At 42.1% G+C, this 57,831-nt stretch overlaps 3 protein-coding genes and 1 pseudogene across 6 annotated transcripts; 1 reads left to right on the top strand and 3 right to left on the bottom strand.

Moving 5' to 3' along the window:
• Positions 1-7,356: 7,356 nt before the first annotated feature.
• On the bottom strand, positions 7,357-24,134 carry LOC120030036 (phosphatidylinositol 3,4,5-trisphosphate 3-phosphatase and dual-specificity protein phosphatase PTEN-like). 4 transcript variants are annotated; one of them, XM_038975351.1, is made up of 10 exons: positions 23,400-24,133; positions 20,479-20,563; positions 16,979-17,023; positions 15,569-15,612; positions 15,202-15,440; positions 14,725-14,866; positions 13,185-13,253; positions 12,614-12,780; positions 12,156-12,383; positions 7,357-11,942 (listed from the first exon to the last, which is right to left on the bottom strand). In XM_038975351.1, the coding sequence occupies exons 1-10, from the start codon at positions 23,476-23,478 to the stop codon at positions 11,757-11,759; spliced, it is 1,284 nt and encodes a 427-aa protein (XP_038831279.1). In that variant the 5' UTR covers positions 23,479-24,133; the 3' UTR covers positions 7,357-11,756. The 4 variants fall into 4 exon arrangements, with proteins under 4 accessions (XP_038831279.1, XP_038831280.1, XP_038831281.1 ...); XM_038975352.1 differs by having other exon boundaries at positions 12,165-12,383; positions 23,400-24,131; XM_038975353.1 differs by lacking the exon at positions 13,185-13,253 and having other exon boundaries at positions 23,400-24,134.
• On the top strand, positions 23,877-35,489 carry LOC120030037 (ATPase family AAA domain-containing protein 1-B). The gene is made up of 11 exons (XM_038975355.1): positions 23,877-24,122; positions 25,222-25,291; positions 31,085-31,270; positions 31,402-31,500; positions 32,095-32,215; positions 32,340-32,540; positions 32,672-32,778; positions 32,868-32,957; positions 33,090-33,140; positions 33,227-33,363; positions 33,540-35,489. The coding sequence occupies exons 3-11, from the start codon at positions 31,097-31,099 to the stop codon at positions 33,658-33,660; spliced, it is 1,101 nt and encodes a 366-aa protein (XP_038831283.1). The 5' UTR covers positions 23,877-24,122; positions 25,222-25,291; positions 31,085-31,096; the 3' UTR covers positions 33,661-35,489.
• Positions 35,490-36,061: 572 nt separating this feature from the next.
• LOC120029671 lies at positions 36,062-43,362 on the bottom strand (annotated as a pseudogene).
• Positions 43,363-48,534: 5,172 nt separating this feature from the next.
• LOC120029830 (multiple inositol polyphosphate phosphatase 1-like) lies at positions 48,535-57,542 on the bottom strand. The gene is made up of 5 exons (XM_038975118.1): positions 56,844-57,542; positions 50,806-51,000; positions 50,296-50,393; positions 50,043-50,173; positions 48,535-49,657 (listed from the first exon to the last, which is right to left on the bottom strand). Exons 1-5 carry the CDS (start codon positions 57,433-57,435, stop codon positions 49,282-49,284), a joined length of 1,392 nt encoding a protein of 463 aa, XP_038831046.1. The 5' UTR covers positions 57,436-57,542; the 3' UTR covers positions 48,535-49,281.
• Between the last annotated feature and the right edge of the window lie 289 nt (positions 57,543-57,831).

Genomic DNA, 57,831 nt, shown 5'->3' with positions numbered 1-57,831 from the left:
CCCAGGGGCACACGCCTTCCACAATCCATACCCGAGCATGGCAGGCTTCTCAACAAAGCTGCCAGCAAGAATTGATCTCACTAGGACGCGCAGGCGGGCGTACAAAGTGATCTTAACCTGATTTGTGAACACATACTCAATCGTCAGGCTCAGCATACAACACATCTAAAGCGTTTCATCTCAGTACGAGATAGAAATGTTGTTTTGTAAATGCTACAGAGTGAGATGACTGAAGAAAACAGACATTGGAGAGCCGGTACATAGTGACTGTCTCCTGTCAAATGAAGTATAGTACCAGAGGCCCAGTTCTAGACTGTTCACCAACCTGTGTGAGTTGAGCTATGTGTGCGTTGCCAGAGCCCCTGTGAGCAGTATGTGTAGAACAGCTGTGTGTGTGTGTCTGTTTCTATGTGTGTGTTGCCAAGGCCCCTGTGAGCAGTTAGCAGTGTGTATAGAGCGGCACAGACGCCGGGCTCCCTCCCAGACTTCCGCCATGCTGGCAGCCGGGAACTCTGATGACTCGGCAATGTTCTTTCGACAGCAGGATAGGGGAACAGAGAGGGACTGTGACCTACCTGTGTGTGGTCTGGCGGGCACTTGACCCGGCCCTCTGCCAAGTTCTTCTACTGTGCCATAACACACACCATTAAACCTGGCCAACCATGCTAGGGGATGCAGGGGTGTTGACAAAAACACCAAGGTGCAGGTAAAATGGTTTACTTTAAATACATGGGTGAGCGATGACACACTGTCTAAAAACACACCCAGTCACATACGTGCACAGACACACACACACATTCAGAGACATGCAGTCGTACACACACACACACACACACACACACACACACACACACATACACATACACACACAGAGAGCGGTTTAATCCCTAACACCACGGGAGGGGCATCATTAAGAAAAAGAAAGACAACATTGCCCATAAATTAATCTTCATTCTTAAAGGGAGCCCATACTGTACATACAGTAGGCTCCACGTTTCATTGACAGTTGCTACAATGGACCTCAGCAGATGCTTGGAGAATCAGGTCCACACGCAGCAGATGGCTTTAGCAGGCTCTCTGGATCTAGGCTTCTGCATGTTCTCCCTTCCCCTCCCCCACTCTCTCTATTTATCTCTCCCCTCTTTTTCTCTCTGCATACATCTATCTCTGTATCTCTCCCACTCTCTCTCTGAGCCTGTGGATGCTGGATCGAGCTAGGCGTGTGGGAGTCAGTTATGCCACAGGCCTCTCTGGGAGTTTACTTAGTTATGCTGCTGCTGCTTTCAGGGCCGGCCCTGGGGATAAGCAACATAGACTATTGAGCATTACAATAGTATACACAAAGTGCAATTTCGAAATTTGGTTGTGCATCAGCAGTTTTTCTCTTGTTTTTCCTCTTATTATGTCCGTCACTCAATTAGCCATGTCAGCTAACACATTTTTGATTGGTAGTTTAGTCAGCTATCTAAACTTGTAGTAATCGTGGCCAAATTACCAACCGGGAACGAAGGACATGTGCCCAGGGGCCCTGACCTCCAGCAGGCCCCCATCGATTTTGTTGGTCACTTTCAGTCAGATATCATATTAACATGGCATATGTCATGGCAAAATGTGTCGAATTTGGGGGAAATTAGCTGTAGAACTTCAAAATGTTCTCTACGCCCCATGGCAAAATGTGTAGAATTGCGGGAAATTCAATTTAAAATGTAAACATTTTCTCTCTGCCGTCAAGAGGTTGGCCACTAAAATGTTATGCATGTGAGCTGCCCCCCCAACCAAATCTCACCTAGGGCCCCCAAAAGGCTAGAACTGGCCCTGGCTGCTGTGTTTGGTTAGGTAACTCAGCCTAGCCTAACTCAGTCACCTCTCAAACCAAACATGCCTGACTGCATCGGCAGGCAACCAGGCCACATTTTATTCTGAGGCTGCAAAGCAGCATATACTAAAGACACCCTGCTCTGTTTTGAACTTGGTAGGAAACCATAGAAATAGAGTGGGGAGACAACATTACCAGCCAGATTCCATGGAGGGTTAGGTTAATTGAAGGCTAATGTGCTGTGACATGGGGACTTCTGTTGTGTCCCTGTGTACCAGTGGCTTCCATTGTCATCCCTTTCATCCTCCTCAGTCAAATCAAATCAAATGTTATTGGTCACACACGTGATTAGCAGATGTTATTGCGGGTGTAGCGAAATGCTTGTGCTTCTAGCTCCGGCAGTAATATCTAACAAGTAATATCAAATAAATTACACAACATATACCCAGTACACACAAATATAAGTAGGAATGAATTAAGACTATATACATATGAACGAGCGATGTTAGAGCAGAACAGAATAAGATACAGTAGAATAGTATAGAAAACAGTATATACTGTATATAAATATGAGATGAGTAATGCCAGATATGTAAACATTAAGTGACTAAGATACCGTAGAATATTATAGAATACAGTATATACATATAAGATGAGTAATGCAAGCTCTGTAAACATTATTAAGTGACTAAGATACTGTAGAAAAGTATAGAATACAGTATATACATATGAGATGAGTAATGCAAGCTATGTAAACATTATTAAGTCACTAAGATGCTGTAGAATAGTATAGAATACAGAATATACATATAAGATGAGTAATGCAAGCTATGTAAACATTATTAGTGTCTAAGATACTGTAGAATAGTATAGCATACAGTATATACATATGAGATGAGTAATGCTAGATATGTAAACATTATTAAAGTGAATAGTATTCCATTCCTTAACAGTCTGAAGGCCTTGAGATAGAAGCTGTTCTTCAGTCTCTCGGTCCCAGCTTTGATGCACCTGTACTGACCTCGTCTTCTGGATGATAGCGGGGTGAACAGGCAGTGGCTCGGGTGGTTTTTGTCCTTGATGGTCTTTTTGGCCTTCCTGTGACATCGGGTTGTGTAGGTGTCCTGGAGGGCGGGTAGTTTGCCCCCGGTAATGCGTTGGGCAGACCACACCACCCTTTGGAGAGCCTTGCGGTTGTGGGTGGTGCAGTTGCCGTACCAGGCGGTGATTCAGCCTGACAGGATGCTTTCAATTGTGCATCTGTAAAAGTTTGTGAGGGTTTTAGGTGACAAGCCAAATCTCTTTAGCCTCCTGAGGTTGACGAGGCTCTGTTGCGCCTTCTTCACTACACTGTCTGTGTGGGTGGTCCATTTCAGTTTGTCAGTGATGTGTACGCCAAGAAACTTGAAGCTTTCCACCTTCTCCCCTGCGGTCCCGTCGATGTAGATAGGGGGGTGCACCCTCTGCTGTTTCCTGAAGTCCACGATCATCTCCTTTGTTTTGTTAAGTGAGAGGTTATTTTCCTGGCTCCACACTCCCAGAGCCCTCACCTCCTCGCTGTAGGCTGTCTCATCATCGTTGGTAATCAAGCCCACTACTGTTGTGTTGTCTGCAAACTTGATGATTGAGTTGGAGGCGTGCTTGGCAACGCAGTCATGTGTGAACAGGGAGTACAGGAGGGGGCTGAGTACACACCCTTGTGTTGCCCCAGTGTTGAGGATCAGCGGAGTGGAGGTGATGTTTCCTACCTTCACCACGTGGGGGCGGCCCATCAGGAAGCCCAGGACCCAGTTGCACAGGGCGGGATTCAGACCCAGGGCCTCGAGCTTAATGATGAGCTTGGAGGGTACTATGGTTTTGAATGCTGAGCTGTAGTCAATAAACAGCATTCTTACATAGATATTCCTCTTTTCCAGATGGGATAGGGCAGTGTGCAGAGTGATGGTGATTGCATCGTCTGTGGATCTGTTGGGGCGGTAAGCAAATTGAAGTGGGTCTAGGGTGGCAGGTAAGGTGAAAACATGAGGGTGACTTGGGCATTTGCCTGAAAATCTGACACCATCCAGACAGGCACTGTCTGTGACTTCTGCTGAGACTTTGGAAGCGTTGCAGCTACAAAACGTCAGCCTGGAAACTTTTTACGGGCTCCAACAGACATCAATAAACAGTCTTCTGACAATATTTAATTTACATTCTGTCCATATGGATTGTAAAGACATACAGTTGAAGTCGGAAGTTTACATACACTTAGGTTGGAGTCATTAAAACTTGTTTTTCAACCACCACAAATTTCTTGTTAACACATTTTTGTTTTGGCAAGTCAGTTAGGACATTTACTTTGTGCATGACAAATAATTTTTCCAACAATTGTTTACAGATTATTTTACTTATAATTCACTGTATCACAATTCCAGTGGGTCAGAAGTTTACATACACTAAGTTGACTGTGCCTTTAAACAGCTTGGAAAATTCCAGAAAATTATGTCATGGCTTTAGAAGCTTCTGATAGGCTAGTTGACATAATTTGAGTCAATTGGAGGTGTACCTGTGGATGTATTTCAAGACCTACGTTCAAACTCAGTGCCTCTTTGCTTGACATCATGGGAAAATCAAAAGAAATCAGCCAAGACGTCAGAAAAAACATTGTAGACCTCCACAAGTCTGGTTCATCCTTGGGAGCAATTTCCAAATGCCTGAAGGTACCACGTTCATCTGTACAAACAATAGTACGCATGTATAAACACCATGGGACCACACAGCTGTCATACCTCTCAGGAAGGAGACGCGTTCTGTCTCTTAGAGATGAACGTACTTTGGTGCGAAAAGTGCAAATCAATCCCAGAACAACAGCAAAGGAGCTTGTGAAGATGCTGGAGGAAACAGGTACAAAAGTATCTATATCCACAGTAAAACGAGTCCTATATCGACACAACCTGAAAGGCCGCTCAGCAAGGAAGAAGCCACTGCTCCAAAACGGTCATAAAAAATCCAGACTGGATTGCAACTGCACATGGGGACAAAGATTGTACTTTTTGGAGAAATGTCCTCTGGTCTGATGAAACAAAAATAGAACTGTTTGGCCATAATGACCATCGTTATGTTTGGAGGAAAAAGGGGGAGGCTTGCAAGCCGACAAACACCATCCCAACTGTGAAGCACGGGGGTGGCAGCATCATGTTGTGGGGGTGCTTTGCTGCAGGAGGGACTGGTGCACTTTACAAAATAGATGGCATCATGAGGGAGGAAAATTATGTGGATATATTGAAGCAACATCTCAAGATATCAGTCAGGAAGTTAAAGCTTGGTTGCAAATGGGTCTTCCAAATGGACAATGACCCCAAGCATACTTCCAAAGTTGTGGCAAAATGGCTTAAGGACAACAAAGTCAAGGTATTGGAGTGGCCATCACAAAGCCCTGACCTCAATCCCATAGAAAATTTGTGGGCAGAACTGAAAAAGCGTGTGCGCGCAAGGAGGCCTACAAACCTGACTCAGTTACATCAACTCTGTCAGGAGGAATGGGCCAAAATTCACCCAACTTATTATGGGAAGCTTGTGGAAGGCTACCCGAAGCAATGCTACCAAATACTAATTGATTGTATGTAAACTTCTGACCCACTGGGAATGTGATGAAAGAAATAAAAGCTGAAATAAATTATTCTCTACTATTATTCTGACATTTCACATTCTTAAAATAAAGTGGTGATCCTAACTGACCCAAGACAGGGAATTTTTACTAGGATTAAATGTCAGGAATTGTGAAAAACTGAGTTTAAATGTATTTGGCTAAGGTGTATGTAAACTTCCGACTTCAACTGTATCTGATGCTAGAAGATAACCACAGACGCACAAACCCATAACTCACATGATGAGCAATCATTGGTTGCTGCCAACATGGATCAGTTGAAAGAAATGCATTGGAAAGAAAGGCAACATGGAAAGGGGAACTGACTTGAGCTGAACTGGTGCAGTTGAGTTGAGGGGAGCTGCATGGGGAATTTGATTATCAACAGGCTAGAGAGAGAGATAGTCTCGTTCGTTAATGAGAGGCACACCACAATGTTCAAATCTCACTTCTTCTTTTTCATACTGCTGAAAATATCAGCTTCCACCAGGGCTGTGGTGGTGTTTTCTAACGACAAACGGACGCAGAGCAGTCAGTTATACAGGAGGGGAACGTTCATCTACTGACTGTCTGTATCAATGTCACTAACATCATTGGGGGGGGGGGGGGGGGTTCTGTTCACATATACACTAGCAGGCAGCACACACTTCACCACATACTTGGTATTCACAAATCATGTTTGTACGGAAATGTAACAAATGTCAATTCCATAAGAGATGTCTGTCTTTCCTATCATTTCAAAGGATCAGGCCACACAAATCGCTGTCATTTGTGGGAAAAACATAGTACAATTTCTGCCACATCATAGAACAAAGACAAACAATATACAAAATGGTGAATCCTTCACACTGACAATAGGAACCCTCGAGGATATTAGCAAACAAAGAGAACACAGTTTCCTGTGTTAAAGAATCAGTGAAGGACATTTGATGCATACATTACCAAGCAACGAATGTGCTCAATATCACAGCACTGTCCTTGAAGGTATCATGAAATGTAATCTGTATTCTATTATCAGATCATACTTACAAAGTACGGTGATGGCACCATTATTTTTGAATAAAGAGGCTTAATGTTTCCAAAACAGAGGTCATTCAGATTTACAGGGTTTGCAGTCAGAGTATACAACCACTTCATTATCCCACTCATAGATTGACTAAGCGAGACCATCGACATGACTTCTCACAAACTTCTGGCATCTTAAAAGCAAGCTATTTACACACAGCAGTAAACATTTCCCAGCCTTGAGAGAATGTGACGCCACAATGACTATGTCTGTCCCAGCCCTAGAACCTAGAGGCTTTGCACACAAGCTCACACTCAGGGTCATCCTACAACCCTCTTCTCCATAGCTAGCACTGTTCATTATCCATTTCTACTTGAATCAGAATGCATCAATATACTTAATGACACTTAATGATCAATTGATGTGTCAAGGACCATAATAGGATACTTCTCTAATTAACACCTTTCATCTAAAAGCAAATTTATGCTTGATCCGAAAATCTGTCCGGAGTCTCTGTATGGAGGGTGTGATGCAATTGCGCGGACCCTCCGTTGGCATGCAGAGACCAAATTGAGCTCTGTACAGCGTCGCCGTGCGCCTCCCAAATTTTCCAACAATGCGGAAGGCTACGTATAGCTCCGCATTGACATGATTGGTTGAGTGTAGGTAGGGGGCGGGAGGTCCTGTATAAACACAAACTCCCTTCCTTGACAACTTCCTTCATAACAGCTCTGCTCAACTCCACAAAGCATGAAAGCCCTGCTATCTGCTGAGGCCGTATCACCGTAAATGCTGTCAATGCAGATTTCGGATTGACCATGCAGCACCTTTTAATAATGGAGATGAATAATTCTCATCTTACTGGTAAGCATAAGATAACGGTGGATCACAAATCAGGTATATCACACAAACAGACAAAAATGAGACTTTATTGGACTTACGTGAAGTTTATAACACTAAGATAATGGGCAGTTTACACATACAATAACAAACAGACATCTGATTTGTATGAGCATAATTATAACCTGTACACGTCTTTCCATACATCGTGGGTTGTGTATTCTCAGTGCATAGCATTACACACAGAGCAACTGTTGCACAGCTAAATAGTATCCGAACAGGCTGAAATGGAATAAGGCTGTTTTTTTGTGTGTTTTTTTAAAGACTGAAAATAGAGTGAGTTAACATACCTTTGCACAAAATTAAACCCAGGGAGAAAAGAAAAAAAAATGGCCAGTGGTGGGAGCCAGGCGGCTAGCCCTAGCCACTTTTGCAGGTAAAGCCTATTTTGATTTATTGCACCCCTTCCATCTACATGCATGACATGTCCTACAACAGTATTTAACAAGCACTTATTTATTTTTTATTTTTCTCAATAGTAAACAAGAGGCACTTTGTGGCAACCACAGACAGGCATCATAACATATTGCACAAATCAGCTAAAAACTAGTGACATGAATCTTACACTGGCACCTTTAAGATGATTTTAATTCTTTTTAGAGCTGAAACTTAAGTTTTGATGCTGCCCGTGAACTCCACACAGGTTTTAGCCCGTGCCATATAAAAAAGGTTCCCGTAGGTTTCCCCTTTACTATATTTGTACTTTATGTTAAGGTACTGTGGAAAATGTTTTTCAAGTGGGGCTACAGATGTCTAGAGGATGGCTTATGGCCTTAACTTGAAGTAACTGTCCAGTGTTTCCAGATTTCTATGAATGATGTCCTATAATTAAATTACAATGAGTGAAATACTTTTCCTTACAAAAACGGGTAATTAAGCATGTTAAAAAGTAGCTTTTCTGTGTTGGAATGGTGTGGGCATATACCGGTCATTAAAAATATCAAATGCAAGTAGACAGCTGATTGGCCAGCTCAGCCAATAAGACAGGATGACATTCTCTATGAGGAAAAGGCAAGCATTTTTTAAACAGTCTAAGACAAGTTTTAGGTGTTGAGTATTTTTTTCCTCCAATGTATGCTTTTGCCACAAATGAGTATAAGACGAGTCAACATTATATGGATAGGAGTTAACTTTTTAAAAAGTTAGAATTTCACTGGACAGTAACTTTAAAATAAGCTCGTTAACAGGGATGCCCTTGAATAGATTCATACATTTAAGCTGCTGAACATCCAGAATAGTAAGCATATGATCCAGATCTACTAATCGGGCTAAAAAATAAATACTACCTGCAGAGTGTCTTTAACAGAATACTGTCAAATAGTTTATTCATTTTTTTTCCTCCAGATTTTTTTCATTTTTATATAATAAAAGGGTCAGGACATTTTTCATTCAAAGTAACACCTTTTGGTTTCTATGGGGGGATGCATGGATACAAGATTAAGGTACAACTTGCCATATTATTCCACCTTCTTTCACTGATTGCAAGGCATTTGTTTTACTGAGGGGAACAACGGAGGGGGGGGGGAATACTGTGGACCACTGACTGAAACCCTGCAAAAACCTGTAACAGTGCAAAAGTCTAGTACAATATGTTGCTCTATTAATAGTAGCTTTAAATAAGTACTTGAACTATCAAGTCAGTGCTTGGGCAGAATGGTAGATTTCAAAGCAGTAGCAGAGTAAGCATTGTCAACTTCAAGTAAGGCAAAGAATACCTCCATAGGCCCCGCCTCCAAGAACAAAGAAAATGTTGAATAAAATAAGCTTACTTTTGGCAGGTTTTCAGTGAAGTAATAAAATGTAAACAAAAATATAACATCTAGATTAAGTGTTCCTGGGTTAGCTAGTGTACATTTTGCAATGAAAAAGTGTCTCCTTTCGACACCTAGGGAAAGTATTCTTTCTAAAAACAAGTCGAGATAAAACAGAATGTGTGATGGGGTTGTGAAAAGAGGGAAGCCTTAAATGTCAAAAGTACAAGAAAAGGCAGCTTACATCACTACCCACTGAAGAATCCTGCCCAAGAGATTTTTGGTGTGGCCCGTGGCATCCCACAGGTCAGGTGTTACATTTTTTTTTGGCATGCTTAAAAAGAAATTATGCATAATTAAATATGCTCATATAGTTTAGGGATTTTTATATATTTCTGAAGAAAGCACAAGACTTTCTGTAAAATCTGAAGCTGCACTATTCTCATTCCTCCACAAAATGAAACCTGTTTGTAAAAAGGAAAAGAACAGAACAAAAAACAGAAAAAGAACCCCAGCCAGTTAGGGACAAGCGACTGCAGAAGTATGCACGTGGGCGTGCACGTTAACAGTTCTCACACACAGAAGTAGTGTGTGCCACTGAAGTTACTTGCACCATATGATTGGAACAGATTCTTGACTCTGTTGTTATTATTGATCTTAAGTATGCAGTGTGGCAGTTTGTAAGCACCTTTTGTTGGATATGCAATTCCACGGTAACAGAGTCTAAGAGTTTTCACTTAGAATGTCAAACAAAAACCAATTATTGCAAAGTTAAACAAACAATACAAGTCTATGGACAAGGACTACTTCATTTCCACCGAATTTCACAAAAACACATTTACTTGAAGGAAAAGTTTGGTAACAGAATGATTTGTGATGTTGGTGCAATCATTCTGTTACCAAACTTTACATCTGCACTTGTCCTTCAAGTAAATGTGTTTTTGTAACATTTTCTGTGGAAATCGTTAAGTAGTCCTTGTGCATAGAGTTGTATGGTTTGTTGAACTTTGCAATCATTTGGTTTTTGTTTGACATATATTTTAAAGTGAACAATTTGAGTCTCAGCATCACTCGGTTTCCGTGGAATTGCCAACAAGTGATCCGGATCTCATTGGACCAAGTACGATAAGGCTGCAAACAAGTCAGTCAAGGAACCAAAGATCTGATTTCACAAGAGAAAGATACCTAGAGCGCTTAAGTTCACATATTATCCACTCCTGGGTTGATCAAAACCTGCATTAACACCCTTGGTTCGGTTCAGAGACAACGCTTTACATTCAATACCTCTGCTCCCACAGTCTCTGACCAAGCATCAGCTCTAAGCCTATGGGCCATACTGAACTCAGAATAGGTCACCATCACCACCACTTCTGGTGTGACCAGACACATACTAAGATGACAAAAGTGCAGTTTGTCAACAACAACAAAAAACACTTTCTAGAGACTGAGGAGAAACCGACACAATCACTAATGCAGGTTTTGATACATGTTCTAGTACGGCATGTTAAAAGGTACACATTTGGAACAGCTTACCTCTCTATAAGCACATGACACACTGAAGTAGTCACCAATTCAAAACATGAACCATCAAGTCAGTCAGCATTCTATACTATTGTCTTCTGTGATGATCCCCAAAACTATCTGGTTACCATTAAAATGAGGGGAAACGCCATGTACTGTATCATAAAAACACAAGGCCATTCTAAATGGCTTGCCAAAAGACTGAAATCATGCCTGCAGATACCATGAGAATAAAGTATGTCATTTTTGACCTCCTGGCTAAATACAATCAGATCTTAAATGACTTTAGAAATCGTAGTTTTTTGTTGTTGAAAAACATTGTATACAATTTATTAAACAAGATGGACATTGATTCCAATAACATGCACACTGTTTGTCGTTTAACTATAGTGTTAACGTTATTGCAACACTGGCTTCCCTGCAGTTCTCTGTTATATTATTTATCTTAACATAAAAACATCAACAATACACGGGATACTGCTTTTCTGCATACCTTGAACAGAAATGGTAGAAGGAATGGACATTGGTTAGATGTCATGTAGCTTAATAATAATGACAATAACAATAATCAAAATTCAACTGGAGAAATTCTAACATGCAGTTTATACTGCACAAATTCATGTGAGACAGCCTGCAAAAAGCACAAGAAGCATTCACAGTAGGTAGGATGAAAGGGGTGGTAAGGGCGTGGTGGAGGACAATGGATGAAGGGGGAGAAAGTGACAGAAGCACTGGCCTTGGTTTCCACAGGAGATGGAGCAGCCAAATGTAGATTTCCAATAAGCCTCTCCGATACCAGATCTCCCATCTCCTGATCGTGGAAATCTTCTCTAGTCTTTGACCAAAAAAAGGTATATTACATTACAGCTACTGAACCTTTTTCCACTCAACAACAGTGTCAATACTTTTCAGATGAAAGGGTGGGGGCGGGGCAAAAAAGTAAAAAAGTAAAATAAAATTGGTCAGCATTATTGTTCTTAAATTGGTGTCATTTTCCATGACGCAAATGTCTTGCTGCCATAGGTTGGTGAGGAAAAAAGTACTTGCTTTTCAGTTTATATTCAAGTTCTCCTTTTTTCCCTCTGAAAGCAGTATTTTTTTTCTCTTTTTTTCTTTTTCACTTCCCATAGAAATCTCTCACACTTTTGTTATTTGTGTGAGTTGCTCCTCGTCGAACGGTTCATTCTCTGGGTCAGAGTCTGTGGTGTCAGAGTATCGGTAATGGTCAGGCTCGTTGTCACTAACGTCTGGCGTTACCGAGGTGGAAGTGCTGGCCTCGGAGTTGAAGGGGTCCTCCACAGTCTTGGTAAAGTACAGCTTCACCTGTAATACCAGAGAAAACACAACATCATTATCCACATTCTGAAACATGGTAACAAGAGCTATACCAAGCGGAAACATGTTAATCTAATTACAATTATTTGCTCTTATGAACTGCGGCAAAAGTTCATGAGAGCAATTATCTTGGCACAGTCAAATTCTTTCCCAATTACTAATCAAAAGTGTATCCCCCCAATGAAATTAAGTCTCAATCACCTGACTGACCTTGAAGTTGGGGGAGAAGTATCTGTTTGCTTTATCCTTGTTGGCCTTGTCCAGGTCATTCTTCGTCAGTGAGAGGATCAGGCATTCCTTGTCGTTGTCTCCCGTTCCTCCTGTGGTTTGGATTCCCCCTTCCTGCTCCTTCGGTAACGTCCCGTTCTCCACCTTCTCGTCTGGTCCAGGGATGAAGAAGGTGTTCACCCAGAAGTGAAACATCTTGTCCTGATGGAAAAATACACGGGGGAGGGAGGGGTGAATAAAGGCAAGATATGACTCCAAAAAGCAGTTACATCATCTCAACCTCAAAACAAATGTAGGCTATACTCCAATCCAAAATCAGAATGTGTTTTTCAGTTAAATCCTGACATTCCTCATAGTGAATCGGAATCGGCTGCTAAAACACCTCATTTAATATGCACATAAAAATCAATCATACAAATCAGGAACCACACCTTCTTCATCATTTTGTTCTGTTTGTGGAAGAACTCCACCTTGATGTCTCCACACACAGGCAGCGGTTGGGGGAACTCGAAGAACACGTACTTCTCCTCCCGCCGTGTGTTCACCGGGTTGGACGTGTGGATCTTTACCTTGACCTGGTACACCACAAACTGAGGATCTGTGGGGGAGCACAACAAGTTAACGGCAGTCACTCTCCTGGTGGGTGGAGACCACATCACAGCAACTACAGCCGGGTATCTATTATTTACATCTAGGCAAATTATGAAAAGAGGACAGCAGAGAAAGGGACAGAATTACATAGTACCACTGCCAGGAATATTAAATATAGAAAAGACTGTTACAGTAACATGCGATAAGGGCCCTACTCTGAGAAGAGTTGACCAAAACCAAGCTCATTTAAAGGAGCACTTCTAGTCTAGAATCAGTCCACTGAGTTGTGCGGGATGCAGAGTTGATTGTTACCATATTAAGTTCCACCTACTCCAACAAACACTGACTTCTAAATCTACAACAACCTCCTAGTCAACATGTAAACATTGGATGAAAGCTGCTTATTATTACCCCAGTGCCAATTCCCTTTTCTGAAACCATGTGGAATCTGCTCACTCTTGTTTTTAACGGAAGTGTCCCCTTAGAGAGAGAGAGAAAAAAAAAAAAAAGAGATTAACACAGAGTTCTGCTGCCCTGCCTGGGCTTGGGGAGGGAGTGGGTGGGTTATCACCAGGGCTATGTACAAACATACTGTATACAGGCTTACAACCACCCATAAACCGATCCTGACTCACCATTTCAACAGCAACTTCCTGTTGTCAAGTTATTAGGAGCTTAGCCAGTATAATAATAATTACATAATGGCCGTTAAAATCAATCCTAATATTCATATTAATGCATCTCCTAACATATAGGCCTAAATAAGCATCAGCTAAAAAAATTCTAAGACACTGACAGAAAACACAATCTTTACATTGCTGCTACTCACTAAGATTTTATAAAAAGGAGAGGGGCGGGTGATGGGGCGTTGATTAAATTAAACCACTTCAATATTTTGTGTGTTGTGCCATGGGAACTGACCACATAGGGTGAGGAGGGGGGGGGGGGGGTCACATCATGCTGTGTGTGTTCAGAATTGGGCCAGGGATTGACAAAGTCTGAAAGGCACTTGCCAATCGAGCAAAGTCAGGAGTATGTTTTGATTTGCCCGAAAATGTCAATTCATTATTTACAGGAAGAAGTGTCATATATTGCTTGCCTATCCCCTACACACAGTGGGGAGGAATCAGAAATATTATAACTGTAATTCTTTGTATTTTGGTTGTTATCAGTCAAATAAATCTCAGAGCAGGCTCAACTTGCCAGACTGCCGTAAGTTGTCCATCTTTCGCTTAAACAATGGGGAGGAACCAGAAAGATCAGTTTTAGGCTACTGGAATTCTTTGTTGCTTAGTCGTTTTCTCTTTTTTGAAAAAAATATCACCAGCCCAAAGGTGGCTCAGAGCAGGCTCAACTTGAGCAACTGCTCAGTTCACTTGCCCCAGGCAATAGGTCATCCCTGTAGGGCCTGCTAAAGGGACAGGTGAAGTGTCAGAAAAATGTGGATAAAGGAAGTGAAGAGGTGAAATGCCAGACACAGCTGACAAGAGCAGCCACTGACGACAGACTCACGCAAAGGGGGTTGTTATATCATAGGTCCTTATAGGTCTGTAGTTGTCTTCTGGCTATCCAGCAAGGTATAAACCCCCTTATCTGATGATGCATGCAGCCAAGCCAAATGACCAGTGAGCCAAGCAAATAATAGCAGTGAAAATACACCATGCTGTTTTGACTAGCATAACCATAATTGCAAAACGATACACTCCACTGTGGTTAATGTCAGTGTTGCATGGAGAAAATTGTAAAACAAAATATTTTTTAAAAAAACAAAAAAATGCATTCAACATCAAGAACCAAAGCTGTGCAGAGCAAAGCAGAGGATAGGGGCAGGACAATCAACTGAAGATCACATTGTGAAAGTGTGTGAAAGCCAGTAGCACACAAGCCCAAGGTAAGACAGTATACAGGAAAGAAATAGGATTGAGACCAATGACAAGGGGAAAGCACTTACTACACGTTCCGCCACTGAACATGGGCACCGTCTCGAACACCATCTTGTGGAACAGCAGAGCCACTGGTTTGTACTCCAGCTGGTTCTTCAGAAGGTGGCTGTAGTAGTAGACATACCGCCTCTGACTGGGGATTGTTACACCCTGTGGAATGGGAAAGAGAATCACTTAGTGAAACTGAAGATTTTCACTGGCAGTAAAGGGGATGACGACAAGCCTTTATATGATCCTAGAAAATGTTAAAGCCTGCAACTATTCATCATGTAGCCTACAATTAAAACAAAGATTAGCGATACTAGCGACACCCATGATGAACATTATCATTTGATCTGTTTAACCCTTATCTTACCAGCAAGGTAAGTTGAAAAAGGCCTGGGGACGAGTTTGAGTGGAGATGAGAGGGGTTGAATAAGCCAACTAGAAAATGATCAGTTTCCATGACAGTAGGATGGCCAGATTGGAACAATAAAAAAATGTACCTTCTTATCTCTGGTCCTGACTTCGCCGTAGAAGTCGAGAGCTTCTTGTGCTTTGAGGAACTTGCCCCGGTGTAACAGGTAAGCACAGATCATGACACCCGTACGTCCCTTTCCAGCTTTACAGTGAATCGCCGCCACATGATTGTCGTCTTCACTTAACCAAAGGTCAAGATCTTCGCAAAACGGTTTGATCAGCTCCAGCTGGGGCGGATTGTGATCCTCAAACGGATATTGTGCAACTGGAGAGAGATGGACAGAGACAGGGCTCAGTTAGTTATTGTCACACGTGGGTTTTTAGTGAAAGATTCAGGCAGTCAGTGAATGAATCAAAGACAGTGATAATGGTTTCACTGATGTAATATCTAACCTCTGCAATTGAATTTGGTTGCGTCATAATGTCGCTCATTGCACCTATAAAAAGGGACAAACAAAATACGTTGTTATAATACTGGAATTCAAACAGCAGCCTTCTTTCTTTTGTACAATCTGTCAGCATATTATATGTTGATGTAAGATCCCTCTGATGTATGCTGGAGTGTTACAGCAACCTCAACTTCCACACAGATTCATGAAAAACTGTTAAATATATATTTTGTGTCTACCTCACTTCCCCTCTGATTCTCATGAACACCAATAAGTGAAATGTGTTAACCAGTAGATATGTTTCCATCCAATTGCCAACAGATTTTCAGGAGAATATATATATTTTTTAATCTGCATAAAAACAATGAGAATTTTTCCACCAGAATTTAATTGTTGCAGATAAAAGGCTGTGCATGATGATGTAGTGCACGTAACAAATAACTTGCAGTTAAATTCCCATGTACCAAACAAAAAATACAAGTTAAATGGGTTTCAAATCGTATTCAACACAACTGATGGTTTTGTCACAAAAAAAAAAAAATTGGTCTTGCCGTTTTAGCCAACAGCTCACAGATACAGTGCGAGTATAGCATACAAGATGAGATTATTATAGACAAAAATAGCAAGATGTTTATTTGTCAAACAGCAGCCCAGCATCAATAATCATGTCGCCAGAATAAGACCTTCTATATTTATTGGAAAGGAGCATCAAGCTCATCAACATTCACTTTCACCACCCTGTGAAATTCATCTTAACTTATCTTATCTGTAGCATAGCATAATAAGCTGCAAGCTTGTTGTGGGAGGACCACACAATATCATTGTGTGACTCCAAGTTTACTTCAATATGATGGTTATTTTATCAATATTTGTGCATTTAAAAAAATCCCACCTTGTCTAGCGTATTTTGTTTTGTCGACATTAGGAAAGTTCCCCGATAGACTTGCTGTTTCATGACATTTTTTTTTATCCGGCATATACTTTACTACTCACATAAAAAAGTTGGATGGAAACCTGGTTAATGAGAAACCTGTGGTCTTTAGTATCTTTGTAGCGCGCAGTGAGTCATTCAGTTAATGCCAGTCTACTAACTAAACGACTTTATACTACTGAGTGAGTAAGATATTGTCGTAAATTCCCTTTCCAGGGTAAAACTATGCCAAAGGTTACCATGATATGATTGTTCTACCCCTTCATCACAATGCCTAGGCCTATCCATCAAGAACCACTGATGACTAAAGGCAAATAAGTGGCTACTGCGGTTTGCATTCTCAAAAACATGAGGACTTTTCTACCTCCAGGCCTATACTCCAGACATTTTCTGCATGCATCAGACATAACTTTGCAGCACAGCAAGCGCTGCTGACCATACTGCATATGCACAAGCAAAATAGTCAGATACCAGGGTACTCACAGATTATATATCTTGTAATGATTTTTGTGTTTAGAGTCCAGAAACCTGAGGAGAGAAAGGGAGGAGAATTACTTTTCCATCCGGCACAATTTCTTTCACAGATTCTGGTCCGATCTAAACCTTTCAACACTAACTTACAGAGTGTAATGACAGCATGTCATAGGGGCAGACTGACAGGCTCTCAGACAAGCTAAATAACAGTGTTACAACATTGACTATCCAGGGTTCTACTTTTTCCAATGGCGACACTGGTGCTACCAACTTTTTCAGCTGGTGGCACTAGCGCATGATTTGGTCGCACTAGTTTTATTTATTTTTATTTTATTTTTTTTAAATATTTGATAAAGGCCTGGCCTGTCCCCCATAATGTGCCTGCATTCCTTCCAGAACCTGGCTAACAATGACTAGCCATCTTTTAACTTGCCCTTGTGTTCTTACATTGATTTGGATAGATTTACTCTAACAGCAAAGAAGAGCCTTCAAATAAAGTGCAAAATTAATTTATTGAAGATTTCAAAGTGCCATGTGTTCTTTTCTGTGAAATCCTCTAGAGGGCAGAATTTGACAAAATTATACTTAATGACTGCAAAAATAAAATAAGGGGGGGTGAGAACCAGTGTTTGGCTAGCAGTATTTCTTATAGCGTGAGCACCAGTGTTTGGCTAGCAGTATTTCTTATAGCGTGAGCACCAGTGTTTGGCTAGCAGTATTTCTTATAGCGTGAGCACCCGTGTTTGGCTAGCAGTATTTCTTATAGCGTGAGCACCAGTGTTTGGCTAGCAGTATTTCTTATAGCGTGAGCACCAGTGTTTGGCTAGCAGTATTTCTTATAGCGTGAGCACCAGTGTTTGGCTAGCAGTATTTCTTATAGCGTGAGCACCAGTGTTTGGCTAGCAGTATTTCTTATAGCGTGAGCACCAGTGTTTGGCTAGCAGTATTTCTTATAGCGTGAGCACCCGTGTTTGGCTAGCAGTATTTCTTATAGCGTGAGCACCAGTGTTTGGCTAGCAGTATTTCTTATAGCGTGAGCACCAGTGTTTGGCTAGCAGTATTTCTTATAGCGTGAGCACCAGTGTTTGGCTAGCAGTATTTCTTATAGCGTGAGCACCAGTGTTTGGCTAGCAGTATTTCTTATAGCGTGAGCACCAGTGTTTGGCTAGCAGTATTTCTTATAGCGTGAGCACCAGTGTTTGGCTAGCAGTATTTCTTATAGCGCACTTGTGCTACATAAATGGATACTGGATTGATGCGCATAATCATGATTCTGCCAGGTTGGCACAAAGGCTATTTTATAGTTACATTTTAATGTAACTATAATGTAATCTATCTGAAAACGGTTAGGCCATCATTAGCATCACTAACGGCTACACAAAGTGGTAATGTATAGGCCCAACATGCACCACACACAGCAGGGCTTGACATTCAAGGTAAATTTGCCGGTGGCACACTGGGCCAGTGTCAACTTAAAGCTACTAGCCGAAATGGAAAAAAAAACTGGCCCGGGTCAAGACCTGACAGGAAAGCGAATGATGTGTGCATAATTTCAAAAGCAGGTGCTTTTCATATTTCATTTGCGGGCTGAGAAAGTAGCCTATACAGGGTTCATACAGACATTGGCAAGTCATATTCAAGGGTTTTCCAAGGACTTTTCCAAGCACTTAATTGAAATCTTCACAGTCCTATATTTTATATTTCACTGTTGTAATAGCCTAAAGAAAAAAGCTCCCCCCAATGTATGCATTACCACTAAGAATAATGCATTTTTAATAGGCCTATCCAATGGCATTATGCATTGCCATTTTTACATTCTAAAATATGCCAGAATAATGTGGGCCTTGCCTGACGAAATAGAGCATGCTCCCAACACTCTAATTATATCTGTCCATGTGGTAGCCAGTCAGTGTCGCCATTTGAGATGTTTAAGAGTTATTGAGGGGTTACTATATCATGTTTTAAAATGAGAAGGCAACAACAACAAAAATCTGGGAATGCTTTGTAATGGAACACTTTGTATGGAAAACCAAGTTGAAGCCAACATTTGTTGTGATGCTCATAATAACTGCACATGGATTTACCACAACAGACTAGTGCAACACCCTTCAATTGAAACGGCAGGAAACAAATGAAAGTGCCTACTACTCTCAGAAAAACTGATTTGAAATTAAATCACTGAATAAGTATATTGTAGCAGTAGAACTTCTAAAATCAGCTACCATAAATGACTTTTCAACGACCAAAGAGCCTAGAGGAAATGTCTTATTTTGAAGGTGGGCTCTTCTTCAAATACCTTTGTTTGCATACCCATTCTTGCCTTATCATTTACTGGTAGATATCATAACTTGGAGCATCTTTCCTACCACTACCGCTGTTGGTCTTTGCTCCACGCAACAACCAGCTGTTGGAAAGCTGCGTGCTCTCTTTGCCTGACAGATTATCTATAGGCTGTGTGCGTGCATCAAGCGTGTGATAAATAAACAGACATAACGAACGCGTCGGGAATCCATCTGTTTTCTTAGCAATTATAGCCTAGATTAAAAATAGCATTATTACAATATTCTTCTAACTGGCCCAAGCGGGCCTCTGACGGGGATGATTGACTGGCCCATAGGGTTTCCAAAATCTCCCCTGTATGTTGAGCCCTGACACACATACAGACAGGGGCGATTTTGGAAACCCTATGGGCCAGTCGATCATCCCCGTCAGAGGCCCGCTTGGGCCAGTTAGAAAAATATTGTAATAATGCTATTAGTGCCGTTGTTGGTTTATTGTTGGTCAATTGAACACTACTGTTTGAATAAATCATGATTAAAAAAAAGCTAATTGTGACCCGAAGACTAACCGTGACCAGGTAAAAAAAAAAAAAAAAAAATACTGGCACCCTTGCGACCATTTAAAAATGCGTGTCGCTCGGCCAAGTCAAACGGTTACAAATGCGACTGTTTTGGTCGCAGTATTGAACCCTGCTATCAGTAGGGCGTGTTCGTTATGTCGGTTTATTTATTTAACAGATTGTTTAACACATCTAAAAACTACAGGGTCGGGGAAATGACGAAGGCTGCTTTTTCTGTTCACATTTCCATAAGCCCACAATTTTCTGTGTCTACATCAGCCTGCGTAAATCGAAGGAAATTGTTTGGACAATACAACAGGCAGGGTCAGGTTAAGTTCACAGGTGGCTTGCAGGTCACTCCTTTGGTTTCAGTTGACTAATCAGGTAAGCCTCTGCAGCTGGGATGACAGAATGCATTTCAAACATCCTATTCTGACCACTGTCGCCCATATAATGATAATCCGTGATAAACAAGATGAGACCAAAGATAGGCCTAGATTACCAAAGGTTGTGCAAATTCTGTTATAGAATGGGTTTGGTTAAGGTAGTTAGGACATGTTAACTACCTGCTGTTTTCATTTACATGTAACCCTTTTCATTCCTTTACATTCTAAGAAACCCCTTCATTATTTTGACTGGGACATCCACATTTGGTTTTTTAAGTACTTACCGTACTACGTCATCGATGTTGTTTCTGTAGACACCCTCAAGTCTTTCAGCAGGAAAGCCCATAGCAATTATGTTTGGATAAATATCTGAATGCAGGAGTCAAAGAAACCAGGAGTTTGGCTGCTGAGGTCAGAGACTAAAGGGAAGAATCACACCTAGGCCAATATTAATCACCAACCTACACATACAATTATGATTGTCTAGCAATCGTCATTCAATTCACATATCTCGGCAACCGTCGCACACACAAACAACTCCCTGATTTGCCCAAACATAGATATCGTATATCACATCTTACACCATACTGTACATGCATTGCTTATTATGCCAGACCAATCATGACAGAGCTGTATGGAGAACAGGACAGAGCATGTGTAATATGGAACAGATGGTGCTCTCTCTACGAGACCCAGTGACGGACATCTAACCTACCAGGCCCCACAAGGGCACCAAATAAATCACATTGTGCCACAGCCAACTGCCCCCGCCCTTCCCATCATCTCTCCGAAAGAGCATTACATTACTCACATCATCACTTAGATATATGTATAATATAAATGCTCACGTCGGTCTAATTTCCTCAAGTCACTTGGGAAATATATCCATGCACAAAATAATTGAATTCTTCATACAAAAAAAATGACCTATTTTGTCAAACAATTCATCAGAAATGGGCTACTACTATATGAAATACAAAACGTGATCTCTAAATGATTATTCTATTACTGTTAATTTACTGAGACGCGGGCCGTCTCGTCACACGCTCAACTCCTCCGATAGCGTACTTTGCATTTGAACTGGCATAACATCACAATGACATCATGCTCAAAAAGTACCCGAGACTACCTCAATGACAAATGCAATGTCAGCATGAGCCTCACATTTAACTGTTCCTATCAAATAAATAGTCAATGGACTGAATGGGTTCAATTAAATTGTTCCAGAACATAGGTAGTCTATAGGCCTACTGCCATTTTCCAGCAACACCATTTAGGAAATGAATGTAGAATTTTCATAATCTTAAATAGCATAGCCCTAGGCCTATAAAAAATATTTTTAAAAACCTAACATATCATTACAAAAACCTCTTCTAGTCCCATGAAGACGAGGAGTTTCAAATGGCAGTTAAGGCATAAAGGCTAATCTTTAAGCCTCTGCTACTAGTGTGGTGGGAAAGGCATTGCTGCTGATGTGAAATCTCATCACAATTTTAAGGCCAATTCCTAGAACTGGATTCATTACATAACAACCATGGCTACATTGCCTTCCCAAACACTGACCAACAATGCCTGGCACTAAAGATATATCACATCAAAACAAAGTGATTTAGCTATAATACCATGTTCCACTCATACAATATCTAACTCACACATTATCATAGTTGCTTAGTTAGGAAAATCCTAAACCCTTGGTTCCAAAATTTGGGGTTGGGAAAATGTAAATGGGGTCCACTTAAGAAATCTGGCATTTTACAATATGTTGGGACGGCCTACAGGAACAACAATTTTGTGAATATAAACACAGGGCGTTTACTAGGGAATATAATGTTTCCAAATGGGGTCCCCTGCATTTTCTTACATAAATTTGCATTCGCGTGCAGAAAATATATGGGAACCCCTGCCCTAACCCTATTCCAGTTCTGGTTTTTGCACAGAGCTTTCTGAGACCACTGAACCAAGGGGCCACAGGCACAACAAAATGGCTTTGACCATTTCAAGTGCAAGACATGAAGACATGACAACTGAACATGCCAATATTGTACTACAGTAGTACGCGGCACTTCAATCACACTCATAACCTTTACCTGGCTTTTATTTGTGCATTCTACATGCACCTTTACTTTCACCATTTGATTGCATACCTTGGTTTTTATTTGTGCATTCTACATGCACCTTTACTTTCACCATTTGATTGCATACCTTGGTTAGGTGACCCATTTCAGACAAATCTAGCATCTGAACACTTGTCTTTTAGAGAATGCTCTTCTACGGTCATTCGTAACTAAACACTTTATCCCCAACACTGCTCAAATCAATACAAACAAGCTGACCTCATTAAGACATCAAGACAAGCAAACCAAAGGTCTACTGATTACGTTCATTCTAGCACCATGAAATTGGTACATCCCACTAATGAGCAAGTACTATTACCATTTGCCCTCACGCTGATAATGATTCAATGCTTTTGGTCTTTGTGTGGCTAGCAGCAACAACACTGATTGTGAATATAACGTTAATCCATTAGCTATAGTTTGATAGATTATTTTGTAGGCCAGAGAACTGCACTAATGCGTCGCAAAAGGTTGATCTCTTTGTTCCCCATCCAGGAGTTAGCTGGCTATATTAGCTAACTAACCAGTTGACCAATTTACAGTTGACAACCAAATAATTCATCAAGACTTGACATTATCAACATCAATTAACTAGACAACATTAACCACCACGGCATTAGCTAGCCTAGCTACATTTTCCTTATGTTATGATGTTGAATCTCTCATTCAATCGTGATGATGTGCAAACTACTAGCTAGCTAGCTAACGTTATGCAAGTTATGGGATATATTTAGCTATCAAGACTGCATTTAATTTAACAGGACAGACACCTTTATCAAATAGCAATTTAGCAAAGAGTAGGTTAGTGTCATTAGCTCCCTAACGTTAGCTAGTTATTATTTCACTATATATTCAAAACGTTAGCTAGCTACCGTTATATATATATTCGAAGTAATGTTCACCGACTACTAGTACGTTAGCCAGCTAATCATCTTATGGATAAAGGTTAAGTTATCAATATAGGCATGCATGTGTTAGCTACAGTAGCTAGCTAACTGGATACAGTAGCTAACAATTTAATATAGACAAAGATGAACATAGACAAATTACTGTAGCTAGCTAATATTACAGACATTGAACAAAAAGGATACAAGTCAAGTCCAAGTCAAACCCATCTTCCTGGTATCTCCTTTTGTTTCGGCTGACAATTTCCTTTATGATTGCAGCCATATCTGTGGCAGGAGTCTTTAACGTTTTTAAATTAAGAGAAAGTATCGTTGCCTTTGTATGAAATGTTGCCAATATTTTTCTCCCTCTCAATCCCGTTGGTGTCAAACGTTGACAGCTAGCTAAGCTAGCCGTGCTAGCTAGCTAGAATAGTTTCTGCTGCCGATAGGTCATAAAGGAGGGCCTCACTCCGTTCCACCACAGGCCCGGCTTCACAGGTCCCGCAATTTCACATAAAATCCCCCAGATGAATAGGTGATTAATTATCCAGCCCTCGGAGCGTTGTATTTCAAGAGAATACCAAGTATCTGATTTCGCCAAAAGCGCCGTGATTATGCCAGAAAAGCGGAGAGAAATCTCCCCGATGTTCCTTGCCCAGAAAAGTGACTGACACACTCGATCTCAGCACACACGTAGCTAGATATGGCTAGCGCATAGCATGTCAATTCTTAAACAAAACAAAAAAGAATCAGTCATCCGACAATTTTTTTTGAGGGAAAATTGACAGCCTCCAGTTCAAAGACTACAAATGTGTTCGATTTTATTTTCTAGCACGCCTGCCGTCCTTCCCTGAAACGTCCCTTTCCCAGTACTGACTCGTTTCTCCCAGCCCCAGGCTGCACTCGCGAACTTCCATCATGGCTTCCGTAAGTTCCGTTCCAATTGAAAAAGGCTACGATTGGACAGAACGTTATGCCGCAGTGTAAAATAGTTCATCAAAGACGTTTCTCCGACAAAACGTAAAATAGTGTAGAATACATTGACAAAGCTATCATTAAATGTCTCTAATCGAATAATTTAATTTGGAATGAATTGTTTTAATCGGTGTTGGAAGGACATGGGCACTGTAATTGGGGAAGTTACCAATATTTAATTTAGGATTCATGACATTGATATGTATACAATCAAATCAGAGACTTTGCGTTGTGAAACTATATACTCGATGTGCTGGATGCATTTGATGTAGCCTTTTTAAATAAGTAAATTCCATTTTCTCATGGCATTGTATAAACTAGATGTCTATGGAGCAAATTGCAGGTGTATTTGATGAGGAATAAATACATTGTCTGTTGCCTTTTCACTATGCATAGACTAGGAAATAAAAAATAAACGGTACGTGTCACTCACTATGCATTGCGCTTCTCACCAATGTTTTGATACTTGACAACTTCAGAGTTGTTGCACATTATGCATCTTTTTCACAATGCATTACAGACTAGGAAACAAAAATAAACACAGTTGTTGCAGTGTGAGTATCTTGACTTTTCCTAGTTCTCTACCCGGACAGGAGTTTGTAAACCAGTGTAGATGACAAGTACTGGTTGTGGTCACTGGACTTGCTGTGTTATGGCGCCTCCTGTCAGATTTGCATGGAACATGATGTAAAGTACCTACATACACATTAAGTAACAATAAAAAATTACGTTTTATGAGAGGGGAGTACCTTCATTTGCACAATATGGGTTGTAGCCACCTCATTAAATCTAGTTTAACTTGTGTCGTTATTTACCTTAAATTGCATCGGTCTGTACTTTACTATTTATATTTTTGCCAACTTTTACTTTACTACATTCCTAAAGAAAATAATGTACTTTTTACTCCATACATTTTCCATGGTACCCAAAATTACTCGTTACATTTTGACAGGAAAATTGCCCAATTCATACACTTATTGAGTACTCTTTTCCATCAGTCCCATGCCACAGAAATATTGAGGAAATTATTTTTGTGTCTATTCCAAAACAGTAGGGGGCACCTACCACGCCGAGCCTCATGCTGACAACCCCCGGACAAGAGTAAGAGTCGGAAGCGCGAGGTGAGTGTCACACCAGTCCACATGAGCAAACTGTGATGGTTTATTTGTTTTTCTAAATATGTTAAATGTTCTTATTAGAAATAGATGGATTAATCCAACACATTTCACAAGGTGTCCGGGCTAGTAGTATTTTTTTCCCTACAAAGTAACGACACATTTTTTGTCACGAGGCTGCATGCTAACTGGAAGGTCAAAGCTAGCTCTCGAAAACCCTTCTCCATTTGTAGGGTTTTCAGCGGTTACATTCGCCCACATGTGAACTACAATTCCGACGCTGTGTTTAACGTTTAGAAAAGGGGCATATCAGTAGATTTACTCATCTTTCATATCAGCAAGACAGAATCATTAAAATAAAAATTATACTTACTGTAGCAGTTTTGCACAGAGCCACAAGCTGTGTGTGCCTCCAGTTGACGAACTAACTTGGGTATACACAAAGGTGTTCGGATCACGGTAGATAGCTAATTAGCACAGGTGGCCGCCTATGTCTTCCTTAAACAAGCGATGTAACGTGAAGATATGACATATGGCCATGTGGGAATACGAATGCCGTGTTTACATGGTAGTAGGAGGTAGATGGTAAACCGGATGTCATTGTTTTCAATGAGAGCACGACTGTAAATGCCGGTATTGAATCCCGTCAGCCGCAACCGTAGACTGGACTTGCCGCCAAAGTTCAAATATTTAACTTCTACCGATGTTGATTTGCTGATTGTTTACTGAAATCACTATAGCAACACGTGCCTTGTGTTGGCTTGGCTGTCACCCTCTTTCTTACTTGCTTGATCCGCTATGCCAACAGGTATGATGGTTTTTGCGTCCCTCGTCTAAATGCAGCATAACACTAACCTAGCTTTCAAACTCTGAGTCATTCTGCTTTACAGTTTTCAGCCATTAGCTTCGCCCACTTCTACCTCTTGTAGAATTAATTACTTAAAAATCATACAATGTGATTTTCGTTTTAGATTCTGTCTCTCACAGTTGAAGTGTACCTATGATAACAATTACAGACCTCTACATGCTTTGTAAGTAGGAAAACCTGCAAAATCGGCAGTGTATCAAATACTTGTTCTCCCCACTGTATGTATATATATATATAATCTTAAGGCTCCCGAGTTGCACAGCGGTCTAAGGCACTGCATCTCAATGCTAGAGGCGTCACTATAGACACCCTGGTTCGAAATCGGACTATCACAACCGACCGTGATTGGGAGTCCCATAGGGCGGCTTACAATTGACCCAGCGTCGTCCAGGTTTGACCGGTGTAGGCCATCATTGTAAATAAGAATTTGTTCTTAACTGACTTAACTAGATAAATACAGGTTATTTTAAAAAAAAATATATAGATTTTATTAATTTTGTAATATGTAAATGTTTTTATATTTGTTTTATTTATATATTTCTTATTTTTAACCTTTTATTTAATTAGGCAGGTCAGTTAAGAACTACCTCTTATTTACAATGACGGCCAAACCTGGACGACGTTGGGTCAATTGTGTTCCTCCCTATGGGACTCCCAATCGTGGCCGGATGTGATACAGCCTGGATTCGAACCAGGGACTGTAGTGACGCCTCTTGCACTGAGATGCAGTGCCTTAAACCGCTGCCCCGCTCGGGAGCTGTAATATACACTGCTCAAAAAAATAAAGGGAACACTTAAACAACACAATGTAACTCCAAGTCAATCACACTTCTGTGAAATCAAACTGTCCACTTAGGAAGCAACACTGATTGACAATAAATTTCACATGCTGTTGTGCAAATGGAATAGACAAAAGGTGGAAATTATAGGCAATGAGCAAGACACCCCCAAAAAAGGAGTGATTCTGCAGGTGGTGACCACAGACCACTTCTCAGTTCCTATGCTTCCTGGCTGATGTTTTGGTCACTTTTGAATGCTGGCGGTGCTCTCACTCTAGTGGTAGCATGAGACGGAGTCTACAACCCACACAAGTGGCTCAGGTAGTGCAGTTCATCCAGGATGGCACATCAATGCGAGCTGTGGCAAAAAGGTTTGCTGTGTCTGTCAGCGTATTGTCCAGAGCATGGAGGCGCTACCAGGAGACAGGCCAGTACATCAGGAGATGTGGAGGAGGCCGTAGGAGGGCAACAACCCAGCAGCAGGACCGCTACCTCCGCCTTTGTGCAAGGAGGTGCACTGCCAGAGCCCTGCAAAATGACCTCCAGCAGGCCACAAATGTGCATGTGTCACCATATGGTCTCACAAGGGGTCTGAGGATCTCATCTCGGTACCTAATGGCAGTCAGGCTACCTCTGGCGAGCACATGGAGGGCTGTGCGGCCCCACAAAGAAATGCCACCCCACACCATGACTGACCCATCGCCAAACCGGTCATGCTGGAGGATGTTGCAGGCAGCAGAACGTTCTCCACGGCGTCTCCAGACTCTGTCACGTCTGTCACATGTGCTCATGTGCTCAGTGTGAACCTGCTTTCATCTGTGAAGAGCACAGGGCGCCAGTGGCGAATTTGCCAATCTTGGTGTTCTCTGGCAAATGCCAAACGTCCTGCACGGTGTTGGGCTGTAAGCACAACCCCCACCTCTGGACATCGGGCCCTCATACCACCCTCATGGAGTCTGTTTCTGACCGTTTGAGCAGACACATGCACATTTGTGGCCTGCTGGAGGTCATTTTGCAGGGCGCTGGCAGTGCACCTCCTTGCACAAAGGCGGAGGTAGCGGTCCTGCTGCTGGGTTGTTGCCCTCCTACGGCCTCCTCCACGTCTCCTGATGTACTGGCCTGTCTCCTGGTAGCGCCTCCATGCTCTGGACACTACGCTGACAGACACAGCAAACCTTTTTGCCACAGCTCGCATTGATGTGCCATCCTGGATGAACTGCACTACCTGAGCCACTTGTGTGGGTTGTAGACTCTGTCTCATGCTACCACTAGAGTGAGAGCACCGCCAGCATTCAAAAGTGACCAAAACATCAGCCAGGAAGCATAGGAACTGAGAAGTGGTCTGTGGTCACCACCTGCAGAATCACTCCTTTTTTGGGGGTGTCTTGCTAATTGCCTATAATTTCCACCTTTTGTCTATTCCATTTGCACAACAGCATGTGAAATTTATTGTCAATCAGTGTTGCTTCCTAAGTGGACAGTTTGATTTCACAGAAGTGTGATTGACTTGGAGTTACATTGTGTTGTTTAAGTGTTCCCTTTATTTTTTTGAGCAGTGTATATATATATATATATTATTCTTTATTTTTTTACACACACAGTTGAAGTTGGAAGTTTACATACACTTAGGTTGGAGTCATTAAAACTCGCTTTTCAACCACTCCACACATTTCTTGTTAACAAACTATAGTTTTGGCAAGTCGGTTAGGACATCTACTTTGTGCATGACACAAATTTTTCCAACAATTGTTTACAGGCCGATTATTTCACTTATAATTCACTGTATCACAATTCCAGTGGGTCAGAAGTTTACGTACACTAAGTTGACTGTGCCTTTAACCAGCTTGGAAAATTCCAGAAAAATGTCATGGCTTTAGAAGCTTCTGATAGGCTAATTGACATAATTTGAGTCAATTAGAGGTGTACCTGTGGATGTATTTCAAGGACTACCTTCAAACTCAGTGCCTCTTTGCTTGACATCATGGAAAAATCGAAAGAAATCAGCCAAGACCTTAGGAAAAAAATTGTATGCCTCCACAAGTCTTGTTCATCCTTGGGAGCAATTTCCAAACGCCTGAAGGTACCGCGTTCATCTGTACAAACAATAGTACGCAAGTATGACCACCATGGGACCATGCATCCCTCATACCCCTCAGGAAGGAGACGCTTTCTGTCTCTTAGAGATGAACGTACTTTGGTGCGAAAAGTGCAAATCAATCCCAGAACAACAGCAAAGTACCTTGTGAAGATGCTGGAGGAAACAGGTACAGAAGTATCTATATCCACAGTAAAACGAGTCCTATATCGACATAACCTGAAAGGCCGCCCAGTAAGGAAGAAGCCACTGCTCCAAAACCGCCATAAAAAAAGGCCAGACTACGGTTTGCAACTGCACATGGGGACAAAGATCGTACCTTTTGGAGAAATGTCCTCTGGTCTGATGAAACAAAAATAGAACTGTTTGGCCATAATGACCATCGTTATGTTTGGAGGGAAAAGGGGGAGGCTTGCAAGCCGAAGAACACCAAAACACCCAGAAGATACTATCATCAGTAGGCGAAAAGGTAGTTGGCGTCTATGAATGAGTTAGGTCAAGCCAAGCTTTCGATGTTGTAACACGCAAAGTGAAACTAAGAGCTAGCAAGTCGTCTTTTCACAGTTTAGGTTATTGTCATTAGTCTGTATTGTAAAAAAAAAAAATGATAGACTTTTAAAGGCCCAGAGCAGTCAACCTTGATTTTCCTCTGAGCAAAAATCTAAACGCAACATGTAAAGTGTTGGTTCCATGTTTCATGAGGTGAAATAAAAGATTCCAGAAAATTTCCATACGCACAGAAAGCTTATTTTTCTCATATTTTGGGTAAACATTTGTTTACATCCCTGTTAGTGAGCATTTCTCCTTTGCAAGATAATACATCCACCTGACAGGTGTTGCATATCAAGAAGCTGATTAAACAGCATGATTACACAGGTGTACCTTGTGCTGGGGACACACAAAAAAGTCCGCTCAAATGTGCAGTTTTGTTACACAATACCACAGATGTCTCAAGTTTTGAGGGAGCGTGCAATTGGCATGCTGACTGCCGGAATGTCCACCAAAGCTGTTTTCAGATAATTGAATGTTAATTTCTCTGCCATAAGGGGTTTTTCTGATGTTAATCTTGTGAACAGAGTGCCCCATGGTGGAGTTATGGTTTGGGTAAGCATAAGCTACGGACAACGAAGGCATTTGCATTTTATCGTTGGCAATTTGAATGCACAGAAATACCATGACGATATTAATTTATTTGACATTTTTTAAAAGTTATCTTTGACCAACAGATGCATATCTGTATTCCCAGTCATGTGAAATCCAAAGATTAGAGCCTAATACATTTATTTCAATTGACTGATTTCCCCATATGAACTGTAACTCAGCAAAATCTTTGACATTGCTGCATTTATATTTTTGTTCAATATATATACACTGAGTATACCAAACATTAGGAACATCTTCCTAATATTGAGTTGCACCCGTCCCCGCCCTACAAAGTTTACTCTACAAGGTGTCGAAAGCGTTCCACAAGGATGCTGGTCCATGTTGACTCCAATGCGTCCCACAGTTGTGCCAAATTGGCTAGATGTCCTTTGGGTGGTGGACCATTCTTGATGCACACGGGAAACTGTTAAGCGTGAAAAACCCAGCAGCGTTGCAGTTCTTGACACACTCGAACCGGTGCGCCAGGCATCTACTACCATAACCTGTTCAAAGACACTTAAATATTTTGTCTTGCCCATTCACCCTCTGAATGGCACACATAGACAATCCATGTCTCACTTGTCTTTAGGCTTAAAAATACTCCTTAAACCAGTCTCCTCCCTTTCATCTACACTGTTTTGAAGTGGATTTTACAAGTGACATCAATAAGGGATCATAGCTTTCACCTGGTCAGTCTGTCATGGAAAGCACACGTGTTCTCAATATTCTGTACACCCAGTGTATTTCCACACTGAGGTTGGAATAATTCTGTGAAATTGTGAAAAGGGTGCTAATGCCCTTTTAGTGTTTTGGTTGGATGGAGTTTTGGCCATAGTAGCTACTAGCCAAGCTTTATTGTTCAATTTCAACTGTGATTAAATTGGGAGCATGTATTTTTTCCCCCCATCCTGCAGACATCTAAGAAGATGGTATTGAAGGAGATTCCAACTGAAAGTGTTGCCCGGCCCTTGGGCCGGAATGAAGTTATTGGTTTACTCTTCCGACTGACTATATTTGGTGCAGTCACCTACTTCACCATAAAGTGGATGGTTGATGCCATTGATCCCACAAGGAAACAGAAAATGGAAGCACAGAAACAGGTGAAGTTTTCAAATATAGACAAGTTTGACCTGTTTGATTCTGAGAATCTTCTGTGGATTATGTATCATGTTTGTTGGGACTGTATTGTAATGTGCAAAGGTAGATGGCTATTTACAGTTGGGGTTTTTAGGCAGAGAAACTCATGAAGCAGATCGGTGTGCAGAATGTCAAGCTCTCAGAGTATGAGATGAGCATCGCAGCACATCTGGTGGACCCACTGACCATGCAGGTAAGAGAGCTGCATCAATACACAATTTCTTGAACCCAAAACTTCATGACAATATTCTACAGAGTATACAAAACATTAAGAACACCTTCCTAATATTGAGTACCCCCGCAATTCGTTGATGCATGAACTCTACAAGGTGTCGAAAGCGTTCCACAAGGATGCTGGCCCATGTTGACTCCAATGTTTCCCACAGTTGTGTCAAGTTGGCTGGATGTCCTTTGGGTCGTGGATTATCCTTGATACACATGGGAAACTGTTGAGTGTGAAAAACCCAGCAGCATTGCAGTTCTTGACAAAAACCGGTGCACCTGGCACCTACTACCATACCCCGTTCAAAGGCACTTAAATCTTTTTAAATTCAGCCTCTGAATGGCACACATACACAATCCATGTCACGGCATAAAAATCTTTCTTTAAGCTGTTTCCTCCCCTTCATCTACACTGATTGAAGTGGATTTAACAGGTGACATCAATCAAGGGATCATAGCATTCACCTGGTCAGTCTGTCATGGAAAGAGCAGGTGTTCTTAATGTTTTGTACACTCAGTGTATGTTCATGCCTCACAACTAACCAATGTGATGCTCTCTCTACAGATCACATGGAGTGATATTGCTGGCCTAGATGAGGTCATCACTGAGCTGAAAGACACTGTCATACTTCCCATACAGAAGAGACACTTGTTTGAGGGATCCAGACTGCTTCAGCCACCAAAAGGTGAGTCTTGTTTCATAAAATATTAGCTTATTGAGACCGGTAATGATAGACACAATGCATATGAAGGTTCAACAGACCACCGTCAGTCTTTAACACTCCTCGTACCTATTCATTATGATAACAGGTGTGCTGCTGTATGGACCACCTGGCTGTGGAAAGACGCTGATTGCCAAAGCAACTGCCAAGGAAGCTGGCTTCCGCTTCATCAACCTGCAGCCTTCCACCCTCACAGACAAGTGGTATGGAGAGTCCCAGAAACTGGCTGCTGCCGTCTTCTCTTTAGCCATTAAGCTCCAGCCCTCAATCATCTTCATCGATGAAATTGGTAAATGCTTATTTTACCATTGCCCTTCAGTTGGTATACAGTACTTTGAAATCTTGTCTGTGTACTTCAGTTAAGCCAGTTATATAGTGATCATAACCACCTCCTATTGATCTTGTAATTTTCTGTTCCAGACTCTTTCCTGAGAAGCCGTTCCAGCTCTGACCACGAGGCCACAGCCATGATGAAGGCTCAGTTCATGAGCTTGTGGGATGGGCTGGAAACTGACTACAACTGCCAGGTGGGTCTATCATGAATAAAATACAAGGATCACGTGACACCTGTATGGTTGAGTCTGTTTCTCACTTGCCTCACCTTTTCCACATGCAGGTCATCATTATGGGGGCCACTAACCGTCCACAGGATCTCGACTCTGCCATTCTGAGGAGAATGCCCACAAGATTTCACATTAATCAGCCTGTGAGTATATTCACAAACTGTACACATGTTTTATCAGTACAATGAATATGTTCTATGATATGATTATGCAGTACTATATGAGATTACCTGAAATGTATTTAATTCCTGCTAAAAAGTATTGTTTTCTTGCAGAATGTCAGGCAGAGGGAAGAAATCTTGAAACTCATATTGGACAATGAAAATGTAAGTTCTACATGTAAGTCATGCTAATTAAGTTGTGCTTTTTGCGCAGTGTGTGTTTTCACTTAACTTCCCCATGCATTTCCCAGGTTGAGCCCACTGTTGACTTTGTTGAGATAGCGAAGGAGACTGATGGATTCTCAGGGAGTGACCTCAGAGAGTTGTGTAGGGACGCTGCTCTGCTCTGTGTGCGGGACTTTGTCCATAACACCCATGCCAATGACAGGTACCACGCCCCTTATTGAGCCCTTACTCGATGACCATTACCACGGTCTTACATTGGCTTTACATATGAGCATTCATAGTGATTAGAGATTTCACACAATTACAGTGCCTTCTGCAGTTACCAGCAATATACTGACCTTTTTTTTGTCTCCTGGCTCCCTCCCACCCCCCTTCTAGTCTAGAAGAGGATTGCATCCGGTCCATCCAGCAGCAAGACATGCAGAGGGCCATCCAGAAGATGAGGAAGTCCAAGTCTGCAGGGGGACAGAGTGTACTGATGCATGCTGCTATGGATTGAGTCTTGATGTGCAAAAGAGAACTATTAAGCCTCTGGCTATGTTTTCCCTATGTATAAAGAGTACTGATAGAAATCATTAAGAGATACACATAATGTAAAGTCTATCATAATATCACTTTGTAACATTTTACTTCAACAATTAATTTAGAACAATTTGGTTCATTGCATTTACATTAAATATTTTGGTCAAAATGCAATTTATTTATCTTGAAGTTAGGTGTTACATGATACTTATGTTGGTATTAGTTTCTTATCCATGTCTGCTCAACCAAGGTCTCACCGAAGCATGCTCTCAGACTGCAAAATATGAGCACAGCTTTGGATCCGTTCAGGTTTGACAGCACACATGCTCGTCCTTATTACACACACAGCAATATTGATTTAGCCTTGGCCTTTCACCTTCCATTTTTTATCTGAACATAATTTCTTTTGGTACTGTATATTTTTGGGCTATTCAGATTATTATTTTTATCAAACTAGCTAGTGTAACATCTGTAATAAAATGTGCTACTTTTAGTAGGCACCGTCATCCTTTGACTATTAGCTAAATGTTATACAATGAGTGGTTCTCGGATGTCTGAATTATGAGTTCGATCATGCATGATAAAAGTTTCTATATCAGACAGAGCAATTCAACTTTTCATCGAAAGTCAATTATCGCTGTGGATGTTGTGAAGAGAACACGATGCAAAGATGCTTGGGGTAAAGATTAGTGTCGTGGCCTTCCATTTCTTTCTAGTAAATACATAAGAGTAGGTTAGAGCTGTAATATCGTGAGCTGCTAATGTTAAGGTATTTATTATTCATTTATTATTTGAGTTTACTTTTGTTTTTAAAACTTCAATAGATCAGGAAACCTGTGTGACAGGTTGTGTGTGTGTCTGTGCTTTCAGGTCCTTTTTATGTTCCCTTGTCAGTCCAGGTTTCATTAACAGAATATAGAAACTGCTTGTGAATACTTCCTGTGCTGATTGTCGTGTCTCTTATGCTGCATTCATGTGCTAGTCGGAACTAGGAAACTCGGAAATGTCAGACTTGCTAACTGGTTGTAGTTATATACGTGCCGCCTTCAAGTCGGAAATGTCAAGAGTTTCCTAGTTCTGACTAGCACGTGAACACAGCATTATAGTTTCTGTTTATCTCTTATGATGAACAGGATGCTTAATTGTTGGGTGATTGATTATTTATTCATGACAAACTTCTAGTATCTCCCACAAGCAACAGCCATTGGAACTTGTAAATGTATTGAATGTGTGATTGCCAATTCATAGTTTACTTGAATGACAAGTTCTGTGGACATATCGTTTCGGGGATTGGTGGAAATAGTTTTGTTTATTTTTTAACTTTTGTTTCGATAAAATATGCTTGCTTTTCTTTTTAATTTTAAATAATGGTATTGTTGATAAGTTCCTGATTGTGACTAATATGTTAATTGAATAATGTTTTTTCAGTTAACAAATCGTCCGATGCGCTTCCTTTGTATTACCCTGCATTCTGGTGTCTGCTAAAATATATTACACAAATACATATTTTGATGTCATGTAATGTATTTGCTTGACATTTCCTATACTCTGAAAAGTATTCTGAAATATAAAAAGGTAAATAAGAACATGAGTTAATATGGCATCACTTGATATATACCCATTCCACTCACATACCACAAACTTCTTGGTCACTCATCTATGGAATTACATAATTTGTCTTCTCACAGCTTATTAAACATCTATCATAAATGTTTTTAGTTACTACCTTGGCTGTTCAGATGCAGTTAAAATGCATAGATAGGTAACAAAAGTGATCTGTTAATAAAATATTCATATTGATTTCTCCACAACTCTCAATGACTTCACTTAAGTATTTTACTGTGCTGACCCACTCATAAAACTAAATGATATAGTTATTTTAAAAATATATGTTTTTAAAGCTCTCAGGCATGTATTCCATTTATGCCTAGATTTCTACAGTACTTGTTTGAAAATGGGAATATAAAATAAGGAGTGATCCCTCTGTTCAAACCAGGATGTGCAGGTGTTCCTTTGTCCTTCTGCAGGGAGCTGTAGTACTCTGAGGACCTTCCAGGCCTTATTGGCCACCCAGAGGGTTTTCCCCACTGCGCTTCCCCAATCCTCATCTTGGTCACAGAGATTAACTCAAATTCCTGGTGTCTGGAAAGGAAGGTAAGACAAAAAAAGTGAAGCAGCTTGACTCTCAGGGATAGAAACGTTTTTCGTGAGCCCTAGTTATTGCTTACAACTAGATCCCAGAGATTTTCCTGGTCAGGCCACATACAGTAGTCCGGAAAAACATATGGCCCAAGAAAATGTCTATGTCAGTGAACCTCTCCTTATCATAGAAGTACACAGCTCTGAGTCTTGTAGGCAGCCACTCTGAAGGGGATGATCTACACAGAAGTGAGGCCAAGGGCCATGGTAAGCTCCTGTTTGGTCTCTGGGTGAGGCATGAGCGCAGGGGCCCGACCCACGATGTAGAAGTTGGCACCAGCTATCATCCGTGCCCGGCAGTGGGGCTCAACTGATGTGACCTGATTCTACTAAATAAAACAATGCTTAGAAGTACTTTAGAGATTAGTGTCCGGTAAGTACAAACAGTGTAAGTTCAAATATATTTAAGATGTAGTGCAGGTGGAAACCATTACTCTACTCAGTGGGTCCAGCGTACATCATGGGGGAGGGGAATATGGCCACGATGGTGCTGGCTGGGACTAGTACAGGCAGTATTACCATCCAGAAGAGTGTTGATGTGCAGAACCTGCAGGAACTCCATCTCCCTCCAGAAGCCCTTGAGGGGGCTGGCCCAGCCCTCTGCCAGCACCTGCACCCACTGGAGGTCCAGCTACAGGAAATACAGAACAAAAACCTGCCATGAGGGTCAAATCAGGTGTTAACTACTCAACATGAAGGGTCAGCAGTTAAGTCTACTCAAGACTGTACGTATCAAACCCAAAAACATGCATACGAGAAGGATTTGTTACCTTGGTAATGCTGACGGTGGGCAGCGTCTTGGCGTCGCTCAGTGCCAAGTCAAGCTTGTTCTCTGGCACAAAGAGCTCATTAACTTCCTCTGTCACGCTAGTTGGCACAATACAAATCAAAGGGATCAATGTGTTAGTACATTAACAAGTTCACACTGTTCAAAGGAGCCTGAAAATACTAATTTGAATAATTTCGTCCAATGACTAGGACATTTTCGTCATGGTAGAGATAGGGTAGTGCCAGTAATTGGAAAATACTGAATTAGCTACACCACAGACAGACGAGGCCCAAGAAGGTCTCAGGGACCATAGATAGACAATCCTGTTACTTCAGCAGCTCGACTACCTGCTGGATGCACTCATTCGCTGAGATCTCTCCGGCCTTCAGCACAAGCTCAGGTAACTCAGGCTTCTCCAAGGGTGAATCGATGCCCTTAAAGCCTCAGGGGAGAGGATTAGGATACATGTTCAGCACCTTGTCAATAATTAACACTACTTTAGTGCTGTAGCTGTACATTCTATGACGCACTCTCTTTGCTTGTTTAATAGCATAGCATGTAAAGTAGTAGACTTTGAAGCCATGTGATCTATACTGTTAAATGTAGCTCTGTAATGTAATGTAAAAGAGAACTGGAACACTAGAGGGCAGAGTCAGTCAATCACATTTATTTATAAAGCCCTATTTACATCAGCTGATGTCAAAGTGCTATACAGAAACCCAGCCTAAAACCCCAAACAGCAAGCAATGCAGATGTAGAAACACGGTGGCTAGGAAAAACTCCCTAGAAAGGCAGGAACCTAGAAAGAAACCTAGAGAGGAACCAGGCTCTGAGGGGTGGCCAGTCCTCTTCTGGCTGTGCCGGTTTGAGATTATAACAGTACATGGCCAAGATGTTCAAACGTTCATAGATGACCAGCAGGGTCAAATAATAATAATAATCACAGTGGTTGTAGAGGGTGCAACAGGTCAGCACCTCAGGAGTAAATGGCAGTTGGCTTTTCATAGCCGAGCATTCAGAGTTAGAGACAGCAGGTGCGGTAGAGAGAGAGAGTTGAAAACAGCAGGTAGCACATCCGGTGAACAGGTCAGGTTCCATAGCCGCAGGCAGAACAGTTGAAACTGGAGCAGCAGCACGGCCAGGTGGACTGGGGACAGCAAGGAGTCATCAGGCCAGATAGTCCTGAGGTATGGTCCCAGGGCTCAGGTCCTCCGGGAGGGAAGGGAAAGGGAGAGAGAGACAATTAGAGAGAGCATACATAAATTCACACAGGACACCGGATAAGACAGGAGAAATACTCCAGATATAACAAACTGACCCAAGCCCCCGGACACAAACCCATTGCAGCATAAATACTGGAGGCTGAGACAGGATGGATCGAGTGACACTGTGGCCCCGTCCGACGATACCCCCGGACAGGGCCAACCAGGCAGGATAACCCCACCCACTTTGCCAAAGCACGGCCCCCACACAACTAGAGGGATATCTTCAACCACCAACTTACTATTCTGAGACAAGGCTGAGTATAGCCCACGAATATCTCCCCCACAGCACGAACCCGAGGGGGGCGCCAAACCCGGAGAGGAAGATCACGTCAGTGACTCAACCCACTCAAGTGACGCACCCATCCTAGGGATGGGATGGAAGAGCACCAGTAAGCCAGTGACTCAGCCCCCGTAATAGGGTTAGAGGCAGAGAATCCTGGGTTGAGAGAGGGGAACCGGCCAGGCAGAGACAGAGAGGGCGGTTCATTGTGCCTTTCCGTTCACCTTCACACCCCTGGGCCAGACTACACTCAATCATAGGACCTACTGAAGAGATGTGTCTTCAATAAAGGTGTCTTCAATAAAGACTTAAAGGTCGAGACCGAGTCTGCGTCTCTCACATGGATAGGCAGACCATTCCATAAAAACGGAGCTCTATAGGAGAAATCCCTGCCTCCAGCTGTTTGCTTAGAAATTCTAGGGACAATAAGGAGGTCTGCGTCTGGTGACCGTAGCGTACGTGTAGGTATGTACGGCAGGACCAAATCGGAGAGATAGGTAGGAGCAAGTCCATGTACTGCTTTGTAGGTTAGCAGGAAAACCTTGAAATCAGCCATAGCCTTAACAGGAAGCCAGTGTAGAGAGGCTAGCACTGAAGTAATATGATCAAATTTTTTGGTTCTAGTCAAGAGTCTAGCAGCCGTGTTTAGCACTAACTGTATTTTATTTAGTGCTTTATCCGGGTAGCCAGAAAGTAGAGCATTGCAGTAGTCTAATCTAGAAGCGACAAAAGCATGGATGAACTTTTCTGCATCATTTTTGGACAGAAAGTTTCAGATTTTTGCAATGTTATGAAGATGGAAAAAAGATGTCCTTGAAATAGTCTTGATATGTTCGTCAAACGAGAGACCGGGATCCAGAGTAATGCCGAACTCTGTATAACCATCAAGATTAATTGTCAGATCCAACAGAAGATCTCTGTTTCTTGGAACCTAGAACTAGCATCTCTGTTTAGTCTGAGTTTAAAAGTAAAAAATGTGCCACCATCCACTTCCTTATGTCTGAAACGCAGGGCAATTTTGGGGCTTCACCATGTTTCATCAAAATGTACAGCTGTGTATCGTCCGCATAGCAGTGAAAGTTAACATTATGTTTCCGAATGACATCATCAAGAGGTAAAATATAGTGAAAACAATAGTGGTCCTAAAATGGAACCTTGAGGAACACTGAAACTTACAGTTGATTTGTCAGAGGACAAACCATCCACAGAGACAAACTGATATCTTTCTGACAGATAAGATCTAAACCAGGCCAGAACATGTCCGTGTAGACCAATTTGGGTTTCCAATCTCTCCAAAAGAATGTGGTGATCGATGGTGTCAAAAGCAGCACTAAGGTCTAGGAGCACGAGGACAGATGTAGAGCCTCAGTCTGACACCATTAAAAGGTAATTTACCACCTTCACAAGTGCAGTCTCAGTGCTATGATGGGGTCTAAAACCAGACTGAAGCGTTCCATATACATTGTTTGTCTTCAGGAAGGCAGTGAGTTGCTGCACAACAGCTTTTTCTAAAGTTATTGAGAGGAATGGGAGATTCGATATAGGCAGATAGATTTTTATATTTTCTGGGTCAAGGTTTGGCTTTTTCAAGAGAGGCTTTATTACTGCCACTTTTAGTGAGTTTGGTACACATCCGGTGGATAGGGAGCCGTTTATTATGTTCAATATAGGGCCAAGCACAGGAAGCAGCTCTTTCAGTAGTTTAGTTGGAATAGGGTCCAGTATGCATCTTGAAGGTTTAGAGCCCATTACTATTTTCATGAATGTGTCAAGAGATATAGTATTAATTAAAGAACTTGAGTGTCTCCCTTGATCCTAGGTCCTGGCAGTGTTGTGCAGACTCAGGACAACTGAGCTTTGGAGAAATACGCAGATTTAAAGAGTCCGTAATTTGCTTTCTAATGATCATGATCTTTATATCAAAGAAGTTAATGAATTCATCACTGCTGAAGTGAAAGCCATCCTCTCTTGGGGAATACATTTTAGTTAGCTTTTCGACAGTATCAAAAATACATTTTGGATTGTTCTTATTCTCCTCAATTAAGTTGGAAAAATAGGATGATCGAGCAGCAGTGAGGGCTCTTTGATATTGCACGGCACTGTCTTTCCAAGCTAGTCGGAAGACTTCCAGTTTGGTGGAGCGCAATTTCCGTTCCAATTTTCTGGAAGCTTGCTTCAGGGCTCGTGTATTTTCTGTATACCAGGGAGCTAGTTTCTCATGACATATGTTTTTAGTTTTCAGGGGTGCGACTGCATCTAGCGTATTATGCAAGGTTAAATGTAGTTCCTCAGTTAGGTGGTTAACCAATATTTGTACTCCGACGTCCTTGGGTAGGTGAAGGGAGTCTGGAAGGGCATCTAGGAATCTTTGAGTTGTCCGGGAATTTATAGCACAACTTTTGATGCTCCTTTGTTGGGGTCTAAGGAGATTATTTGTTGCAATTGCAAATTTAATAAATTGGTGGTCCGATAGTCCAGGATTATGAGGAAAAACATTAAGATCCACAATATTTATTCCACGGGTCAAAACTAGGTCCAGAGTATGACTGTGGCAGTGAGTAGGTCCAGGGACATGTTGTATAAAACCCACTGAGTCAATGATGGCTCTGAAAGCCTTTTGGAGTGGGTCTGTGGACTTTTCCATGTGAATGTTAAAGTCACCAAAAATTTGAATATTATCTGCCATGACTACAACGTCCGATAGGAATTCCGGGAACTCAGTGAGGAATGCTGTATATGACCCAAGAGGCCTGTACAGTAGCTATAAAAAGTGGTTGAGTAGGCTGCATAGATTTCATGACTAGAAGCGCAAAAGACAAAAACGCAGTCATTTTTTAAAATTGTATTGACATTTGCTATTGTAATTGTTAGCAACACCTCCGCCTTTGCGGGATGCGCGGGGGATATGGTCACTAGTATAACCAGGAGGAGAGGCCTCATAACACAGTAAATGACGCCACTCCTCATTTACGGCGATGTTTCAGTCAGGCCAATCACATCAAGATGATGATCAGTGATTAGTTAATTGACTATACTGCCTTGGAAGTGAGGGATCTAACATTAGGTAGCCCTATTTTGAGATGTGCGATATCACAATCTATTTCAATAATGACAGCGATGGAGGAGGTCTTTATTCAAGTGAGATTGCTAAGGGGAACACCGCCATGTTTAGTTTTGCCCAACCTAGGTCGAGACACAGACACGGTCTCAACGGGGATAACGTTAGCTGAGCTGACTACACTGACTGTGCTAGTGGCAGACTCCACTAATTTGGCAGGCTGGCTAACATCCTGTAGCCTGGCCTCCACCCTGTCTCATTGTGGAGCTAGAGGAGTTAGAGCCCTGTCTATGTTGGTAGATAAGATGAGAGCACCCCTCCAGCTAGGATGGAGTCCGTCACTCCTCAGCAGGCCAGACGTGGTCCTGTTTGTGGGTGAGTCCCAGAAAGAGGGCCAATTATCTACAAATTCTATATTTTGGGAGGGGCAGAAAACAGTTTTCAACCAGCGATTGTTGTGAGACTGCTGTAGAGCTCATCACTCCCCCTAACTGGGAGGGGGCCAGAGACAATTACTCGATGCCGACATCTTTCTAGCTGATTTACACGCTGAAGCTATGTTGCGCTTGGTGAGCTCTGACTGCTTCATCCTAACATCGTTGGTGCCAACGTGGATAACAATATCCCTATACCCTCTACACTCGCCAGTTTTAGCCTTAGCCAGCACCATCTTCAGGTGAGCCTTTACGTCGGTAGCCCTGCCCCCTGGTAAACAGTGTATGATCGCTGGATGATTCTTTTTAAGTCTAATACTGCGGGGCAATGGAGTCGCAAATGACTTGGGTTTTCAATTTGTCAGAGCTAATGGTGGGAGGCTTTGGTGGCTCAGACCCCGTAACGGGTGGAGGAGAGACCAGAGAAGGCTTGGCCTCAGACTCCGACTCGCTGCTTAATGGGGAGAACCGGTTGAAAGTTTCTGTCGGCTGCATGAGCGACACCGATTAAGCATTCCGACAGCATTTCCTTCCAGAAGCCATGAGAAAATAGTCCGGCTGCGGGGACCGTGCGTGGGGATTTATACTACTATCTGTACTTATTGGTGGCACAGACGCTGTTTCATCCTTTCCTACACTTAAATTACCCTTGCCTAACGATTGCGTCTGAAGCTGGGCTTGCAGCACGGCTATCGTCACCATAAGGCGATAGGTCTCCTGTATATTATGAGTACAGCGACTGCAATTAAACGGCATAATGTTAATGTTACTACATAGCTTCGGCTGGTGGATGTCCTGTAGAACCATGTCCAGATAAAACGTTCGATGTGGAAAAAGTTGAGGGAAAAATACAAATATAAACCGGTTATTAAAAATGTTGAAAGTAAAAAACGTAAAGTTGGCAACAAACCGCACAGCAGCACGTAAACAATTCCACAAGTTGTGACCGGAAGATCTGCCCTACGACACTGAGGACGCAGTCACCACCTGGATCAACAGGGTACTAAGACACACACAGTCAGTCTGATCCGGACCTTTAATCTCTCCAGCACAGGCTTTCTTGTAGAGGCCTTTGACATCCCTTCTCTAAAACACCCCCAGAGGAGCGCCAATGAACACCTCGAAGAACCACAGCCCAGAGCACCCATGGATTTTCCTAGCTTCATCTCGGTCCTACGCACAAGAGGAAGAGACTGGGTAGCAAAAATCAACAGGATTGGTATCTTGATTTTACTTCTATAACAAAAACAGGTTTTCAAAACCAGATAGTAACAGAAGTGAATGCAGATACACAGTATAGCAGCTATACAAGCCAGAGCTCAGATCCATCACAATGGATGATTTAGAGATGGCCCTTTGATAAGTTTCCAACTAAGTATCTCATATCAAGTGCAAATTGAACAGTGTCTGTTTATCTGTTTCACTCACTCACCTTCGTGAATGGAGCAATGAAACTGGTGACGCAGATCAATCCTGCATCTGGAAACAGCTTGGCCACCTGAGCAATGCGCCTGATGTTCTCCCTGTCCACAGAGGTGAAGCCTATGTTACTATCCAGTCCCTGTCGGATGTTATCCCCGTCCAAGGAGTAGCGGGGAATACCAAGTACTCGTCCAGGGCAAAGCCAACGGTTTTCTTTCCAGCACCTGACAAACCCTTAGTACACAGTGACATAGTCAATATTGACAATACATCCATTATCCAACAAGGCTTATGTGAAACTGTCTCCCGGGTGGCGCAGTGGTCTAGGGCACTGCATCGCAGTGCTAGCTGCGCCACCAGAGTCTCTGGGTTCGCGCCCAGGCTCTGTCGCAGCCGGCCGCGACCGGGAGGTCCGTGGGGCGACGCACAATTGGCATAGCGTCGTCCGGGTTAGGGAGGGTTTGGCCGGTAGGGATATCCTTGTCTCAGTATGTAAATGTAATAAAATGTATGCACTCTACTGTAAGTCGCTCTGGATAAGAGCGTCTGCTAAATGACTAAAAATGTAAATGTAAATGTAAACTCTGCAGTGTAGTATTGGAGAGAGGGTTTTCTTTGCTTACCTGTGCATTAAGTAATTCCCAACACAAGTATACCTTCACATATGTTTCATTTCCAAGCAGAACAATATGTCTGTCTTTGTCTAGTTTTGATAAGAGAAACTAGAGAATAGCAATTCATTGTTCCTTTGGAGAGGGCCCTATGGATAAATGAGAAGGTGGTGGGAGAATGCAAGTGGTGAGTGACACCTGATGAATGTCATATGATCCATCTATAAGCTTATGTATGTGAAATAGCTGAAAGAAGCTGCACTACTCTGAACCTGTACAGCAGGCTACTATTACTCTGAATGCAATGAGAAGGATTGTAAAGAGTTCACAGCTCATCGGGTCCTTGTTAGAAGTTAAAAGGATACGACTACTGACCACCAGGCAGAGACTAGAATGACATAGATAACCCAAACCCAGGGAAGCTTTAATTGGATAGAATTGAAGTCTTTCAGATCTGGAAATAACAAGGTACACTAATGTCGCTCCAGCGTTTTCTAGTTATTCTGTCCAGCCTCCCTAAGTGCATCTCTGTGGCTTCGCACGCTGTGTGCAGGCGGACCAGGTTGGTGGGGGGCTGCTGAGGGACAGGGGGAAAACAAAAAGGGCTATTCATTGATACATTCCTGCAGTGTGGCAGTCAGGCCCACTGTTCGCTGGCTGCAACCCCTCACACACAGGCCTGGATATGCTTCTCCCAGGTCTGCCCAGAATGAGCTTCATTCATTTGGCCCATGGGCTCCGTGACTCCCATAGTACATAGCGGCTCACTGATACTGTTAGACACAACTCGTCAATGAGCCTTTGTTAGGGACATGGATAAGCTTAATCAAAACTGGTCCAACTGGCACAACTTTGCGCACTGTTTAGCAGCCATAACCCAGATCCAGGTGTGTAGCCTAGATGCCTGTCACTAAATATACCACAACCTGTAATAGCACACATCTCAGCTATTTGAAACAGTTAAACACATCATACACTATCATATCATATAGTAAATCATAATACATTCTATACAATAACCTTCATTGTGTTGATATTATACAGAACAGTCTCAATTCGCCGGGGCATGGACTCTACAAGGTGTCGAAAGCGTTCCACAGTGATGCTGGCCCATGTTGACTCCAATGCTTCCCACAGTTGTGTCAAGTTGACTGGATGTCCTTTGGGTGGTGGACCATTCTTGATACACACGGGAAACTGTTGGGTGTGAAAAACACAGCAGCGTTGCAGTTCTTGACACAAACTGGTGCTCCTGGTGCCTACTACCATACCCCATTCAAAGGCACTTAAATCTTGTGTCTTGCCTTTTCACCCTCTGAATGGCACACATACACAATCCATGTCTCAATTGTCTCAAGGCTTAAAAATAATTCTTTAACCTGTCTCCTCCCCTTCAATCCACTGTTTGAAGTGGATTTAAGAAGTGACTATATGGGATCATAGTTTTCATGTCATGGAAAGCACAGGTCTTCTTAATGTTTTGTACACTCAGTGTATAACATAGGTGGCATATTATTTAATGTGGATGTTTAATATTCTTATTCTAATTGAAAAGGAATTTCTTTGCCAAGAATCAGTTTTGCATTGCAGTGATTTCCAGACAGGCAAGTGTTGAGTCAATCCACAGGTCTACTGAACCCCCAACACTGATTTGTGGCAGAAACTGGGTCACTTTCTTGTGTAGGCTACTGTAATTAAAATCTCAGAAACACAGGTAAGAATTATTCTTCCATTATATTTTTTCCAAACAGCTGTGACAAGAAGCAATGCCAGAATCGACTCCAAAGTATCTCTGTGATTGACACACGAAGCCTACATGTTTTTGATACAGTGTAGCAGGAGAACGTTTTCTGTCTGTCTGCCCCAACCGCCACAGAGATCCAAATTAAATAATTAGGCTGCATCTTAAAAAGTAAAACAGAATGACACACCAATAGAACTGGCATAGCGGTGGGTCCAATAGGGACGTAAATGAAAAAACATGTATTGTAGCGTCATACCCAAGAAGACTTGAGGTTGTAATCGCTGCCAAAGGTGCTTCAACAAAGTACTGAGTAAAGGGTCTGAATACTTATGTAAATATGATATCAGTTTTTTATTTTGAATACATTTAACAAAAATTTATAAAACCCTGTTTTTGCTTTGTCATTATGGGGTATTGTGTGTAGATTTGAGGGGGGGGAAACGATTTAATACTTAGAATAAGGCTGTAACTTAACAAAATGTGGAGAAGGTCTAGGGGTCTGAATAATTCACGAAGGCACTGTGAAGTGAAGACGGGCTCAAACTGAATAACACGTTCGGAGGCAAATCTCAGGTATTTTCAGAGTGCTGGCAGAATGGGGATATGGAAGTATACGTCTTTCAGGTCCACTGTACTGACCTTTTTCTAGCTGGAAAGGTGGTGCTCGAGGAAACAGTGTTGTGCTAGCGAGTTAGTCCCATCAGGACAGAGGCTCTCTGCGTGATGTGATGCATAGGGGACACGGCCTACATATGGTGCACCTCTGCCTCTTTGGGGATGCTGCGCTCCACCTCTTTGGTAGGGCCATGAGTGTCTGTTCCTCCACTCCTGAGCAGAGTCTTTAAAAAACATTTTTTTACCCCTTTTTCTCCCCAATTTCGTGGTATCCAATTGGTAGTTACAGTTTTGTCTCATCGCTGCAAATCCCGTATGGACTCGGGAGAAGCGAAGGTCGTCAAGCCACGCGTCCTCGAAACACAACCCTACCAAGCTGCACTGTTTCTTGACACACCTATATGTCGGAGAAAACACCGTACAACTGGCGACCGTGTCGGCGTGCATGCGCCCGGGCCCACCACAGGAGTCGCTAGAGCGCGATGGGACAGGGACATCCCGACCGGCCAAACCCTCCCCTAAACCGCACGACGCTGGGCGAATTGTGCACCGCCCCATGGGTCTCCTGGTCGTGGCCAGCTGCAACAGAGCCTGGACTCGAACCCAGAATCTCTAGTGGCACAGCTAACACTGCGACTCAGTGCCTTAGACCACTGCGCCACTCGGAAGGCCCTAGTACAGCGTGAGTCCGAGCCTGGTTTCTTGGCTTCCCAGTTGTGGCTCTGGGACGGGAGTAATGGTTTGCTGGCTGATGCATTCTAGGCTTTGGAATGAGGAGCTGAAGCTCCATCAGTGCTTCTCTGTCTTCCTTAGACACTTGGAGGAGGTGGGCCGCTGTTGGGCCAAATGTCTGGCCAGTTGATATGGGTACACCTAGGAGTGGAACCTTCTCTTTGTTAGAGAGCTTGGACTGCGCTAACCATAGGTGGTGCCATGCAACACAGTGTTGCTAAAGATTTCTCAACCATCTGAGTATTGCCCTGAAGGCATTGGATGAGCAAGTCTGTAACTAAAGACAGTTATTTTATGGTCTCAGCATTGTAGTTTGCGGAGAGGCGTTCCTGCAGCTCTTTCTGATAGAAATTCAGCAGCGATACTGACCTAAGCCTGGCGGCTGAAGCAGTGCTGTCATTTTTCCTGCCTTGGAATCAGAGGAGGCTGGTGGGAGGAGCTATAGGAGGAAGGGGTTCCCTCCTAAATATGTATCAAGGTCCGGGTTCGAAACTCCCACTTATATGAAGCCATCTGACTGGCAGTCAAGCGTGGACTGTCTTTGTCAAGCAAGGACCGATAGCCTACATCACTGCTGAGCTCCTTGATCACAGCAATACTCCAAGCGAGGGAGTGGTAATGCTGGATCAACGGGCTGGTGTGGCAGTCAAGAGGGGACTGGCACGACACCACGGGTCTACAAGCGCCAACAACAGGTACAACAAGCTAACTAGTTATAGTTGCTATGTATGGCTAACTTAGCTAGCTACGAGCGAAATTCTGAGGTAATAGGATAGACTCGAAGCTAACTAGCTAGCCAACACACAAGGATGGAAATGCTAGACAAAAAGCAAAAAAGTTAACTAGTATGGGCAGGCACAATAACGAGAGACGTGGGGAGATTGTAGATTAGATAACAAATAAACTTCAGCACCTCAGAGTCGTTGAAAAATCCGTAATTCTGTACGAAAGTAATCTAAAGACTATTAATAGCAGTCTCGTAATGTAAAACACAAACGTGCAAGTGAAGAAAAGGCTGAAGGTCACGTCACACTGCCTTTTGCAGTGACGGGTCATGTGGGTTCAGTAAGGGTGTGGCGTAACAGTAAACATATTGTAATGCCCTGACTAGATCATAAAGGAACAATTGTCCAGACAGAGGGTTGAGTTTACGAATTGACGGTTTATTAACGCAACTTTACACTGGCTACTGTTTGGCCGTAGCCCACGCCAAATAAACGAAAGATACCCCACAAGCCAACCGTGACCTTCTCTTGTGAAGCCCAGACGTAAGAGAGAGAACAATGGCTAAACCTGGTCTTAACTTCCAATGCTCCATCCCCCTGCCCAACCCCCCTCCACACCACTCCGCCAACCACCAGGATGCTCGGCATCAGAACATTCCAGGCATCCCCGTGATTGGCAGATAGCAGGTTGATTGGCATGTCGGACCCCGTGAACACTGGTAAGTACAACACAACCCACTAATAGCCTAACACACCGCTGTCTGTGCGGGTCGCTACAATATTTAATATTAATCTCAATCGCATCGCGTGAAGGGGAAGGAGTTCCCATAGGTAATTTGCTGATCCGTTGAAAAAATCGAAAGAAAACCATGTAATCAGAGAACCCATGAATGGCATTTACAAATAACCACTGTCATGGAACGTTTGAACCATATGACATAATTTACTGATTTTGAAATGGGTTGCTCAATTTGCATTTGATACAAAAGCAAATATGTCAAAATCTCAAGGTATTTACTTTAATCTGAAATATTTCACAAACAAATCAAATGACAATGTAGAAAATAATTAAATAAAGTAACTCAGCTAAGGTAACCCCAAATGAAAAGCTTATTGTTCAAAATGTATATTTTGTTCACAATGCAGTCCAATAATGTTCGAGTCCATATTTAAAAAAAGGCAAACTTTGGAGTAAATGTCTCTGATAAATGAGTGCAAATATAAAATCAGAACACACAAAATGACTCATTACAGAGCAAAAAAATGTAACAAACACAAACAATTGCAAAGAGTTTTTCAGCAAGGAAACCCAACCCACTGCATCTATCCAGTGGCAGACATTATATTCTACTCATTGTTTCTTTCTGCTTTTGGAAAATGCATACTGTATGAAAACACAAAAAAGGCACCTGGAAAATCTGCAATATAATATAAATCAATGAAACCGTGAAATAGCATAAATATAAAGCTCTCCCTCCTCTAAAAAGAGTGAATTCAATTAAGACCCTGGATGACCCTAGAAAACAAAGTAAGCATCATGATAACTTGTGCTAAAGTGACACCTGACAAAAAAGGGGGCCCAGTAAAAGCTATCTGTAAAACCTGTTACTTCTAAAAAGATACCATAAAGAAAAAGGAACTGGTTCAGACAAAACCTTTAAAACCCCCTCTCTTGCATGACACAGACGTTTGAGTCTTCAAACCCTTGTATAGAAAGAGCCCTCCACCTTCACATGCCCCAAGCTCACAGCTCACAGTTTCTGTTGGGTCTGGACGGCTCGCACTCCTTCTCGAAATTGCAGCCGTGCAGCAACTCTCTGTAGGTCTCTCTGACCGTATTGTACAGTGGAGCCTGGTGGTTTATACCGGGGAATTTCAGAGGTGTCTCGTTGAGTAGGAACTGCAGCCGGAGGCCTTCACTGCAGTCATACAGCACAAAGACCAAGTTGGCTGCGTAAGGCACGATGCGGCTGGTGCGGAAGGTGCGGCCATGTTGCAGGTCAAAGTTGTCAGCGGTCAGGGGCGTCTCGTCTTTGAAAAAGCCCATGAGGGCCAACAGGGGCAGGAGGGTCTCGGCATGGCCCACCTGAATGGTCACAGCCTCAGATACATGCCCAAACCTGAACAGAAAAAAAAGGGGACATAATCCACAATTCAAAAATCATGATAATAACCAGCCACACTTAGTAGTTATACCATTGTAATAACATAGTAAGGGAAGTGCTGTGAAATGCATCAGAGGGGAAAACAAAGGAGAAACAATCAATTGCCATGTAGCAGTTTACTTCAATGACTTTCCCCATTGTAGAGAGCCCACTTTTAAAACAGGTGTAACAACTAATGGGAGAGGAAGCGGTGGATATACCCTCAGGGACCCAATAGTTTTTCAATAACAAGCAAGGCGAGTGGCTTGATAACAATGATTGGCCTATTTAAGCACTTGTGTTTAAATGATATGATCACGGTAGTCAAAATGACTGTGGACTAACTTTACAACCGACTCACCTGATCTCATGAGCAGCCTTATCAAGGCGATTGAACAGGTCATGAAAAAGCGTGCAACTGGACTTGCGGTTGATGTCATGACCATAGCCCCTCTTCCAGTACTGTTTCAGGTCATTTTTGTACTCCAGCACCTGAAAAGGCACAGGTGATTGTGTTAATGATAATGTGAAGGACCGGTTTGAACTGTATGACTGAACTGGGTTCTTCATTGTTTATGGAGGCAGAGGCAATAGCTCTCCCGCTGTGTACATACTTGGGCGTCAGTCTCATCAAACAGGTTGCACCAGGGGGAGTTCAAAGATTTGATGGCAAACTCGTATGAGCACAGGAAGAATGCAGCCTCCACCAGATCTGGTGAGAAAAAGGGAGAATTATTGAATGAATTCAACTGGCATAAGAGGATTGGAAGTTTCAGCCGTAACATGATGAACTCCCTCAACTACACAAAGTGGCTACGATTTGGAACCAAGCAACAAGTCCAGTTGCACATCTTTCACTCCAGCGTTAATTTGCTAAATTGTAATTACTTCACTATTACGGCCTATTTATTGCCTTACCTCCTTATGCCATTTGCACACACTGTATATAGACTTTTTCTACTGTGTTATTGACTGTACATTTGTTTATTCCTTGTGTAACTCTGTTGTTGTTTGTGTCGCACTGCTTTGCTTTATCTTGGCCAGGTCGCAGTTGTAAATGAGAACTTGTTCTCAACTGGCCTACCTGGTGAAATAAAGGAGAAATAAAAAATATTTTTAAAAACCTGGTGTGATGTGATTGTATGGAACTTGCAGTTGGTCAGCCATCTTCATCTGCACTATTTTCATCTCTGCTGAGGCCTTGAAGCGGTGGACCTCTTCGAGGGCAGTTTTGTTGTTCTCCACATCGTCAACAAATTTTTTGCACTGGTCAAAGAATCTCATCAACTCATCATTGATTTCGTGGCTGGGTCCAACTTCTGTAACAAGACAAAAAGAGACTCCAAACATTGTATATTATTGTTGCTGATCTCACCCCCACCAGACTGTACTAATGGTGATCAGCAGTGCTTCATTTGTAAATTGGGAGGTCCCGGAACACATAGTGAGAGAGGGGGGAGTTATGCGGGGGGCTCTGAGGTACCGGATTACATTGAGAGAAAAGGTTTCAAACACAATGTCGCAGCGCAGCAGACAGAGCAAACGTATAGCAGGCTACTGTTATATGGTGGTGAAATGGACAGCACTCTCCAAGGTGCTGATTAATTCAATGAATTTTAAGGCCACATACTTGAGTATAGCTGCGGGGCTTACACAAGTCCGAATTTCTTATAGCCTACTTTTGTAGACATCAATGTACAGCAACATTTTTTGACGTCACTGTTGTCATGACGTTGGCCTGGGGGTAGGTTTATGACAGTCATAAATACCTCTTTCCCCCCTCCCCCTTCCCTACTGATGTGACATTAGAAAGCCCCTTTGGTTAACATAGAGATTCTGGGAACATCAGAAGTTGGGGGGAAATGAACTATATTCTGGTAATCCGACCAACTGAACATATGCGGTGGTACTTAAGGTATATTATGTCAGTTCGGTTGCCCTCTGACACATTCTCATCAATGATAGAATGACAAACTCTACTGTGAAAAGTCTAAACATCAGAGGTATCGGATTCACATGGAATTGTTGTTTAATTCAAATGTTTGAATATGAAATTATTTGTGAAGAGATGAAATGTAATTTTAGCTTCCAAATGAGAGATTTGGGTTTTAATAAGTTTGGGCCTCTGCTCAACCAGTGGCCCGCCCCTGTGAAGAGACATGGGTAATAAACTTTTCAGACACACCCCTCTCCCTCCACTATATAAAGCCATTGACAAAAATATAACTTTCTGTTCCGAGGAGATGAGGGTGACGATCCCATGTCAGAATGGTTCAGATAATAACTACAGAACTAAGCCAACATCAGCATGAACTTTGGTTGTGAATGGTATGAACTTTGAACTCGTATTCACTACAGAAGTGATACCTCCTAGCCGTTGAGTTAGCAACAGCTGCTACAAACGCAGGTTAGGAAGGACAGTCAGAGTATCCCGTCTACTACACAACGACGTTACTACAACGTATCCAGTGACCACCAGAGACATTCTTCAAAAGGACAGAGGACTCGGGTTGGCGACACGGTCTTCCATCTACCACCAACCTACTGAAGCGCAGCTCAGAGTAAATATTTATTGCATTTTCCTTTTCCAAATGGGCGGTAATTTAGAATGCATAAGATACTGTATTTACGATAGCACAGCTTCGCCTCTGTTCCAGTCTCCCGCTCTTTCACTAAAACCCAGCCCCTTTCCTTTGTGTAACAAGCTGTCATATCTATTCCGCCCGCTAGGGACGTTTTCGTTTATGACGGCAATTTGTAATCAAGTTATGATTTAATTGTGTCTGTGTGATTCTGTGTGATTAGTTAGGTATTTAGTAAATAAATAATTAAACCCAATTTTGTATTGCTGATTCAACTTGTTAGCCAGGATTCTTGCAGATAACCAAGGATTTACAACTTTCAGATGAGACTGAATAAGATGACGATTAATGTTGACTGCTATGGATGTAAAATATTACTAAATCTTTGAGTTTATTCGGAAGATAACAGCTCTATAAATATTATTTTGTGGTGTCCCTCTCAAGTTAATTACATTTACATGATTAGTTCAATCAGGTAATATTAATTACGGAGAAATTATTTTATAGAATAGCATGTCATAGCAATTAATCCGGCAATGCCAAAGACACGACACTGTAGAACACCAGCCATATGCATACGCACACATACTCAGCTGTGGGGCTTACACGACCCGAATTTCATATCATTTTCAAGATATCAATGTAGCAGTAGAACAAATATCACAATATCGGAATATAACTTCAAATAAAATAAATCAATGTAGGCTACAGCAGAACACACATGAGAATATATAGGCCTCCTGCCTTTGTGTTAAAATTAAGCACATATTCAGATTAAATTCACAGCACAAGTTTGTAAAGGAATTATTTTTTCCTACCTTAGTTTTCAAAACCTCCCACAATGATTCTCCCTATGTCAAGTCCATTTAACTACTGACAATCAACTTCTTCCTCAAAGCCATGAGCTGTGACGTTTAGACTCCTCTGGCTGTAGTGTCTATTTTCTCTTTGAGTGTTAACTATCACCTGGGTGTCCTCTTTAGCCTTGTCTACAAGGCTTGCTGCCACCATTAAATGCACCATTGGTCGGGCATGTTCAAAAACCTTTTTCTGAGGCAGAGGATGTTACGGGTACATTCCACCCACTCTTTTGCTAGTTTAATCCCTCTAGTCGTTTCTAGGACCAAGCTCCCAACCTTTTTTGCATGTTGTACAGCCCAACTTTGAATTCTGCATGACAAGCAAGGGGTTATACGTTTGCGTATTCTTGAACTACAAATTGCACCTGCTCCGAGCACTTTGTCAGTGGATGCACTGCAGGATTAGCAGTGCTGCTAGCTAAGGCATTGCCATCAGGAACAGATTGCCCCTCACACCTCTCCTCCGGCACTGATAGTCCTCTGGCTGGTTCTGGGTTCGATTCACCATCTTTCTCTAGATTTTTGGGCTTGAAAAATGTCCTCAAACTCGATTAACCTTTTCTTATTATTTTTTTTTTTATTTGCCTTTCCCACATTTCAAATTCAGACTAGCCTATGCTACGTGACGTGATTAAGTAGGGAACTCTTCACTAGCTGACCACCACTACCAAGACCTGTGTCAAGATCAGTTACTTACTCTAACGGCCCTCCCCATAACCTCTATGTACAAATAAGAGAGCAGAGCTGTTTTTGAATACCCATACTAACATAATATGTAGTATATAAACGATATCTTAACCGCCATCGATAAGAAACAATACTGTGCAGCCGTATTCATTGACCTGGCCAAGGCTTTCGACTCTGTCAATCACCACATCCTCATCGGCAGACTCGACAGCCGTGGTTTCTCAAATGATTGCCTCGCCTGGTTCACCAACTACTTCTCTGATAGAGTTCAGTGTGTCAAATCGGAGGGCCTGTTGTCCGGGCCTCTGGCAGTCTCTATGGGGGTGCCACAGGGTTCAATTCTTGGGCTGACTGTCTTCTCTGTATACATCAATGATGTCGCTCTTGCTGCTGGTGAGTTTCTGATCCACCTCTACGCAGACGACACCATTCTGTATACTTCTGGCCCTTCTTTGGACACTGTTAACAACCCTCCAGACGAGCTTCAATGCCATACAACTCTCCTTCCGTGGCCTCCAATTGCTCTTAAATACGAGTAAAACTAAATGCATGCTCTTCAACCGATCGCTGCCTGCACCTGCCCGCCCATCCAGCATCACTACTCTGGACGGTTCTGACTTAAAATATGTGGACAACTACAAATACCTAGGTGTCTGGTTAGACTGTAAACTCTCCTTCCAGACTCACATCAAACATCTCCAACCCAAAGTTAAATCTAGAATTGGCTTCCTATTTCGCAAACAAAGCATCCTTCACTCATGCTGCTAAACATACCCTCGTAAAACTGACCATCTACCGATCCTTGACTTCGGCGATGTCATTTACAAAATAGCCTCCAACACCCTACTCAATAAATTGGATGCAGTCTATCACAGTGCCATCCGTTTTGTCACCAAAGCCCCATATACTACCCACCACTGCGACCTGTACGCTCTCGTTGGCTGGCCCTCGCTTCATACTCGTCGCCAAACCCACTGGCTCCAGGTCATCTACAAGACCCTGCTAGGTAAAGTCCCCCCTTATCTCAGCTCGCTGGTCACCATAGCAGCACCCACCTGTAGCACGCGCTCCAGCAGGTATATCTCTCTGGTCACCCCCAAAGCCAATTCCTCCTTTGGCCGCCTCTCCTTCCAGTTCTCTGCTGCCAATGACTGGAACGAACTACAAAAATCTCTGAAACTGGAAACACTTATCTCCCCCACTAGCTTTAAGCACCAGCTGTCAGAGCAGCTCACAGATCACTGCACCTGTACATAGCCCATCTATAATTTAGCCCAAACAACTACCTCTTCCCCTACTGTATTTATTTTGCTCCTTTGCACCCCATTATTTCTATTTCTACTTTGCACATTCTTCCACTGCAAATCTACCATTCCAGTGTTTTACTTGCTATATTGTATTTACTTCGCCACCATGGCCTTTTTTTGCCTTTACCTCCCTTATCTCACCTCATTTGCTCACATTGTATATAGACTTATTTTTCTACTGTATTATTGACTGTATGTTTGTTTTACTCCATGTGTAACTCTGTTGTTGTATGTGTTGAACTGCTTTGCTTTATCTTGGCCAGGTCCTAATTGTAAATGAGAACTTGTTCTCAACTTGCCCACCTGGTTAAATAAAGGTGAAATAAAAAAATACAAATATACTCATTAAGTATGTAGTATACAGTATAAGTAAATTTGAGTATACTGTAAACGAACGGTATCCTTTCAGTTAAGTGTACTTACGCTCCGCCTGTCTACTGGAAGTTGATGCTGTTGCTATGCAACTTCTTGCCAGCATGTTAGCATAACAAATTACTAGCTAGACATCTTACGACTTCTTTAACAATGTCCATTGAGAACGAACAACGACTATACCACTTAGCTAAGCATGACGTGAATAATCAAGTCCATAAACGTTGGGTAGTTAGATAGCATATAGTTAATAAACTGTCGATTTATTAGTAGCCAAGTAAATTTAGGTAGCTAGCTAACATACCGATACATACAAGCAACTGCTGTAATGATATGCTATGCGGTTCGTAAGGCTAGCGTAGCAAAACAAATTGTCAGCCACATGTAACTTATTTGAAAAGTATTTACTTTTTTTATTACATTGCTCAACATTTTCTTAACATTTATCATAATTAGTTAACTAATTTAACTAATGAACTTTTTGTACTTACATTTGTATCCGCTCTCGTCAGACTTCGGCTGCATATTTTCCACCATTTCTTAAAATCTGAAATTGTTGTGAAGCCATGCTCATTTCTGAAGAATTGCATTATGGGCCCTAAAAGCACAGAAAGTGTCCACTGTTGTATACTTCGAATTTTGGCGACTGTAGTAAGACATCCAGGAACTTTTGGCATACTAACTTTATACAATGGGTGGGTCTAATCCTGAATGCTGATTGGTTAAAACCGGATTCCAGACGGTGTCTATTCCACAAGTTACCACCTGCTATGACATAAATGCCTATTTACTCTGTTCCATCTGCCTCATCAACCCAGCCAGGCAATTTATAAACTATAAAAAGCATCTAGATAGTCTCACATTTATTTTAGACTAACATTTACAGGGGCCTAACAACACCTTTGCCAATATATCCACCAAACACCGGCTTCTCGGGCATTATTACTTAAATGACCAATAAGCATACAACATACTAAATGTACGTCACAAATAGTAGTTTTCGAACACAGCTCATGTCTATGGTGCCGACAGACGGGACAGCTTTGCTTCTAGCTCCTAAGCAACTTTTAAGTATTTGTTTTTTGTGTGTGTATTATTTCTCAGAAGCATCCGTAATTACGTCTGCTAAATATGTGTATGTGACCAATACAATTAGATTTAGAATCAGTGTGGCAGGATAGGATGACTACGCTGAAGGATCACCGCGCTTTTACATTACCGTCTTTCTGGGAGCGGGAGGAGAGGAAAAAAAGCACTGGTGATCAGTGTGAGTGACTGAGTGTGATACCCCCAGGCCTATTTATAATTCAGAGAATAGGAAAACGACTAAACTAGCTTTACTCTACAAACTCACCTGTTACTTTCCAAAGGTTGAGTAGGCCTTCTTGGAAAGCGACAATGCTGTCCACGCATCTGTGTTTGGAGCTAGTGATGAAACGGATACGATGGCTCCTGAGGTTTTCCTCTGACATCAAAGATGGAAAGAATGTTGCCAACCTGACAGCCAGATGTCGATGGTCATCTCTCCCCTTTTCCACAAGCTTCCCATCCATGTCTTCAGTGTACCACATTTCCCACTTGGTTTTTATTTCAGTCAGCCATTTATCGGTGTTCATTGCGTCGTTTAGAACAAGGTCGTAAAGCCGTTGCATCCTTTTGATATTTTTGGTCGTTGGATATCGTGTTCCATGCCGAATTATGGCGGTCACATGAATAGCAGTGCAATCGGTACATCCCGGTTTTAGAAGGGATTTGTTTACCGAGAGGATGTCATTAATGAGATAAGGGTTTATTTCCTCATATCTGCCTTTCGTTCCGAAATAATTTGCAATCGCAGGTATGCTTGAATTAACGTTAGCATTTGCAATTGAGCAGTATGAAAACCGGGTCAAAGCTAGACTAAATGTCGTGAACAACAACGTTTGTTTAGATAACGCAGATGTCATTTCGTCAAAATTAGTTGAGGTAGTAATAATTGATACTTACAAACTACTAAACTAAGTTAGCTAGTACATTGCCGTCTGCTTTGTTTGTTGTTTCGCTGCGAACTTTGAACTTGGCAACAACAATAAAAATGGAGCTCCACTAGCCGGCCAACCGTATTATATCCCTGCGTTTGTGTGGCAAGGGACCCACACTAAACTGCATGACTTAGTTATACTCGGTGTAGAAATTGGACAGAAATCAAGATAATAAAACAAACCGTGTTCAGGGCTGTGGGATATCAAAATCAATCAAATGTCCCAAACGCAGATAGAAACCAAATGATGTTGAATCCACTGGGTCTATCAGAAAAATATCACTTCTCCCCACCAGAGGGCGACTACCATACAATAAAGGTT

This window comes from Salvelinus namaycush, chromosome 35, assembly GCF_016432855.1.
Source record: "Salvelinus namaycush isolate Seneca chromosome 35, SaNama_1.0, whole genome shotgun sequence".
Lineage (NCBI taxonomy): Eukaryota > Metazoa > Chordata > Actinopteri > Salmoniformes > Salmonidae > Salvelinus > Salvelinus namaycush.
Note: the sequence above shows the minus strand (reverse complement) of the source record. Positions and strands in the feature narration are given on the sequence as shown.

Excerpts from the sequence above, each read along its gene's own strand:
- LOC120030036 (XM_038975351.1), bottom strand. The coding sequence starts at position 23,478 with ATGGCTGCAATCATAAAGGAAATTGTCAGCCGAAACAAAAGGAGATAC. Across the intron at positions 15,613-16,978 it reads CATTACAAGATATATAATCT|GTGCAATGAGCGACATTATG; the intron begins GTGAGTACCCTG and ends CCCTTTTTATAG. Across the intron at positions 13,254-14,724 it reads GTTCAGTGGCGGAACGTGTA|GGGACACTTCCGTTAAAAAC; the intron begins GTAAGTGCTTTC and ends TCTCTCTCTAAG.
- LOC120030037 (XM_038975355.1), top strand. The coding sequence starts at position 31,097 with ATGGTATTGAAGGAGATTCCAACTGAAAGTGTTGCCCGGCCCTTGGGC. Across the intron at positions 31,271-31,401 it reads AAATGGAAGCACAGAAACAG|GCAGAGAAACTCATGAAGCA; the intron begins GTGAAGTTTTCA and ends TGGGGTTTTTAG. Across the intron at positions 33,364-33,539 it reads AACACCCATGCCAATGACAG|TCTAGAAGAGGATTGCATCC; the intron begins GTACCACGCCCC and ends CCCCCCTTCTAG.
- LOC120029830 (XM_038975118.1), bottom strand. The coding sequence starts at position 57,435 with ATGACATCTGCGTTATCTAAACAAACGTTGTTGTTCACGACATTTAGT. Across the intron at positions 51,001-56,843 it reads CAACCTTTGGAAAGTAACAG|AAGTTGGACCCAGCCACGAA; the intron begins GTGAGTTTGTAG and ends GTCTTGTTACAG. Across the intron at positions 50,394-50,805 it reads ATACAATCACATCACACCAG|ATCTGGTGGAGGCTGCATTC; the intron begins GTTTTTAAAAAT and ends TTTTCTCACCAG.